The sequence below is a fragment of the Bubalus bubalis genome, chromosome 6, assembly GCF_019923935.1.
Source record: "Bubalus bubalis isolate 160015118507 breed Murrah chromosome 6, NDDB_SH_1, whole genome shotgun sequence".
Lineage (NCBI taxonomy): Eukaryota > Metazoa > Chordata > Mammalia > Artiodactyla > Bovidae > Bubalus > Bubalus bubalis.
The window spans coordinates 58,208,210-58,280,298 of record NC_059162.1 but is presented as its reverse complement, the minus strand read 5'-3'; the positions used below and the strand labels follow the sequence as shown (position 1 = coordinate 58,280,298).

At 44.1% G+C, this 72,089-nt stretch overlaps 1 protein-coding gene and 2 long non-coding RNA genes across 3 annotated transcripts; 2 read left to right on the top strand and 1 right to left on the bottom strand.

The window, feature by feature from the left end:
• Positions 1 to 22,152: 22,152 nt before the first annotated feature.
• CCN1 (cellular communication network factor 1) lies at positions 22,153 to 25,080 on the top strand. The gene is made up of 5 exons (XM_006080478.3): positions 22,153 to 22,442; positions 22,755 to 22,968; positions 23,320 to 23,676; positions 23,802 to 24,013; positions 24,128 to 25,080. The coding sequence occupies exons 1-5, from the start codon at positions 22,380 to 22,382 to the stop codon at positions 24,428 to 24,430; spliced, it is 1,149 nt and encodes a 382-aa protein (XP_006080540.2). The 5' UTR covers positions 22,153 to 22,379; the 3' UTR covers positions 24,431 to 25,080.
• An 18,885-nt stretch (positions 25,081 to 43,965) lies between these two features.
• Positions 43,966 to 46,944, bottom strand: LOC123334076. The gene is made up of 2 exons (XR_006551836.1): positions 44,921 to 46,944; positions 43,966 to 44,116 (listed from the first exon to the last, which is right to left on the bottom strand). It is a non-coding gene; the product is annotated as an uncharacterized LOC123334076 (long non-coding RNA).
• A 5,639-nt stretch (positions 46,945 to 52,583) lies between these two features.
• On the top strand, positions 52,584 to 64,757 carry LOC102399237. The gene is made up of 5 exons (XR_006551835.1): positions 52,584 to 53,350; positions 61,151 to 61,292; positions 61,900 to 62,086; positions 62,408 to 62,878; positions 64,446 to 64,757. It is a non-coding gene; the product is annotated as an uncharacterized LOC102399237 (long non-coding RNA).
• Positions 64,758 to 72,089: the final 7,332 nt, after the last annotated feature.

Here is a 72,089-nt window from a genome sequence, read left to right as displayed (position 1 = left end):
CACAAAATAAACATGAAATGCACATAACACTATAATAGGACAGATGTTATGGTAGAAGACAGAACATCACAGGAGACCAACAGGTAGCAGCCTACTGCATCATGTTTCACAGAGGTGACATTTCAATTTGGTATTAATTGATGGCAAGGAATTTTGCCTGGTGGAAGAGGAGGTGATAGAAAGAATTCTTTGGGTAGAGAAAAGATCATATGCAAAGACAAGGCAGTGAAATAGGGCATGGTATGCCAGGAATGGTGAGGAGTTCTCTGTGGTTGCCACAAAGAGTTTGAGGGAATGACGGAAGAAATAGCACAAAGTCTAGACTTTTTAACTAGGGCAAGGGTTTGGGGTGGACATGGGAAATTGAAGGCAGTGAAATTGAAGGGTTGCTGAGGTACAGATTCATTGGGATGAGGGAGGGTGGAAAGATGAAATCCCAAGGAGATGACTAGTCCTATCAAGTATCCAGTCCAAATACATTTGGACAAGTCTTTGCTAAAGGAAGTGTCCATGTCTGAATGTAGTGAATCAGACTTGTTCATGCCACCATGTCTGGAGAAAGAGTCACTGTTACTACTTCTTATAGACCAGAAAAGAGAGAAAACCCTCTCTCCTTTCCTTTCAAAGGGAGATAATATTAACCCTTACAGAGATTAGCCATCTTTTTCTCCTCAGATCTCACCTCTCCAAGGCATCTTCCACACTGTTGCCAGACTCATCTTCCTAAAGCACTGCTTTTAAAAGCTAGCTTCTCAGTGACTAGAGTCTGAAGTTAGAATTCTTTAGCAGTATTAGCTTTTCCTTATACAACACACCTTTCTACACTTGTGTGCTTCTGCTCATGTAGGAATGACGTATCTTTCTCCCCTACTCTTAATCTGTCAAAATTCTACTTGTCTGAAGTTCAGCATAATGGCCAACTCCCCAATGAGACCTCTCTTAATTCTTCTCATCATGATTATTCCTTCCTTGTTGACCCATGTTCTCTTGGGTTCTCGCCAGCTGGTTCCCACCAGCACCTATTTTATTCTGTCCTGTAGTTTAGGTGTTTCTGGGAAGTTCTTATTGGAGTGGACATCTTGACTAAGGACAAGGGAAAGAAAGGGAGGGAAGAAGTTTAGCTTCTGAGTAGACACAGTAACTGACTCCTAGATAAGAAGCAGGTACAGGCAGTCTGAGCAGTAAATAAGTGAGACACAGATGCCAAAGTGGAAGACTGTAAATACTTTGGCCACCTGATGCGAAGGGCTAACGCACTGGAAAAGATCCTGATGCTGGGAAAGACTGAGGGCAGGAGGAGAGGCGGGCAACAGTAAAGATGAGATGGTTAGAGGGCATCACCAACTCAATGGACATGAGTTTGAGCACACTCTGGGAGCTACTGAAGGACTGGGAAGCCTGGTGTGCTGCAGTTCATGGGGTCTCAAAGAGTCAGACATGAATGAGCAACTGAACAACAGTGAACAACAACTGCAACAATCTTTCCCAAGCTCTTCTACAAAGTGGCCTCCAACCTGGAAATAAATCCTGTTTCTCTCCTCTTGAGTCTGAGATGGCCTTAGGACTCACCTGTAACCAAAAGAATAGTGCACAAGTAATGTTGTATGGCCTCTGAGGTGACACCCTATGGCCTTCCCCTGGTTCCCTTGTGATGCTTGCTCAGCCTCCATGTATGAAGTCTGCCTCCTCAAAGACTACAGCGCTGCAATAGACAGTAGACAGTCTTAGTAGACAGTCTCAGAGTAAACTCAGAGACTATGCTGGTGCTCCAGTAAACAGTCCCCGCTAAGCTCACATTCCACACCCCCACCAAGGTGACAGACTTGTCAGTAAAATCATCTTAGACCCTTTTGACCAGCCATCTTATAGCTGAGTACCACTAAGTGACCTGGCCACCTCACGAGGAACAGAAGAATCTTTTTCTTTCAGAAGAAGCTGCTGCTGCTGCTAAGTCGCTTCAGTCGTGTCCGACTCTGTGCAACCCCATAGATGGCAGCCCACCAGGCTCCCCCGTCCCTGGGATTCTCCAGGCAAGAATACTGGAGTGGGTTGCCATTTCCTTCTCCAATGCATGAAAGTGAAAAGTGAAAGTGAAGTCGCTCAGTTGTTTCCGACTCTTAGCGACCCCATGGACTACAGCCTACCAGGCTCCTCCATCCATGGGATTTTCCAGGCAAGAGCACTGGAGTGGGGTGCCATTGCCTTCTCCCCATAGAAGCTGAGTCCTGGCCAAATTACTGGCTCACAGAATCCACAATATACAATTTAATGGCTTCTGTTTTAGGTTACTATCTTTTGGAATACTTTGTTTTAAAGCAGTAGATACCAGAAAAGTCAGGGAATGAATGAATCCTAACTCTTTTATTCCTAAAGTAAATTGGTCTGAAAGAGTTGTAATCACTGGCCAGTTGGAGACAAAAATTTCTGGGATCTCCTGATAACATTTAAGGTGCTTAGTGAGAACCAGTGAATCCTTAACTGTAAACACCTGCCTGAGGCCACTGGGGCCCAGAGGCCACCCTCTAAGGGCAGCGTTGCTGATCTGACCAGCAGAAGGTGCCCCATTTTAGGTCTGTAGAAGCTCACTGCACTTTGTAAGAGCACAAATTAGAAGTCAGAGGAATGAAAAGATTCTTTGTGCTCAGAAGATGGTAGAGACCAAGAAGAAAGAAAGGCATACATGCTCAGTCATTTCTGACTCTTTGAGACCCCACAGATTGTAGCCTGTGAGGCTCCTTTGTCCATGGAATTTTCCACGCAGAAATAATACTGGAGTGGGTTGCCATTTCCTCCTCCAGGGGGTCTTCCTGACCAGAGATTGATCCTGCATCTCCTGCCTTGGCAGGTGGATTCTTTACCACTGTGCCATCCAGAGGCTTGATAAATACCTGTTGTGTGAACTGACTGAATGCAGAAATTGAAGGCAATACTGGTAGTACAGTTTTCTGAGAGGAAGTGGGCAGCTGAGCAATACAGGACGCCATATGCGCTGTGACTGGACATGGGATGCAGATCCGGACTCTCCTTCTTCTGAGACATTTTAGTCAGAATGCTTGTAGGTCAGACACTGTGACCAGTCTGCTGGAGGACTCTTTGTGGAAGAACTTCCTGAGGATTCTGGCTCTGAGTTGAGTGTCTTGCCCTGAGGAGCTCTGCCTACCATCAGCATCTTCATCTGAAGGTTCTACTTGTTGCTCACACAGCATTTGCCTTTCTCTTCTCGCCATTCTGCGGAACTCATTAGTTAAGTGCTAGCTAGCACCCAGATACCCCTAATCGTTTTCCACCATTATTCTAAGCCCTACATGAAACATTCCTCTTTTCTGAGCTCACAATAGCTTCTTTTTTCTCAGGACCATATTTAAGATCTCCCATACGGATTTAAATCTATTAATGCCTGAAGGAGAGACTGACGCAAGACCAATGCACAGGCCCTCACAGTTATCCTGAAAAGGGAATGATGAGATTTCTGATCTCTAAAGCAGCTTTTTTTTTACAGGAAGATCAAAATCATGTCCTGTGTTTTCACAAGGCCTTTCATATTCTTATTCAATGCATATTTTTGAAGTCATAATCCTGACTGAGAATGTGCTTTAAGCTAGATTTTTAAAAGAGTTAAGATTTTGTTGTGATTTTCAAAGGGCTAAAAGTTTTATCAAATATCCTTTTTTCATTACACTGATGACAAATTGCATAATTTTCAGGATTATAACTGCACACTTCCCTTGCACAAATCTTAGGATTCCCAGTCTCCTAGAGAAATCTCAACTTTGTCTCTATTTTCAGAGATTTGTTAACTATACCGCAGTGAAAATGTTAAACAAAAGGACCAGTTTACTTATGGATTCAGGCTAGGAAAGCCTTGAATCAAAACAAATGGAGAAATTGGCTTTAGGGCCAGACAGAATCAAATTCCTGATCAGTTGTGGTTTGGGGAGCCTAATGAAGAGTGATCCCTCAACAAGGGCTGGGATTACTGCACTGTCAGTCATCATTAATCACTGCAGTTCCCCAGATCGCCTGTCTTCAGTCAGGATACCTTTGTTTCACAGGCATTTCTCCATATTCTTGACTAATAGCACACATATTCATTAGTCTATTAGCAGACTAATGAATGTTCATTAACACAGACACTATCATTTAAATATTTAAGAGGGACTGCTAAATCATTTTTTAAATGTGGTATTTTGTTCAAGGATGCAGTCAATTATGCTAAATTTTAAAAACAAAGCAATGCATTTTTCGGTGTTTTATTTGCCTCCTTCTACACTAAGTTCCTTGAGGGCAGGATCTGGGTATGATTCATCTTTGAGTGCTTTTTGGTGCTTGGCCCTGTGCCCGGCACACTGGAGTGAAGTAAACAGCTTTGGAATGAATGAAAAGAAGCGTATTTGAAGAGGTAAGGGTGGATTCCACGTGAACGCACAGACGAGTTCTCTGACAGCCGTGTGATTTAAAAGGAACACACGTACAGCCCTGCAGTTTGTAAGCACTTCCGCACATTTATCATCTCTAAGCCAAGTGTCAGTAAGCTTATTTTATTGTGGAGGAAACTGATTTCTAGGAGATTACGGGATTTATCTCAGACTTTCTGATTCTCTAGTTCATGGAATTAGGAAACAAAACCACACACACACATAAAATTATATCCCAAAATTCATTCAAGGGGCCCGTGTTTTTAATGTTTTAATCTGCCTACCACATTATCATCAAAATTCTATCTATGGAGGGAGAACATTGAACATCATATTTAAAATCAGTTTCTTCACCTGCAGCTATACATGCCCATACCCTGGTCCTCCGGAACACACAGAGTGGCTGATGGGATCTGACGTGGCTGAACCCACTGACCTAATTTGCAGTGCATGCGCATAAAATTCGGTGCTTAGCTTTGCAAACACTTAATCATCAGGTGCGTTGTCAGGGGACAATGAAAAACCAACTCTAGCTTGTAAAGTCTAAAGAACTGCTCCAAAAGAAAGGTGAAATTAAGTATCCCTGCTCAGAAATGTCTGATGTCCTTGCAATATTAGGAATGTGGCAATAAGGTAAAATTCTCCATGATGTTGCTTATTTTGATATGCTTTTAAGCATTATCTGAATACACTTATCATCAAAATGATATAAAGGCAGTTCACACCAGGGACAGAAAAACGTGCTCATCATCCTCCCAGCCCCAGCAGTTCTGCCAGCAGGGTGTGAGTGGCAGGTCGAGCAGAACGCAGGAGTGGGCTGGGGAACGTTGCCTCCTCCTTTGTGAGGCAAAGCCAAAAACGGTTCCTCATTACCGCTGGGTCTTTGATCTCTCGCTCCCTATTTTTAGAACTCTTCTGTCCAATATCTTCTGCCCCATTGCCATGACCTTCCATGACACATTTCTCCTGGTGGTTATTTTGGGATCCTATTCCTTTCCCAAAGTATTACTACAGCTAGAATTAATGTATGAGGTAGATCAGCACAAGTCTTTGCTTGAAAAAGGACCTAAAGGACATGTTCCCACACGAGAGGGAGAGAGCTGGTGCGCAAGGGACAGATTCATCTTCCATATTTTTAGTCATCAAAGCATTCTAAAAAGGCTGCAGATACCGCAACCTCACAAGACAGCATTATCTAGGTGCCCAATCTGGGCATGCGGATTTTGAAAATGTGTCCAGTACAGCTAAAGAGGTATAAATATGTGTGTTGTTTCTGGGGTAGAGAAAGGAGAAGCAACCATAACAAAAAGATGTAGGATTTATCACTTCAGGTTTCTTTTTCAGACCTTTTCTTTCCCTAAATCTACAAATCATATTAAAGAATCAGTGCCAATAATGAGGGAAGGGCAGAGAGATCAAGCATGCTCTGATTGCTCAGTATCCCTTAGAAAAGTATTTCCACACAGAATTTATAAAGGAAGAACAAAAGCTCCCTTGCCAAAAATAAGAAGGGCACAGAGATCCAGGAGCAAAAATCCTCCTTGGTGATGACAGAGACATCTTTTGTGTTTATTGCTATACCTTCTGCATCAAGTACAGTGTTAAATGGATAGGTACGTGAATGAGATAATTTGATGTAATGATAACAGCTAACCTTTATTGAATACCTAGTATATGGCTACATGACAAGCACTATTCTACAAGAGCTTCATAAATTAAATTACTGAATGCTTACAACAAACCCATGGGATATAAGCTTATATTGTTTCCATTTGAGAGAGAAGGATACTGAAATATATAGAGAGGCTAGGTATCTCATCCCAGGCCCAACAGTTCTTTTTTTTTTTTTAATTTCTTTTTCTAAAAATGTACTTTTAAAAATACTTTTAGTTGTTTTTGTTTTTGTTTTTTAAGGTCATGCCATGTGTGATCTTAGTTCCCTGACCAGGAATCTAACCCACACCCCCTGTATTGGAAGCAAGGAGTCCTAACTGCTGGACCATCAGGGAAGTCCCTCAGGTCAAAGAGTTCTTAAGTGAGAGGGCCAGAGTTCAACATCAAGCACTTGGGATCCAGAGTTTATGCTTGCAGAGTAAAGAAATGGGTTTTTCTCCCTCTGCTACATCCATGAGGAATTTGCAGAAAGAGCTACACTTAGTCTTATGGCCTGAATTGTATCCTCTCAAAAATTCATATGTTGAAGTCCTAACCGCAGTACCTCATAATGTGACTATATTTAGAAATAGAGTCTTTCAAGAGGTTATTAAGTTAAAATGAGGTCATTATGGTGTAGTCCAATTTGGAGTAATCCAATAGTCTAGTGTCTTTATAAGAAGAAGAAATGGACACAAACATTCATATGAGTACATATGAAGACAAGAATCACTATTGGCAAGTCAAGGAACGATGCCTTAGAAGAAACTGCAAATGCACTGATCTTGGACTTCTAGATCCTATAACTGTAAGAAAATAAATCTTAATTAAAATAAATTTTGTTTGACTTCTAATCTATGATCATTTGTTATGACAGTCCTAACAAACTAACTAATACATTCCATGTTAAAGTGTAAAATGGAAACCAAGGACAATGTATTGGGTCCAAACGACTCAAAATGAATTCAACAATTCAAGGCAGAAAGTTGCCTCCCTTCCATGGTCATTGGTTGACAAGTTATACAACTTTTGCCAGTTCCCAATTAGGTGGGAGGTGTCAGTTCAGTTCAGTTCAGTTGCTCAGTCATGTCCAACTCTTTGCGACCCCATGAATTGCAGCATGCCAGGCCTCCCTGTCCATCACCAACTCCCAGAGTTCACTCAGACTCACGTCCATTGAGTCAGTGATGCCATCCAGCCATCTCATCCTCTCTCGTCCCCTTCTCCTCCTGCCCCCAATCCCTCCCAGCATCAGAGTCTTTTCCAATGAGTCAACTCTTCACATGAGGTGGCCAAAGTACTGCAGTTTCAGCTTTAGCATCATTCCTTCCAAAGAAATCCCAGTGCTGATCTCCTTTAGAATGGACTGGTTAAATCTCCTTGCAGTCCAAGGGACTTTCAAGAGTCTTCTCCAACACCACAGTTCAAAAGCATCAATTCTTCAGTGCTTAGCTTTCTTCACAATCCAACTCTCACATCCATACATGACCACAGGAAAAACCATAGCCTTGACTAGACAGACCTTTGTTGGCAAAGTAATGTCTCTGCTTTTCAATATGCTATCTAGGTTGGTCATAACTTTTCTTCCAAGGAGTAAGCGTCTTTTAATTTCATGGCCACAGTCACCATCTGCAGTGATTTTGGAGCTCCCAAAAATAAAGTCTGACACTGTTTCCACTGTTTCCCCATCTATTTCCCATGAAGTGATGGGACCAGATGCCATGATCTTCATTGGTGTTAGTAGGACTTTATTTTCAGTGGCCCAGACAGCTCTCCTCTCAGCGGACCCCTAATGAATACACAGATTGCAAAACATGACTCCACTTAAAGTCTGTGAAGGGTATATGATTTCTATGTCTGTAGATTTTCTTGTCCTCGAGTATTTCCATGTTCTGAGTAAAGCCCTTTCTTTACTATACACTCATTTATCAGATACCTCATATTATAAAGCAGTTTTTAGTATAAAAGTTATACTAAAAATAAGAATATAAAAATCACCCATAATCTCATTATCCACAGATAAATGATATTAACAAAGAATGAATGTATATATATATATACATATGATCTTTATATAAAAGTGGTATCTTGATGTGTATAGAGTTCTTTGTACTGCTTTTGTTCAATTAACACTGTTTTGAGAGTTTCCCCAAGTTATTAGTTTTCAGAAAACATGATTCTAATGTCTTCATGATATTCCTTCCAAGGGATTGTATTATAATTTATTTAACATAAACTCAATACTGGCAAGGATATTGTAAAGCAGGCACTCTCCTAAACTGTTGGTAGAAGTAGAAAATGTTATGACCTTCGAGAAAGCAGTTTGACATTATAGATCAATATTATTAAAAGAATTCATACCCGCTGCTCCAGTAAAGAAAGGCAAAAGAAAAGATAAACATTCACATTCTCAAGGAAGCTGTGCTAGTCCATCTTTAAATTGCCTTCCTGACATTTGACATTGACTAGTAGAGAGACCTCATGACATCCTAGGTCATTCAATACAGACCCCAGTAGAGTCACATCTTAGTAGTAAACCCGAACTATCTCTTGAGTGAAGGGTTCTCTAGACCTGCCCTAGGAAAGTATAAGGCCTTGAATGGGCCAAGCTAATCTGCATATAACTTAACGACCTGCCAAAGCAAAATACCACACCATTTAAAGAAAGAAAACAAACAATATTTGTTTGGAAATACAATAACATAATATTTATAACACTCAGCTTCCAAGTAAAAAATTACTAGACATGTCAAATAGCAGGAAAATGTGATCCAGAATCAGGAGAAAAAGTAATCAATAGAAACAAACTTAGAAATTACAGGGTTAATGAGACTAGAAAATGATAATATTAAAAAAGCTATTATAACTGGACAGATCACCAGTCCAGGTTCAACGCATGAGACAGGGTGCTCAGGGCTGGTGCACTGGGATGACCCAGAGGAATGGGATGGGGAGGGAGCAGGGAGGGGGGTTCAGGATGGGAAACACATGTACACCCATGGCTGATTCATGTCAATGTATGGCAAAACCACCACAATATTATAAAGTAATTAGCCTCCAATTAAAATAAGTAAAATAAAAATAAGTAAAAATTAAAAGAGCTATTATAACTGTGTACAAGTATTTAAGGTAAAATATAAATGTAAAGTGTAAGATATTTTTAAAAAATCAAATAGTTTATTTTCAGACTGCAATGAAATCAAACTAGAAATGAATATTTATTATTATTTATTTAGAAATAAATAAGTAACTAGAATGATGTCTGGAAAATATCCAAATATTCAAATCCTAAATAACACACTAACCCAAGAGTCAAAATGAAATTAAAAAGGAAATCAGAAAAGCCTTTCAAATGAATGAAAATAAAAGCATATGTATCAAATTTTCTGGGATGCAGCTGGAGCATCTATAGGGAAATCTACAGCACTAAATGATTACAATAGAAAGAAAAAAGATCTTAAGTCAGTGACCTTAGGTTCCACATTAAGAAACTTGACAAATAAAAGGAAACTGAACCCAAAGTAAACAAAACAAATAAAGCCAGATGGCATACCACAAACAATGGGGGAATAAAATTAAACAATACTTTAAAATGCTACTAAATGCAATGGCATGCTGGGTCACAGCCCTCTTGCCGATTATGCTCTTCTTTCCTGTCTACTTCCAATGTGGTCCACTGCCTAGGAAAAAGACTTCAATAGCTAGGCTTACCTTTAAAACTATATAAAAGAAATCTTGGGATTCACTATGCACCATTTCTAGTGAGGCCAAGAATACAATTCACACATCCATTAGTTATTATCAGCTTCCCTGGTGGTTCAGAGGCTAAAGCGTCTGCCTGCAATGTGGGAGACCCGGGTTTGATCCCTGAGTCAGGAATATCCCCTGGAGAAGGAAATGGCAACCCACTCCAGCACCTTGCCTGGAAAATCCCATGGACAGAGAAGCATGGTAGGCTACAGTCCATGGGGTTGCAAAGTGTCGGACACGACTGAGCAACTTCACTTACACTTCCCTTTAGTTATTATCACAATGCCAGAACATGTAACTTCACCTAAAAGGCCATAAGTAGACATCAGGAAGCCTAGACTGCTTACCAAAGGGAAGCGGAAAGGCATTCAAAACAAAACTACCTAACCCCTTACTAACAAGATTGTCAGAGGACCCTCTGAGTTTACACTGATATTATGTCATTTAAGTACAGTTGTTTAAAACCAAGCAGAGACAGACTCAGCCTGTTCTTTCAAGCTTCACAAAAGAAGCACTGGAATTTCCAAGAGCAACACCATCAAGGGCAGTGAGAAGACCTCACCGCTAGCATAGTCCACGTACACACAAGGATCCAGAGGCAGTGTGTACACAATGCACCCTTATGAGGGGACACAGTATTTGCACACAGGCATTATTTACCTGGGCTTCCCTGGTAGCTCAGAGGGTAAAGAATCTGCCTGCAATGCAGGAGATGCAGGTTCAATCCCTAGATTGGGAAGATCCCCTGCAAAGAGAATGGCAGTCCACTCCAGTATTCTTGCCTGGAGAATTCCATGGACAGAGGAGCCTGGTAGGCTACATTCCATGGGATGCAAAGAGTCGGACACTACTGAGCAACTACATATTATTTACCTGTGCTCTCACCACTCTAGACCATGCCGTCCTCAAAGTCAGAGACCACATGTTAGTCACCTCTGTATCCCTAAACCCTAGCATGGTGCAATCATTTAATAAATGTCCTTTAAAGTCAAGTGGGAACCCCCCTAGCAACCTAAAGGGTTGTAGAAAACACCCAATGTGATAGCCTTGAGACTTAGAACACAAAACAAGGCTTTAGATCCAAGTTGAAACTAAAGAACACAGGCTTACTATCTCTTTTCTGAGTTCAATTCAATTTTTGAAACATTTAAAAAATGCATTTGTTTCCAGCCTTCAGTGAGTATTTGGGTGGGACTGGGTTTTATCTGAACTAGTCTGCCCATCCTTTTCCCACGGTGTTCTGGAAGAAAGCAGAGTGGTGACTCACAAGCTGGCGCTATTCTTAGTTCCTATGTCCTGACAGCAGACTGAATTCCAAAAGAGAGGCATTTTCTGAATACAAAGGATTAAAACCTGGATGTCCTGGCCCTAAAATGTGCTTCATGTCATAAACTTTCCAACGTGATGCTAAATTAGCTGCATTTGGTTCCAGATGGTTAATGCCTAGTGAGTGGAAAGGTGACTTCAAGTGGAAATTGCCTCAATTCTTACTTTATGTTACTTCAGAATTATTCCCTGAGTTTACCTCACACCCTCATCTCCTACCTCCTTTCTTGGCTCCAGCTTTCTGAATTTCAGGTTCTTGAAAACAGTGCTTGCAGGATGGCCCAACTATGAAAGTAGTCCTTTCTGGCCACCTCTCCTGGATGGAGACTCAAGGACTTTTCTATTGGAAACTGCAGAGCAAGGACCTAGGAAGTGCAGAAAACCCACAGAAAAGAAAGGTGATTGGAATCAGGATGAGCTATGTTAACAAGAAAATAATGAATAATAATAATTATAATAATGACAATAATGAATCCACAGGAATGTCATAATTCACTATGTTCTTCTCATTCCACCCCAACACACAAGCACCCATACACACACATGTACACACAACATACACTTCAGTACACTTCTCCAATACTCTTTTCACATAGTCCTCTGACTTCCTTCTGAGTTTCCACTCCCTTAATGAGTTGTTGTTCAGTTGCTCAGTTGTGTCCAACTCTTTGCAACCCCTTGGATGGCAGCACACCAGGCTTCCCTGTCCTTCATCATCTCCCAGAGTTTGCTCAAACTCATGTCTGTTGAGTCAGTGAAAGGCATCACCCTTTATGAGGGCTTGCTCTTTTTTTATGTTTTCTTACGGTTGTCACCTTGCCTTTATAGAGCCACTGTATTACTTCAGTGCAGTCTCAGACTGCCATGGCACTTCCTTCTGTCTTTGAAACACAAACTCCCTAAATCATACTTCCTTCATTATTTCCATTTAAACTCCACACCCTGAGGAACCTGTTATCTATCCCTGGAAGACAGAAATCATGGATATCTAAATTATTCTACATAGCGCCTAGCAAGGAAGCAAATCCAAGTGCAGGCTTAGTATCACCATGCTTGTTCTCTGATTATAGTGGTGAGGATAATGATCTCACTCACTTTAATTTGCACCTTCTTGAGAAGTCAGGCTCACCAGTGAGTGGCTCAAAAACTGCAGCATCAATGGATCTGAAAGTGCTAAGAAAAGGTGAAAGGGCTGGCTCTATAAAGGCAAGGTGGTAACAATTAAAGAAAATAGAGGAGAATGGCATTGAAACATGTATAATATCATGTATGAAATGAGTCGCCAGTCCAGGTTCGATGCACGATACTGGATGCTTGGGGCTGGTGCACTGGGACGACCCAGAGGGAGGGTATGGGGAGGGAGGAGGGAGGAGGGTTCAGGATGGGGAACACAGGTATACCTGTGGCGGATTCATTTCGATATTTGGCAAAACTAATACAATATTGTAAAGTTTAAAAATAAAATTAAAAAAACAAACAAAAAAAAGAAAATAGAACAAGAGCAAACACTCATAAAGGGAGTTGAAACTCAGGACGGTAGAACGATGTAGCAGAAATGTAGAAAGGGCAAAGACTTTGGGTTTGGGAGCAGTTAGGTCTGGGTTAGACGCCTTGTTTGGTCACATACTAACTGCCTAATCTTGAGCGAGTTGCTTAACTTCATTGAACTCCAACTTCCTAAGTTTAGAAAGATGTTCACATGCTCACCTCAGAGGATTTTCTTGAACGTAAGGTGAGATAACCTTTAAGGTTTTGGTTCATGTCAGTTCCCTTCCCTCTTACCTCAGAAAAAAGGATCCATAGTGATAATTTCCAGCAGCACCCACAAAATTGGTGCTGTCTGTAATCAATGCATTTTCAGAGGCTCATATTAAGTTTCTCATTTGTATGTGTTTTACTATTGTCTCATGAAGATGCCCATGTTTTCTGCAATCGCCAGCTTCAAGGGGAACATACATGTTAGTGCCTGCGTGTGACTGAGTCTGACCCATCCTATCCACCAAAATATACAAACTGAAAAAAACCTCACATTTTGAAAGGGTGGAACTCAAAGTTAAGATGTTCCTTGTCTCTATCCCCAGAGCAATGTGGCTGCCTTTTACCTAGAACATAGATTGCTGTATTATATTATCTGTTTATGCCTCTAGATGTTTTTTAGGCTATGAGAGCCAACATAGCAAAATCTAGATGTTGTTTCTCTTTGCCTTGTCACCTAGAATGAAGCTTGTCATTCATATCATATTAATAGGGCTGAACTGAGCCATTCATCTTCTGAATCGGCAGTGTCTTGGTATATATTCACATTTTATAATTCCCCCATCAGCATTTCCTAGGGCCTCAGAAGATTCAAGCATTGAAGACATGTTGTCTTCGCCCTTTAAGAACTGACTGTTCAGGTGATCAAAAAGTACGCACTTTTAGTTATAAAATAATATAAAATAAATAAATCCTGGGAATGTAATGTACAGTATGGTGACTATAGTTCATGCTGTGCTAAGCTGCTTCAATTGTGTCCAACTCTTTGCGACCCTATGGACTGTAGCCCACCAAGCTCCTCTGTCCATGGGATTCTCCAGGCAAGAATACCAGAGGGGGTTGATGTGCCCTCCTCCAGGGGATCTTCTTGACCTGGGAGTCGAACTCACATCTCTTATGTCTCCTGCATTGGCAGGCAGGTTCTTTTACCACTAGTACCACCTGGGAAGTCCCAACCATAGTTGATACTGCATTGTAAATAAGAGTAGATCTTAAAACTTTTACTCTCCCTCCCCCACAAAAAAAACTATATGAGGTGATAGATGTGAACTAGACTTACTCTGGTGATCATTTGCCTATATATATATATACATTGACTCATTATGTTGTATACCTAAAATTAATATAATATTATGTATCAATTTTTAAGTTAGAAACAAGTACAAAAAAATAGACCTGACTGTTTAAAAACAGCTTTTTTCTTTTTTTGAAAGCTAATATTTAATCAAAGGAGAGAGGATAAAAGATGTCAAAGAAATGCCTGGGACTAGCCTTAAATTGCTGTATGCTTTTTATTTTTTGCCATAACCTTGGGCACCTCACCCATGCCCACATCCAAGGTTCAGTGACACCTTGCACAAGGTGCACACTAGGAGTGTTTGATGGGTGCCTGGAGGGCTCTGGACTGAGCAGCTCGGATGTGAGGGTGCCCACAGGCTGTGGGTGGTAGCAGTGATTCCACCTCAGGTGGTAAAGTTGGCCTCAGGGGATAAAGTCAATGGTGATGACTCAGCTAGGGTAGAAGCATCTCTCAATCTCTGAGTTGCTCCTCTGCTCTGACACATCTCTTGCTCTTCAGAGGAAACAGAAACAAGCTCAGGCAAGGGTCCCTGAGGAGGGAACCTTTTTTTATTATTTAACTCATTCATTACCAGACTGTCTTGAAGAAAGTGAGGTCTACCATGACTGAAAACACAAATAAGCTCACATTTGGAAAAATATTTAAGTGAGGTCCACAATCAGTTGTTAGGAGGAAGTCAAGAGGTTGGGGGCAAGTACCTAGATTTTAAGGCAGATTCTGTCAAAAGAATGGCCTTTGGATGCAAACACTCTGCTGTCGCTTAACATCTCATATATATATATACAAACTGCCTAGTCTTTGGTAGACAAAACTCAGGCACCATAGATACAGTGATCCTCATGGCTCCCAAACACTGAGGCCAAGTGTTAGCTGTCACTAACTCTCAAGTATGGTGTTTTGTATCTGACTGATCTGTGGGGCACTTGAGTGCATGACCTCTGAGTTGGGGCAACGTCATTATCTTATAGATGAAGAAACCAAGGCAAGAACCTTACATGGCTCAACACTGTTTATAGGCAAAGTTGCAATTCCATGACAGGCAAGGCCATTAAAGTGCTTTGTTAGATGATCACTGGGGCTCCAGTGCAAGCCAGGATCCTGACTTGGGTGGGGTTTATAAATCACATCATCTATATATAACTTAGCAAATGATTTTTAAACTAGAGTTCATCTAGTTTTTTTCTCTAGTCTAAAGAATACAGAATATTCTCGAGAGAATACGTCTAATTCATCCTATGCTAATTGTAGTAAAAGTAAAAGTAATGGTGGTGATTGCAGTGGAAATAATTATAATTTATTAAGTACTTACCATATGCCAAGCATCCTGCTGAGTATTAAACATGTCTTATGTCTTTGTTCAGCCCAACTGCCAGAATCCTCCTTCACACTTAATCCTCGGCCCTGCAAAAGTTGGCACAAATAAATGGCTTCAGTCTCTCTGTGTGCTCACGTACTGTGCCCAGATCAAATCCTTTCTCAATGCAGTATGTGTGGTTTTAAGAGGGCATTTAAGAGACAAGTATCTCTGGAAATAAAACCCATAGAAGGTGAAGGTTAATTCTTAATCTCTGAATCTGGAACCAACCCATTTGATAGGGACTTATAATTATATATTTCAGATTGCTCCAGCATGTCTAGAAGATAGATTGCAGGGTGGAGTGGGAGGGGTACCTTCCAGTCCATTCCTTTGAAATGTTTCTATGTTATCACAAAACAAGAAGATCTGTAAGGTAAAGGGGTTAGAAATGCCTGGCTTCCTGTGGACAGTTGCCAGGTGAAGAAACTAAACAGATATAGTTCCCACTGGATACAAATGCCTTAAAAAAAAAGTGTTTCCTACCATGCTGCCAAGAGAATGCCTGCTGCTTACAACATAAATTCAAGGGGAGAAGTAAGAAGACAGAGTAGTGTTTGGGGTAGATGGAAAGTGGAAAATAAGAAAAGACACATTCCAATTTTGTTGATAAAGCATAAACTCTTACAACTGAGTCAAGTGACAGCCCTAACTCTTAAACAAATGAAAGCCTAACCAACGTGCCAGTTCAGTGGAGCCCATGGTGCTATTCCTTAATATGTCAAGAGAGGCTGAGAGTTACAGAATGCCAGAGCAGGACAAGTTTTCAGAGACATTTAGTCTGGAGATCACATTAGCAGCTCCCACGCATTGTCTTCTTGAGTTTTCCCAGGATTAACTTAGATGGCATTTTAACACTGTTTTAACTAATTGTCAATATTTTAAAAATTAAAAGCCTTCGTGTAAAAATTCAGATCACTAGTACCTCTAAAATTTGAGAAAACAAGCAAACACTGGATTTACATTTTCACCTACCAACCACTCAGCCCCCACTCCACCCCTCATAGAGTCTACACTACCCACATTGTTGCCCCAGGCTGAGGCCAGTGTCATCAGACAAAAATCCTTGGAATGGCATTTTGTTACCTGGCTGATCCCTTTGAGCCCTTCCGTGCATATTCCCTGAGCTGGGGCAAAGCCATTATCTTATAGATGAGAGGAAACCAAGGCAAAACCTCACAGGCTCACCACTACCTGTAGACAGAGTCCCAATCAGATGGGCAAGGCCACTGGCAGAAGATCCAGTTGACGTCTCTTGCCAGTTCCCCAAAGGAATTCTATGGCCAAACCTTACTAGTGGATCATCAAAGCTCTATTCCCTCAAATATCTTTCCATGTATCAGACTCTTGTTTATCCTTATAGACTCAGATTAGTTCTATATCCATTGCCCAGGCCCAAAAGCGTCAGACTGTAAAGTCGTTCAGGGGAAGGCCAATATTAAAGTCCTCTTTTTGGTGCCATGACATATCATGAGCTCAGAATAAATCTGGGGTTTGAAGAAGATAAGCCATTTGTCCTCATATACATAGCTGATTATGCTCATAACTGGAAAAAAAACAAGTTAAAAGTAGATTGAGTGTATAAGAAGCACCCAGACTGATAAACTATCAAGTAAGTAGCTGTGAAAACTATCTCAGTGTCAAATGTAGCTCTTACCAGGCTAACCCTTACTCCAGAAGTAGGACTGTCTGATCAATGTGGCTTATAAGATTAAAGAAGGGTTCCAAAGGCCTAGATGTCTTCTCTGCCATCTGCCAAGGTGTCAAAGAGTTTGTTTGCATTAAGGCTTTTTCCATTGAAATGCAATGACCATCTCCCTCCCCTCCCCAAGGGCCAGTGCTACTCCGTGCCTAGTGCCTAGTTGCTCAGTCGTGTCCAACTCTTTGCGACCCCATGGACTGTAGCCTGCCAGGCTCCTCTGTCCATGGGGCTTTTCCAGGCAAGAATACTGGAGTGGGTTGCCATGCCTTCCTCCAGGGGATATTCCCAACCCAGGGACTGAACCCAGGTCTCCCACATTTTCAGGCAGATTTTTATAGTCTGAGCCACCAGGGAAGCCCAAGAGCCAGTACATAAGGCAATCCTTATACAGCTTCAGTTAACTCATCAACTTCTTTTCTATCTGATGCATTTATCCTGGAGTATCTGGGTAAGTTGTGATCGAGTTAAATAAAGGTAAGTTTCAGAAGAAGGGGCAGGTCTGAACTTCTAAGTGATGGGGAGTAGGCACAGCGGTTAAGCGCAAGGTCAGCTAGGACCAAGAAGCCTGGGTTCAATTCAGCTACCTAACTGAGTGCTCTTTGACTAAACATTTACCCTCTGTGCCTCCAATTTTTTTCCATTTAGAGAATGGTGTTAACGATGCCTTCAATGGGGCATTAGAGAATCAAATAATAAATAGCAGGCATTCAAAACCATGCCTGACACAAAGTGAGCCCTATATAAGCATTGGCTTCTGTCATTATCAGCAGAGGATGATATGAAATTTGGCCCTGAAAGGGACTGATCCAGTTTTACCACTGCTCCTTTCCCAATTTACTGATGAAGGATACAGGGTCCATTAAGGATGTGCAGTTTACTGAAGACTGTAGGCTAGTGGACGACAGAGCTAGGGCTTCCTATCCAGGGGTTCCGCCTCCACGGAACTTATTGATGAGGAGGGAAGGAAAGGTTGTGGGAGACCCAAGAGCCTCTCTCCCTTCTAGGGATAACGGAACCAAGGCCCTCGGGGACTACTCCCCAAAATTGATTCCTGGTCCCCACTCTCTGGTGGGCTTGATGTCTCAAGAACGCCTGGTTCCGACACACACCCACACCCCCGCGCCTGGGCGTACCCTCCAAGTCTGGCACAACGCGGCAACTCTGCCCCGTTGGGAGGACGAGTCAACAGCGGGGTGGACGGGAAAAGTGACACAATCCGGCCGGCGCCCTCCGCGCCAGCCTCCCACGCAGCGCAGGGCGGGCCGAGCCCTCGCAAGGGGTGCAGGTACGGGTCCCGCGGCCGCGGTCTCCGGGGCACGAGCGCACCCGCACGCCCGGCACGCCTGCCGCCCCGCGGCGCGAGGGCCGGACGCGGTAACTCTTCAGCGACGCGGCGGCCGCGCGGTTGCCGGGCCCAGCTCCTAAGGCCGCCGCCGTCGCCTCCGCCCCCCAGAGCTGGATGACGGAGTCTTGAAAGACTTTCACCAAATATGGGCTGGGGCTGGAAACGTCCCGCGGCGCGCGCCGCCGGAAACCTCTAGTCCTGGCAACCGCGGTGACTCCGGGTGCGCGGTCCGGACAGCCGGCAGGGGGCAGCGGGCGGCAGGCGGCCGGGCGCTTCTCGGTGCTCGGCCCCGGATCTCTCCCCTCCCCATACCACTCTCGCCGCGCGGCCCCTACCCGCTGTCTCCGCAGAGGTGCGGGGAGCAGCCGAGGCCTTCCCAGCACCATTACCACTCAGTTCCTGCCCCCATCTTGCTCTCTGACTCTCCCTGAGATCTCTCGGGGTAGGCTAGGCGGTGGGGAGAGATCGAATAGCCTTAAAGCCGGCCTTTCGCTGTCCCCATCAGTTGTTCTGTTCCTTAAGGTGGCTAAAAAAGTGGAGTTGTGAGACCACCGAGTGCCTGACTGAGGACAAATGCAAGCACACACACAGCTCTTACAGGCACTTTTGTCATCCAAGGCGGTGGTCCTCAGGGTGTGATTCCCCGAACCAGCGGGATCACATCACCTCGAGACTTCTTTGAAACTAATTAGAACTAATTAGAAACTAAGAAACTTCTTAGAACTAATAACAAATTCTAGGGTGGGGCCAGTTGGGTCGGTCATCTACCCAGCCCTCCAGGTGAGTCTGATGCGGGCCAAAGTTGAAGAACCACTGGTCTAGGGCTAGGAAACCGGAGTCGCCAGATTTAGGGTGATTATTATTCTCAGTTGCCGCCAGACAGTGAACCCTTCTTTTGGTGACCTAAAATTCCCTGGCATCAGCGGACAAGAGACGTTCCCATCGCTCAGTCCAAAGCCAGGAGCTGAGAAGACAATCAGCCCCTTCTCCGTGCCCTGCAGCCCAAGGAAACAAGACGGCCCGTTATTCACTCTTGGGGCACCCGGAGAGGGAGGGTGGGGGAGGAAAGAGAGCAAAAGAGCCATGCAGAAGGAGGACCAGAGGACACTTACCCATAAACGTTTGCACATTTACCCTGCAGTCTGTCAACGTGAGCTGCTCTACAGCTCTCAGCAGAGGAGGCTAGAAGGCAACCGGACGTTTGGGGTTTCTGGACCTTCCTGGAACAGGACTTAAGGAGCTGCTATTCCTCTTGTTTGATGCTGTCGTTTACTAGCAGTGGAACCAGGACATAGTATAGGGAAAGGCTGTGCACACAGGTTACTCCTGTCTCTCCGGCTCCCGCGTCCTGGCCCTGTTTGCTCCCGCTTCCCACCCACTCCCACAACACACCCCCTGCTTTAAATGGGCAGCTGACGGTGAGGTTCTGTAAGCTTCTCCTCTGAGGCAAACTCATCCTCCAAGATTCCCCAGATGAAGTCCAGAAACAAACCCACACACTCTTGTTAGAAAACTTTAATCTGATTTTTAATGGAATCTCTGGAATGGTGTGTTTGTGAATGCTGTGCTGCACACTGAATCTCTCTGAGCTCCCCCTTGCCTCCACCCCCTATACAACTTCCATAAAGGAACAAGGTGTATACACGAGCCAGTTGGATCATCTGTCGTAATTTCATTTTTAAATTATGATAGACAGATTGTATGAAAAACAAGGAATTCCAAAGAATTTCCTGCCCTGGGAACAGAAGTTAAGTCTATATTTAACAACATTTGAAGCTGTCAAGAATGCTTTGTGGTTGGATAACAGAGGCAGAAAAATGTTAAAAACGCAGGCTACTGCTATACCCAAATATGGAAATATTGTTACGTCTGGTGTCTGATTCACCATCTGGAAATACTTACAACCATGAAGTCAAATAGAAAAGACCCGCAACAGAAGCCAGGAAAGCTCCTCTCCATTCTCTCTCCACCGCCTCCTCCCACCCTGTTCTGCATCTACTCCTAGTCACTTCATTATGGAGGAAACAATACTGAAACTCTACTACAGGAAAAAACAAAAACGCTTTCTAAATAATAACTGGTGAGTTGACTTGGATAAGGCCCAGAAAACCTGACAGTTTATTGTCTTGAAAAGTAAGACCCCCCGTCCCAACTAAACCTTAAAGATCCTATTCCCTCTAGTAAAAGTCTCTTAGACTTCTGGAAGAGCACTTTTGAATGAATGAAACTTAACTCTTTCCTGCCACAGTTCTCTGCATTGGAGAATGTTTTCATTGCAGTAGGTCTTTATTGTGTTTATCAATCATTCACAGAAAATTACACTGAAGGCCTTCTTAAGCCAGACGGCTCAGTCATTTAGACTGAACAGCCCTAAACATTACAAAGGACAAGAATTTCTCCTAGAGCACATATACATGACAAACTGGCATAATTACTGTGTATGTTTTTATGAAAATTACACAAGAAGTGTAGTTTTTTAAACTTTGAGGGAACATTTGTCAAGCACACTGATGGTTTTTGAAGTTCAAATAATTTGCTTTGTAAGGGCTCTTCTACTGAATGTGTTGCTCGTAGAAAAAGACCTTAAAATTGCCAACTTTTTTTTTTACTACAAAATATTACATCCTAAGACTAATTTCTCTGTATTTAGAGGGCAAAGCATTGCAATTCACTTGAAATGGGAGGCTTCTAAGTAGTCCCAGGAAAGGAGTTAACCCCCCCTGCAAAACTTTCCATGTCAAGGTGTTTGTTTTCTCCAGAGATTTACTGGGCACAATGGTGCTGGAATCTGGTTTGATTTTGCTGTATATGCCGGTAATGATCTCAATACAAATCACTTGACGGTAGTCCTCTACGCTTCTGGCTGTCTGCTTAGTTAGCGTCGCCTCCCGCCCGCGGAGGGAAACTGGAAGGGCTTACCCAGTCTCCTGCATCCGTGCGGAAGTGTAAGACAGCCTCCCGGAGAACTCCCTGCGTTCGTTTCCTCTCGGACTTCCAACCCAGGCAGTGGGCTGGAACTTAAGTGGGAACCTCCAAAAACAAACAAGTACGACGTACCAAAAAGCGGGGGGGGTGGGGGGGGAGGGGTGATGCGGAAGAGGGAAGACCTCTGCCTGGGAATCTGCCAGACAATGGGGGGAGTAGATTTTTCCCCCCTTCTCATTCATAAATGCCACTGCGGGTATTAATTTGCAATATATTTAACTTGGCTAATAAACACCATGCCAAAGCTTTGGGACTTGATCAGAGCATGCCTCTATGAAGTCCTCAGATAGAGTCCTGGCTCCCAGACACTCCCCCTCCTCGTTCGCCTTTCTCAATAGATAACTTGATTCTCACCTTCGCTGTAAACAGGCAAACAGCTCGCTGCCTTCCCGGGTGAGGGCTTCCAAGGCTGCGGGGTCAACTCGGTATCACCAAACAAAACGACTTTTATCCCTCCCTCCAGGTCCCCCCACCCTCCCAGTCCAGGCAAAGTTCTGAACTCGCCCCCCTCAGCCCTTCCACCACCATCACCATCATCACGCCAAGAAGAGCCCTCCCCAATAGAAGTCGTTATTTAAAGTGGAAAAAAAGGAAGATTGTTTTCTTGACGGGTCCAGGACAAAAAAAAAAAAAAAAAAAAGTGCAACGGAGCCAGGGGAGGCGCTTGGCAGGAGCCCGCGCCAACCAGCATTCCTGAGATGTTTGAGAATTCTGGAACGCACAGACAGAGCCGACGTCACTGAAACACGCGGCGCCGCGACCGGCCGGTATAAAAGGCGGGCTCTGGGCGCTGGGGCAGACCGCGAGCGAGAGCGCCCCCGAGCAGCACCCGCGTCCTCCGCTACTCCTCGGCCAGGACCTCGGAAGAAGGACGCCCGCAAACTGCTCGCTGCCCCGGCCCTCGCCTCCCCGCCGCCCGGCCCACTACCCCAGCCGCACCGGCTCGCCCGCTGCGCTCTGGTGTGTTGGCGTCTTTGCCTCTGCGCTAGCCGGGACCACTCCTGCGCGCCACGATGAGCTCCCGCACCGCCAGGACGCTCGCCCTCGCCGTCACCCTTCTCCACTTGGCCAGGCTGGTGAGTTCTTAGGCCACCGCTTCCCCGTCCGTTCTCACAGCCCCTTCTCCTTTCCCCGGACGACCCGCGGTCGGAAAAGCTAGACTCCAAAGTTCGGGGGTGGGGGGGCGTTTCGGGATAGCTCTTTCTTTAAGCCCGCCCTGAAGACCTGCAGGGGGCCTTCTGGCATGCGCCGCTGCCCAGGACAGCCGGGCTGGACGGGATCAGAAAACCCCCTCTCCTGCCGCCCGGGTCAGACACCCTCGTCCCTTCCTGGGGCGCCTCTCCTGCGTACCCCGCGGAGCCTCACGCGTTTCCTCACCCCCTTTCCAGGCTCTCTCCACCTGCCCCACCGCCTGCCACTGCCCCCTGGAGGCTCCCAAGTGCGCCCCGGGAGTCGGGCTGGTCCGGGACGCCTGCGGCTGCTGTAAGGTCTGCGCCAAGCAGCTCAACGAGGACTGCAGCAAAACGCAGCCCTGCGACCACACCAAGGGGCTGGAATGCAACTTCGGCGCCAACTCCACCGCTCTGAAGGGGATCTGCAGAGGTAAGAGGCTTGCGGTTTGGCCCCTTTTAAAAAAAAGAATAGTCCCCGAAGTCCAGAAGTTTAGTAATTTTGAGACCATGTATGGTGATGCTTTGTTGTTGGTAGCTTGGCAGAAAGGCACATGATTTCAGCAGTCTGGAATGCAATTCAGTGTGTCTGGGCCCAACGAAAAGCGCATACGGAAAAGTGATTCCTGACTAACTTATTGTTCTGGCCTGGAGTCTCCGGGGAATTGTAGGAAACTTTACCATAAATTGAATTAAGCAGCAGAAAATATGTATGAGTTTCAGGCCGTAGTTCGGAATCTTACCTTTATCCACCCCTTCCTTTCTTTTTCGGTGCTCTTTGCAGCTCAGTCGGAGGGCAGACCCTGTGAATATAACTCCAGAATCTACCAGAATGGGGAAAGTTTCCAGCCCAACTGTAAACATCAGTGCACATGTATCGACGGCGCCGTGGGCTGCATTCCTCTGTGCCCCCAAGAACTCTCTCTCCCCAACTTGGGCTGCCCCAACCTCCGGCTGGTCAAAGTTACCGGGCAGTGCTGTGAGGAGTGGGTCTGCGACGACGACAGTGCCAAGGACCCTATGGACGACGGGGAGGGCCTCCAGGGCAAGGAGCTGGCCTTCGATGACTCGGAGGTGGAGTTAACGAGAAACAATGAATTAATTGCAGTTGGAAAAAGCGGCTTCCTGAAGCGGCTCCCCGGTAAGTTAAGACTGCGACCTTGCACTGAACCCTATGCCTAGTCTGAAGCTTTAGAGAAATGAGAACTTGAATTTGTTTGTGTCCCTATGTCTCTGAGAACTCTTCCCTCTTGTTTGTCTGTCTAGTTTTTGGAATGGAACCTCGCATTCTTTACAACCCTTCTTCACGTGGCCAGAAATGTATCGTCCAAACAACTTCATGGTCCCAGTGCTCAAAGACCTGTGGAACTGGTATCTCCACACGCGTTACCAATGACAACCCTGAATGCCGCCTGGTGAAAGAAACCCGGATCTGTGAAGTGCGGCCTTGTGGACAGCCGGTGTACAGCAGCCTGAAAGTAAGTGCCTGCGGTGCTGTGCTGTAGACTGGTCCCCTGGGTGTTGACTGGGTGAGAAGGGACCTTCTCTTCCAAGAAAGAGAAAACACTAACTTCCCTTCTGTTTTCTTACAGAAGGGCAAGAAATGCAGCAAGACCAAGAAATCCCCCGAACCGGTTCACTTTACTTACGCTGGATGTTCGAGTGTGAAGAAATACCGGCCCAAGTACTGCGGTTCCTGCGTGGACGGCCGCTGCTGCACGCCTCAGCAGACCAGGACTGTGAAGATGCGGTTCCGCTGCGAAGACGGTGAAATGTTTTCCAAGAACGTCATGATGATACAGTCCTGCAGATGCAACTACAACTGCCCGCATGCCAACGAGGCTGCCTTCCCTTTCTACAGGCTGTTCAATGACATTCACAAGTTTAGGGACTAAATGCAACTCGAGTTTCCAGCACAAGGGTGGACAAAGTGGGGAGAGAGGAGTGTCAGAATCACGGAGGCATGGGTGGGGGCGGCGGGGTGAAGGGACTTATGGTAGAAGGGAGGCATTGCTCATTCTTGAGTAGTATTAAGGTATTTGGAAACTGCCAGGTGTGCTGGTGCACATGGACACTAATGCAGCGGCGATTGGAGAATACTTCGCTTCATAGTATTGGAGCGCACGTTACCGCTTCATTTTGGAGCTTGTGGTGTTGATGACGTTCTGTTTTCTGTTTGTAAATTATTTGGTAAGCATATTTTTCTCTAGGCTTTTTTCCTTTCGGTTTTACAGTTGTAAAAGGTAATTAAGATTAGTTGGACAGTTGAAACCTTCATCCTTTGACAGAAGTAAATGGGAAGGGGGTCCGTCCCTTTCTGAAGGTGACACTCTGTGAGTGTCCATGAGAGGCAGCTATCTGCACTCTAAATTACAAACAGAAATCAGGTGTTTTAAGACTGAATGTTTTTATTTATCAAAATGTAGCTTTTGGGGAGGGAGGGGAAATGTAATACTGGAATAATTTGTAAATGATTTTAATTTTATATTCAGTGAAAAGAATTTATTTATGGAATTAATCATTTAATAAAGAAATATTTACCTAATATCTGAGTGTATGGCATTCAGTATTTTTAGAGAATGTTCAAAGCCATTGGGGACCATCCAGCTTATGCATTCAATCACTGAAACAAGATTTACTGAGTGAGCCAGGAACTGTTCTAGTGCTTGGGATAGAGCAGGGAACTAACTTAAAAAAATCTAACAATGATTGCTTTTATAAATTCAGTAGAGAAAAACCTTGGCATTTAAAGTAATCTGTTTTAAAAACACATTGAACCCCAGCCCTTGTACAAAGCATAAGAAGGAATCCGAAGTTAAGTTTGTGATTTAAATAATAATGCTTTATTTTCATAAGAATTCAAAGCCTAAGGGTCTCCATCACCCAAGCTCTTTAATCACTAGGTAACTGTGCACATCCCTTTAGAGAGGAGAGAAACTTTAATGAAAACAGTCCATAACTCAGGCTGCCCACATCTAAATCCATGGGCAAGATTTAAATTGGTTGGATGATGTGCTATCAAGTCACCTGTTCATATTTTTCTAGTATCGTTCCTAAAACCTGGGAGAATGACTTAAAAATTCACCCATGGTTGGGATCAGAGAAAAAAATCTTACAATCTACAGAAGTCAGTTTGTTTTCATTAAATGAATTTGAACATTGACTTGTGTTAATCCTAATAAGCCGATGATTAGGTAAACATGCTGTTAAATGCAAAGGAATGCAAGGAATTTCAAGTACTTTTCCAATAGCGTGAGGACCATGCTACCCCACCCCCTTTCCTTTTTATAATATATAATATATTGAGGCAGGAGGGAGCAGTTAGACAGAACTGGCTATCCAGAGGGTCAGAGGCTAGATGCAGTGCATTCCTAAAAGGACCTGAATTGTAGGTCTAGGAGAGGTTGAGAAGGCTGCGTCAGTGTTTGGTAAAATGCTGGTAGCTAGTTTTAGAAGAATCACATCTTAAGAAAGCACTGACAATAAATGTTTTATAGAGAGAAGTTTCCCTTTCATCTAAGCTTCTTGGCTCCTGTTCAAATCCATAGTGAAATATTTCGGTCTTCACTTAGTTAAGAGAGTACTTGAATCTTTAGGCAACAAGAGAAGGTGCTTTAAAAGAGGAGCCGCTTCTGGGAACTTGTGAATTTTCAAAATAGTTTAATATTGATGCTCCTTTAAGATCTACAGAAAAACACTGCCTGAGCACCTGTTTTAAAGCCTTACTGAAATTCATAACTTTTCAAGTAAATGTGATAGCAAAATCTGTGGACAAAGGCCTTCACTCTTTTGACTCTGACGATGTCTTGCCTTAAATATTATAAATTTTGCCTACTGAGTGGTCAGGTTTTCTTGCCTGAGGCATTCAAATTTTAAGGTATTTGGAAATTTGAACACCACCTGGCTCAGTCTTGGATGCAGTTAAACTTGTCAGTGCAACAGAACATGTGAAACATAATAAAGTTGTGAGGATTTTTGGTGCAATATTGTTAAACAGACATCTGAACCTTTAGGCAAAATTTATGCATTCCCAGGCACCAATCCTGGTATTGTCTTCCAATATTAGAGCCCAGCAAATTGCTTCTTACATGAAGATCAAGGAGCAATATTTTATAGACTCTTTAAGTATGTAGAGAGGTAATATTTGTCCTGTGCTGTGCTTAGTTGCTCAGTCATGTCTGATTCTCTGCAACTCCATGGACTGTAGCCCTCCAGGCTCCGCTATCCATGGGGATTCCCTAGGCAAGAATACTAGAGTGGGCTGCCATGCTCTCCTCCAGGGGGTCTTCCCAACCCAGGGATGGAACCCAGGTCTCCCACAGCCAGATTCTTTACCATCTGAGCAGCCAGGGAAGCCCAGTATTTGTCCATTGAAGTTCAAATGTGAAACATATCTAGCATGGGAAAATACTAGATCTTTGATCATTAAACTTATAAGAAATACACTAAATGATACACAAATGCTGATTCAATGAGTACTTAATTAATTTTAAAAAATGCCAATAGACACAAAATATTTGATTTGGCAATAGAAAAAGAGTGAGAGTGAAGACATTAAAAGTAATTGAGAATGAAATTATGCAATTTAGAACATATCAGTTTTATCTAGGTCTAAAATGGAACACTGCCTACTTCAAATATTGAGAAAACAAAAAACCATGCATTGCAAATGTGAAATAGAACATATTTGTACCCTCTACGCATGGGCTTCCCTGGTAGCTCAGTTGGTAAAGAAACTGCCTGCAGTTCAGGAGACCCAGGTTCAATCCTTGGGTCAGGAAGATCCTCTGGAGAAGAAATGGCAACCCACTCTAGTATTCTGGCCTGGAGAATTCCATGGACAGAGGAGCCTGGCAAGCTATAGCCCATGGGGTCGACTAAACACCACCACATGTGGTAAAGATCTTATGTTGTAACCACTTTCCAATCTAAAAGATTCTGATGTTCTTGAGCTGTTTTCTTGTTTTGTTTTTGATAGAGATGTAAGCCTTGAGAGTTATAAAGTGATGCCAGAATCCTAGGAATTTAGTGAATCTTAAGAAATATTCTTTGAGACATTTTATATTTCTAAAAAAAAAGTCCCAAAGAATGGTGGCTCAGACAGTAAAGTGTCTGCCTGCAATGCGGGAGACCTGGGTTCAAGCCCTGGGTTGGGAAGACCCCCTGGAGAAGGAAATGGCAATCCACTCCAGTACTCTTGCCTAGAAAATTCCATGGATGGAGGAGCCTGATGGGCTACAGTCCACGGGGTCGCAAAGAGTCGGATACGACTGAGCGACTTCACTCAAGAAATATTCTTTGGGACATTTAGCAGGCAAAAGGAGGAGAAGGTGGCAGAGGATGAGATGGTTAGATAGCATCACCGACTCAATGGACATGAATTTGAGCAAACTCCAGGAGATGATGAAGGACAGGAAGCCTGGCATGCTGCAGTCAGTCCATGGGGTCACAGAGTCAGACATGACTTAGTGATTGAACAACAAAGTAGCACAGTAAGTAGTCTCATGGTGATGATTCTCACATAAGCACATGTGCTGTCCACTCCATAAAGAGATGCAACTGAATCAAAATTAGCAAAGTATATTTTAGTTCTTTTACTAGTACAGTGACCAAATTTGATATGTTCACAACCTCTTCTCCTGCCTTCTGACACTATTTGAAAGTCACTTGAGCAATAATAGCAAGGGTCCAGTGGGACCACAGTACAGAATAAAGCTGTGTTTTGGGCAGAATGGCCGATGATGTTGTAGAAAGAATCCCAGACTAGAAATTGGTAGACATGTCTTTTATACTAGCTCTGCCATTAATTTACTGGGTAAGCCTGGGTGAGTTTCTGGATTCTTCTCTCCTGTTTTCAAATGGAACTTCTCACATTTTTGTTACCAAAAAAATTTTTTTCCATATTTTCTCTTTAATATATGCCATACCTTTAAAGCTTTGCCTCCTCAAGCAACTGAATGTATGAAGCAAAAACTGTGCACGTTTGTCTGTGGGCAAAAGCACTCATCTCCATGAAGCCTTTGAAAATATAAGGCCCTCTTTAGTTTCTAAAGCCCTCCTGGTTATAGGATGTGGCTGTCCCTGGACCGTGCAAGTTATAGGTCCTTATTTTTCCTCTCTCTATATAGCCCCAATATCTGGACCTTTTAAAATTCCTGCCCTAAAAAGCTTATTCTTTGAGAAAAGCACATTGTGATGCATGACAGTGATGCATGTGTCCTAAGAATAGAACAGACTTACTTGTAAGTTTATTGCTGGTGGGAAACACTTACCACATAATCTAATAAGGTGCAATTCAATTAAACAAGTACTCAAGCACATTTGTTAGTACTTTACAGTTCTCATGTATTCTGCTTGTTTACTCTGAATCTACCTCTTTCTTAGTCTAGTGCAAACATCTAAATCTAAGACATCATCATCTCTTGCCTGAATTACTGGAATGGCCCCTTCACTTGTGGCACGCAGTATTTTTCAAAGGTGGCTGCAACCATGTCTTCCAACCCACATGCCCTTCAGCAGCGTGACCCCGTTGCTCTGCAAAATAGACGGGGTCTACTTCTCCACCCTCTTGGAGCTGGGTGGGCTCTTTGACTGCCTTGAGCAATGAATATCTAAGAAGTCATGTGATATGGTGCTAGTTCCAAATGGTGCACTGGCTAGGTGCTTCTATTTCCTTTCTCTTCAAAAACGAGCTACCATAAAAGAATTATAAGTACCCTGAGACTAGAAGATTGATAAGCCCATGCCACAGGGATAGGCTTGAGAGGATGAGATGCCATGTGGAGAGAGAGGAGGATCAGGGAGCCCTTGGGTACCACATGTGTATGAAGACACCATCTTGGAAATGGACCCTCCAGCCCCAACTGCCTCAAAAGCTGATGTCTCATAAATCAGAGATGAGCTGCCTGTTGAATCCTTCCCAGAATTCTTGACCAATAAAATAATGAACAAACCAATATGATTATTTAAGGCCCTAAGTTTTGAGTGTTGTTTGTTACATGGCAATAGTTAACTGCAACATCACTGGTTTCCAATCTTGACCATTGGTGATCCATTTTCCTTAGACGAGCTGGAGTAATTCTTTAAAAGTGTAAGCCAGAAACAGGTCCCATTGCTCTTGGAATAAGATTCAACTCCTTACTTGGCACACAGCTCCTGGTAACCTGCCTACTTCTTTCATTTACTCACTGTAAGTGGAGTTTATGGTGCTCCACTTGCCCCTTCCTTTCTGAAATAAGCCATGTAAGTTCCTCCTCAGGACCTTTGCACTAGCTGTGTTTCTCTGCCCCAAACGCCCTGCTCCCTGATCTGAACTTCTTCCTGTCATGCAGGTCTCAGCATCAAAGCTACATTTTCATTGACCTTCCCTCCCCACCTAGACCCAGTCTAAAGTAGTCTACAGCAAAGCTGACTGTTTTAAATGTTAATTGTATCTAAAAAAATACCATCAGGGTAACATCTAGACTTTTGTTGACCCAACAAACCAGCATCATAGTCTAGCCAAGTTAACATATAAAATTAACCATCACCGTACTTGTGTCGTAAAACCTTTTGGGAAGAAGAAACTAATGTCTTCTCTCTAAAATGGAATGCATTTTAGCAGTCAGAAAAAGCAAAATTGTTGCCAGATATGCCTACGATTCCTCTAGGCCGGACACTGTGCTTGGGTATGTATGGGGGAGGGGCGCCAGCATTGACTTTTCATTGACCAAAGGTATGGGGCACCTCAAGAAGATTTCTATCCAATTAAAATTTTAAAAAATAAAAAAAAAAAAAAAAAAAGAAGATTTCTAGAACACTAACCCCAAGTTCCATATCGAGCCAGCAGGATCCACCACAGCTGAAATGGATGTAGGATTCTCATAAAAGCTCTGGAGAAAATTCTTCTCCAAACCTTCATAAATGTGGTAAAACACAGTCCCTTACTTGGACACACTACCAGAAAGAAAACAAGTGCTCCCTCCATTGCCTCGTCAGGCAAATCCATGGTAGCAACACCACCACATCGTGAGTGGCTATATAACTATTCCCATCAGATTTTAAATTCTTTAAATAGTTTTGTCAAGGAATGAGTGCCAACTAAGAATAGATTGAAAGGAGTTTGAGAGCTTCCCAAACCTCCAGATCTTCATGAAGAAGAGAAAGCAAGTTTGTCCTGCCTTGCCTCATAGCAGAGGTCCTAAGCACACGTGTGCTAAGTCGCTTCAGTTGTGTCCGACTCTTTGTGACCCTATGTATTGTAGCCTGCCAGGCTCCTCTGTCCGTGGGATTCTTCAAGCAAGAGTATTGCAGTGGGTTGCCATGCTCTCCTCCAGGGGATCTTCTCAACCCAGGGATTGAACCCGTGTCTCCTGCAATTGGCAGGTGGGTTCTTTACCACTAGTGACACTTGGGAAGCCTAGAGGTCCTAGGCTGGTGACTTAAATAGGATTGGACAATAAATATGTTTTGTTCAGCCTGCAGAGCGTTTATAAAAACTGGGATTTGCTGCCAATATTTGAAAATTGAGAATTTTTTCATATTTCCATATTTCTGACTTCTTTTGAAAAATTCATAGATCTGGTAACAGTGGGCCACAGTTTCTACAAGTTAGTTTGCACAGGGTGGGAGCTGAGCTGCAGCCTCCCCTCTTAGAGTAGGTATGCTGCATTCACCAGAGATGGATGGAGAAGAGATACATGTGTATTCCTGCGGTTGGTGGAACTGAAGGGCAGGCAGAGATGATCTCTAAAAATCCAGGATCTTTCTAAAAAAGGCACAACCAGAGCACCACTTTTACTATGAAAGTGCTTCAAAAAAAGATTTTAGGCGTGGAAACTCTGCATTATAAGCCCAGGATAAAATAGAGACCACTTCATTCATTTCAAATCTGTGGGGCTATAAATAAGCCCCCATTTCCTATCTTCCTTCTACCATTTCAGATTGTGTATTTTTGTGGAGAAGTTGTACCTATTCCATTTACAATATCATGTCACATTTTTCAACTGACACCAGATAAGTTGATCAAAGATATACACTGCATCCTGAACCTCTGCTGAATTTAACCATCTATTTTTATAGTAACCAAAGAGCCTTCCCAGGAGAGTCATTCCAGGTAGCCAGGAGGTTTGTTCTAGAAATTGTTTTAATGACTCAAAAATGTTCCCTTCAAGTGCTGTCACATAAATATTACTCATTTTTCAGAGGTGTTCAATGAACTTCAGAGAGATTGAACTGAGTAGTTACAGTTAGTAGCAGAGCGGAAGGCAGACCCCAGGATTTATTCTCTGAGCTTATCCCTGACAGAGTCATTTGGGGTGCAGGAAAGCACTTGGGTTACAGGGACGTTTGCCTGGCTCTTGGTATCAACTTGGCTCCTGGGACGACTTCCGCTAATGGATTTCCTATAGGCGAGTCAGCATCCTCAGCATCCCAGAGCAAGGATGATGCCCTTCTCTAGCAAATAGAGAATGATTCAACACTGTAAAAATGTGTATCTTCTGTGAAGGAGATTGGCTAACTTGAAAAAAAAAGTTGCTCATTCATGGAAAGAGTTTAAATTCTGGGCTCATGAGCAAAACTTTCGGAGCAGTCCCGCCCACGTTCCAAATTAGTTTACTCTTGGAAAGGAGCCCATGTCTTTAATTGACTTCTTGCATTCAAAATGATACTTGGCCTTTTAAAGTGCTCTTTTTAATATTTAGCTTTTTTTCCCCCTTAACAAAAGAAGGCATACTCATACAAATTCAATATTATAAGAAATACAGAATGTCAAAAATGAAGGTCTCTAAGGAAACCCTCCCCTTCGAAACACAGGTCCCCACATCCAGCCTCTTTTATGTGCATACTACATGGACTTATAGGTTTGGGATGTGCCTAACCTGGTATTCATTATTATTATTATTATTATGAACAAAAAGATTAGACTATACACAGAGCTTTACAGTTCTTATATCTTGAAAATCATTTCATGTTGTTGCATGTAGTTCTCCTTCAGCCACTCTAGTGGGTTCATAGACTTTCACTCTTTTATTGATGTGCCACAGTTTGTTCAAGTACTTGGCGTGGGGACACTGTTAGATATGCACCTCACAGCCACCCTTCATATCCTTGACTCCTTGCTAGCACAGCCCCAGTTTTGTTCAGGTGTTCAGCCTTCCATACGTTCAGGGAAGGAGTCCCCTGTCTCTCCCTAACCCCAAGGATTGCATCAGGACTGGCTTCAGCCACCACAATGGTCTCATTTCCTTATCCATGATGGGCTATGATTTAATCCTGATCAATGATATTCCAGAAAATATATCCTGGGGGAGGGTGATGGGGGATCTTCTGAGAAAAGATTTCTCTGATAATAAAAAGAAACTAGAAGAGGAGAGCTTTTCTTCTTTGCTGGAAATCACCTCTCGAGCTCAGGGAGAAGTGTCACTGACACACGGAAGACAGCAGAACAGAACGTAGGAGGCCCCTGGGTCTCTAAAGAGATCACTGAGCTGTCGAGTCACCCGACCTTCAGCCCCTCTGACATCCATACCTCTTGTTTAGTGTGATAAGAAATCTCCTATTGTTCAAGCTATTTTTTATTAAGCCAACTGTTATAGCTAAGATCATCCTTGTTGTTGTTGTTTAGCCACTAAGTTGTAATTGACTCTTTTGCAACACCATGGACTGTAGCCCACCAGGCTCCTCTGTCCATGGGATTTTCCAGGCAAGAATACTGGAGTGGATGCCATGCCCTCCTCCTGGGGATCTTTCCAACCCAGGGATCAAAACCACATTTCCTGCACTGGAGGAAGATTCTTTACCACAGAGCCATCAGTGAAGCCCGAGATCATCCAACTGATGATTTTACACTTGGCCCTTTTTGAGGCCTATTGATTTTATAAATAACACAAAGGTAACCATATCCAAAGGAGAAGAAAGTACTCCTAAAAATGAGTGAATGAACCAACAAACAAATATTTGACAGAAATATAATAAGTCCATTCATTTACCGAACATTTACTGAGTATGTAGTACTTGACAGGCCACATATCAAGACATGGGTAACAGATGAAATAGTGAGACATTGTCCCTGGCCACAAGCATGTTGTATCTAGCAGAGGTAGCAAGGTATACAAATAATTCTGGTGCATAGGAACAGCATTGGAGAACCTAGGACTGTGAGAGTACAAAGGATAGTCAGAGGAAACCGCACAGAGGACAAAACATCTGAACTGGATCTTGAAGCATGAACAGGAGTTTGCTACTTGGAATTACTTCCAAAACTGGTGGGGGGCAGGGGGGAGAAGTATTTAAAGCCTGGGAATTCTATCAAAGCCAGCAAAGTATTTTGCATCTTGGTTTTTACAATGGATAAGAAGAAAAGCAGCCTTCAGCAAGGACCTACAGAAGACCTGACCTGGTGACGGGGACAGGCCGGACCCTTCTATGGGAATTACCTTTGGAAATTCCCCAGCACCACAGTAAGAAGAGCTGCCATCCTGCAGAGGGTGCAGTAGCGAAGTAGCATTGGCACCACCAGATACAGGCTGAAAATCAATCTGCTTCTCCCACATGACAGCCTCAATATGACAGGTCGATCCCAGACTGACAGGCTCCAGTCTAGGCCTGACCCACTGGTAGGTCACCCGATGAGGCCCTTGCGACTACTTGGACCCAGGTGCGAAGGCAAAAAGCCCAGAGAGAAGTGGCCTGGATGACTTGGTCACTGCCACCCTCTTGTTTTTGTGCCAGAGTCAGAATCTCACAGGAGGCCAGTCCATTAATGCCTTCCACTTCCTCCTCAAGTGATGCTTCCTGCTAGCTGCACACAGCTTTCTCATCCAGGATCTTAAAGCCTACAGTGTGTGACATATAAACAAAAGGCCACAGGGGCAACTCCATGCCGGCTTCTGAAACCTCATCTATTCTTCCAGAACTCTCATAATTGCACTCACAGTCAAAGTGAATGTCAAGAAAAGGTATAACGAAAGTCAAGTGTCTTCATGTTCTGTATGCGCAAGAACTAGAAAGTCCCTCATAGACTTTCTGGGCTACATCAATGATAACCAAGTTAGAGGGTTTAGACTGTGCTATTATGCCTCTTGAGAAATCTGTATGCAGGTCAGGAAGCAACAGTTAGAACTGGACATGGAACAACAGACTGGTTCCAAATAGGAAAAGGAGTATGTCAAGGCTGTATATTGTCACCCTGCTTATTTAACTTATATGCAGAGTACATCATGAGAAATGCTGGAGTGGAAGAAACACAAGCTGGAATCAAGATTGCTGGGAGAAATATCAATAACCTCAGATATTCAGATGACACCATCCTTATGGCAGAAAGTGAAGAGGAACTCAAAAGCCTCTTGATGAAAGTGAAAGTGGAGAGTGAAAAAGTTGGCTTAAAGCTCAACATTCAGAAAATGAAGATCATGGCATCTGGTCCCATCACTTCATGGGAAATAGATGGGGAAACAGTGGAAACAGTGTCAGACTTTCTTTTTTTGGGCTCCAAAATCAGTGCAGATGGTGATTGCAGCCATGAAATTAAAAGACGCTTACTCCTTGGAAGGAAAGTTATGACCAACCTAGATAGCATATACAAAAGCAGAGACATCACTTTGCCAACAAAGGTCCGTCTTGTCAAGGCTATGGTTTTTCCTGTGGTCACGTATGGATGTGAGAGTTGGACTGTGAAGAAGGCTGAGCGCCAAAGAATTGATGCTTTTGAACTGTGGTGTTGGAGAAGACTCTTGAGAGTCCCTTGGACTGCAAGGAGATCCAACTAGTCCATTCTGAAGGAGATCAGCCCTGGGATTTCTTTGGAAGGAATGATGCTAAAGCTGAAACTCCAGTACTTTGGCCACCTCATGCAAAGAGTTGACTCATTGGAAAAGACTCTGATGCTGGGAGGGATTGGGGGCAGGAGGAGAAGGGGACGACAGAGGATGAGATGGCTGGATGGCACAACCGACTCGATGCACATGAGTTTGGGTGAACTCCGGGAGTTGATGATGGACAGGGAGGCCTGGCATGCTGTGATTCATGGGGTTGCAAAGAGTCGGACACGACTGAGCGACTGAACTGAACTGATTATGTTGATATGCTTGGTCTAGACCTATTCCAGCTATCTGCATATGCTCTCCCAGAGGGATGGTATGGGGAGGGAAGAGGGATGAGGGTTCAGGATGGGGAACACATGTATAGCTGTGGCGGATTCATTTCGATATTTGGCAAAACCAATACAATATTGTAAAGTTTAAAAATAAAATAAAATTAAAAAAAAAAGAATGTATTTAACCTACACCATCACTCTCACTGTCATCTGCCTAGAAGCTGTACATTCTCTTGACCCTTTCAGAAGTTACAGACCAGATCTCTTGGCATGAGATGGGAACACAGCCATTTAAATAAATAGAACAGGGCAATGGTTCAGTACCCACAACAGGAGTTACTGTTTTTTTGGGTGAGGAATGGTGAAGCCAAAAAAAGATAGGGAAGAAATCCCCTGTAACATTAGACAGACTGTAAGAAATTCTGAATTTGAGCCAAGAAGTCAAGACTAGCAGTCACATTGAACTTTTTTTTGTAATAAAAATTTGGCCTCCATAACAGAAATTCATTCATTTGACATATATCTGTACATATATTTCTGTCTATCTGCACACATATGTTTATATGTGCACACATACCACACACACACAGTTGTTGTTTATATTCTTGTTTGTTATTGGCCAGGCACAATCCAGCTGGCAGAGGACTTGCCATCTAGAAGTCAGAGATCAAACACCAATTTCCTCATTCCTAAAGGACTGCCTCCCAGACCTGCTCCTGCTGCTCGGCTCCTTTGGTTTTTTCAGGACCCCCACAGAAGGCAATCAATCAAGGCATGGCCACTACCATTTCTCACTCCCAGAATGGAGGAAGGGCAAGGCCACTCCAGCCTAGTGTTCCTGGATAACTGTGGACAAGGGATATTATTTTGAACTTGTGACACACATTCTCTGCAACAGGAAATCCATAAGGTATATTCACACAGGGGCCCAATTTTATCCTTCCAACATCAACTCTCACTGGGAGTTCTGTGGCATTAAACTGTCACCTAGCACTTACATCTGCCCTATTTCACCTAAGACACTGACGACTGAAGGTAACATCAGCCTTTTACATACCGCTGAGAAAAACTCAGCCAATTAAACTGTCCACACCACCTGCAGTAAGATGCACTGTGATTTCAGCTCTCTTAAAGAGTGAAAACATACTTTTAAGAATCAGTGAAATCCAGGGCTTCTTTCCCACTAGACTGTGAGTTCCTAGAGAATAGGGATGCGCCTTACAATCTCCTCTGCTTTGCTGTGCCTAGCACAGTGTCACCCACAGAAAGTCAGTAGCAAACACTTCTGAATGAATGAATAGCTGATACAAATCCCATGTTCACCTGAGCAATCAAGCAGCCTACTCAGGCAGAGCCAGACGGTCTAGATTGAGCCTGGTTTTTCCTGTCACACCTGCCTTTGGAAAGTGCCAGCTCAGAGAGCTTGGAGAGGTCTCCTGAAACACACCTACTCCAGCACTTAGGGCAGCTTCAGGCCTGCTCACCTTAAGGCCCGGTCAACAAGCTTCTGGCCAGACACACTGCAACACCAGGCTCTCCAGGGACCTATTTATGTTTCGCCTGGAAACCGGTGTGTAATATCAAACTCTTGAAAATAAAATCGGAGGTAAAGTAGACTGTGGGAGTTGGCTATTTAGAGGAATTGCTGGCGAGTCCTCTTGTAAAGTCAATAGCCACCCCAGATTTATCTATTTTATGACTTTGGATTTTTGTGTATCGAGTTCCCGACAAGCAAGGCACACCCTTATATTGAGTTTCCCCACAGCAGAGTCTTTGTGCTGGGTCAGTGGCCTAAAGTGTTTTTGCCATGACTGGCCTCTCTCCCTTGAGGGTTCCTAGTCTGCTCAGGCCCCCATTAGACCAATCCCCTCCCCCAGATGCCAGGGCTTCCCTGTTGTGGAGGGAACAGATGGAAATCACAGTTTCCTTTGTTCATTTACTTTAGAATTAAGTTCTCTCTGACCAGAGCTGCATTCCAACTTGAGCCAGATGGGCCACAGCGATAATGCAGGTATGTGCCCTGCGTCGAAAGAGCATCAGTGAGCATGCGCCACGCCAGCCGGTGGAGAAGGGAGCACTCCGCACGTTTCACCCGCTTGAACTGAGCATCTGAGATGCTCCAGGTTCTGTGCCCGCCTCCTCTGAGGAAGAAAGAGGCGAACAAGACCGTCTCTGGTAGAACTAGTTACAGTGAGCTTTGCTGGATGATTCCAGGCTGCCTCGGCCTGAAAGAGTTGTGGAAGGTTTCTTACACGGGGTAGAACCTGGAAGTTGGGTCTTGATAGAGAAGAAGAAACGAGAAAGGGAAACCAGGGCTATGAGAACAGCTTGTGAAAAGGCACAGGTGTGCAGGAGCCCGAGAAGCCCCGGGGAAAGATAGGTTCAGAGGGTTCCCTGCAGCCCCTTCCTTTATTCTCACCCAGAGCCGGTGAGGGAGGAGAAAATGGCCCTGGACCCGGCCCGTAATTGCAAGGTCCCCAGGGAACCCGAAACGACCTCCCAGATGTGCTGTTTCCCACGAACCTGCGACTCTGTAGTCCTCTCTCTCGTCCTGGTACCATGGGTGCGGCCAGACCCACGGACCGGAAATGGTGCCCCCACCCCTGGAAAGGTCTTCTCCCCTATAGTTTCACAGGCTGGAGGGGGAGGGGAGCAGGAGAGAGCCAGTTAGGTGCCCTGACAGTGGTGCTGGAACAGAGCTGAATTCCTAATCAGGAATGCCAGATGACTTCCTCTCGCTTGTGTAGTCCTCTTCCCTCGTCCTTCCTGAACTGTCCACACTTGCGAAATCTGCACACTCATATTTGCCTGACCTGCTCCTCTGAGTCTGCCTCCAGGGCATAATAAATAATTCCCGGAAAACGCAAGTTCTCACGACCACTTAAGAGTGGTGAGAGACATTCAGGCAGCGGCTATGGGTCTTTGAGCCTTGACTTCTCATTCCCTTAATCTCTGGGCTCTGCACCATCTGTGGACAGTCCTCTCACTCACTACTGGCAGGCCGATGTCGGCTGGTCTACTTCAGAATGCTAGCCAGTCGGGATGAGAATGACAGAACTTCGGGGGTGAATCCTAGGGCGGAACACTTAGGAGAGACTTAGAAGCTCCTGGCTCCACCTACTATCAGAAGCCCCTCCCCACCTGCTCGGCAGGAGGCGACCCAGGCCGTTCTCCCTAATCTCTATGGTGCCCACTCCAAATCCTGCAGTTCATCCTCCAGACGTGTTAGACATTCTTCTGAATATTAATTTGAAACTCATTTCCCTGTAACTTTTAGTTCCTCTTTATGTTTCTCCTCCTGGCACTTTTCAGAATGAATTTAATCCTCTTCCATATGTAAGTGTTAAATAAGTCTGTGCTCCATCCTTCATCCCTACTTACACTGCCAGCCTGTCTTTTCCTTCCTGTTTCTCTTATCCATGGAGAAGAATTTAAGGTGGCTACAATGATTCCTCACGTGATCTGATCTTCAGGCCTTCATTTCCTGATTACTTGCTTTCAGGTATACTTGAGTTTGTCAAGGTCACTGTAAAAAATGGGATACTGGTGGGTTAGATCTTGGGAGCCTGAGATTGGTGGTCCACTAGATCTTCCCTGAGTGCTAACTCCAGCAAGTCTATCTGCTTCCTTAAGGGACCTAAAGTTTTCTTCTATTTACATACCTACCTTCCCTACTAAACTATGAGCACTTATTCTCTTGTCTTCGCAGCCCCCAGTGCTAGTACAGGCATAAATGTCAGAATCCAAGAGAAAATATGGTACAGGAGAATTGGGTCTTAAATTGCTTGTATCTCCAGACCCTGACACAAAGCCTGGTAACCAGCAGGCACTTAATAACTGTATGGTCTATTGTTTCATGAAAACAGGCTGAGCTTGCATTTAGTTTTTTAGCAGTATGTCAATGCTTATGGTTAACTGGAATCCTGTGGTCTAATTCTTGTGACATTCTGTAAGGATCATCTGCCAATTCTCCTTGTACTGTTGACCTTTCTTAATGTAAATTTAGGACTTGACATTTGTGTAAAAAAAACCCTTCCAAAATTTGGCCACTTAAAACAACAATGACTTACCATTTGTCACAATTTTGTTGGTTGACTGGGTTTAGCTGGGTGGTTACTCCTGTAATTCCTCATTCAATTAGGAGCCTGGCTGTGAACTGGGTGTCTGAGGTGACCCCTCAGCCCCCAGGGTTTCCCTTCTTGTGGCTTCTCATCATCTATAGTCTAGCCTGAGCTGCTTTACAGCCATGGAGCTGGCTTCTGAGAGGGAGTGTTCCAGGTAGACAAGCCCCACTGTGCAAGTACCTATTAAACCTCTGAGTATGGCACACTCACTGATGCCTCATTGGTCAGAACAAGTCACATGATCACAGAGCCAAGATGGGAGGGAACTGCACAAGGGCATGGATAGCAAGAGGTGTGGTTCATTAGGGGCCATCAATGTTACAGTTTACCATGTTTATCCTTATTAAACATCACTGTCACACATTTGAGAGGGAGTATTTTTTTTCTCATTTTTTTTTCAAAATCCAAATTTTGTGGATGATGAGGGAGGTGATGAGGAAAATGCATCATTTATTGTCTACTGTGTGCCAGGTTGTTCTTCACATATTTACAATTCATGAAAAAAATCTGAAGGACAGAATTACTCCCATTTTAGAGATGAGTGAGATTCAGAGAATCTCAATAAATTCCTCAAAGTTTCCCAGTTAGTTGAAAGGCAGGATTTCAACCTAGATCTCTAATCCAAAGAATGTTTTTTTGTTTGTTTGTTTTTTGTTTTTAATTACTGAACCACACTGCTCTCTCTTGGAATCAGTGCTTTTGACTCAAAGAAATATACAGTTGTTTTTCAATTCTAATAAGGAACTCAAGAAGTCAGATGATGCAAAGTAACTTTTCTTTCTCTGGAGTCCTTTAAATGTTTCAATCTCATTTTGTCCTGGGATATTTTGGTTTCTTTTGTTTTACATAGCTAATTCCTCTAAGCAGTGAAGGAGCCCTAAAGTGCTGATCATACAGTAGAGCTGGGATGTTTAAATATCTGGATGAAGGTTCTAAGACTTTATAAACATAGCTATAAGGCAGGATTCCTATACAAAAAAGCTCAGTCTGAACTTGAAGTCAATCTTAACTCCATCCCTACTGTCTGAATTCCCAGCCTAATTGGCCTCCAAGTAGAGAACTATGCTTTTTTCTTTATCTACTCTGGTAAATTATTAAAGAGCTCTTCTGCCCATGGGGGGAAGATCATTAACTACCTGGGAGAATGCAGAAGGCATCTGGCAGGTGCAGCAAGGTGAACTTGGGCTGCTCTGACTAGGATGGCAGAACTAAGTGTCCTTAGGCAGCTTCCACAGGTGGCTAGAATGCCAGAGAGGCCCCCAGTGGGCAGGGGTGGGTGGTGGGGATGGGCAAATGGGCAAGAATGGAGGCGAGAATGGATAGGGGAAGGGGGCCTCCCCTGTGCAACCTACAACCTCATTTTTAAATTTTAAACTCATTTAACTAATAAAAATCCAATTTGCCTGGCTGAACATGTGCCAAAATGTATCTGTACTTACCCACACTCCCTCCTTTCTGTCGTGGAGGGTGGGGCTACTGGGTGACAGCCCTGTTACCTGTAAAAGTAGAGGCTGGGGCAAATGCCAGATTGCTCACTGGAGAAATGCTTGTGTATGTGACATGGGAGAGCAGGAGACATGGGCAGGAGCCATAGACCGTCAGCCAACCTCTTCACCAGCCCAATCTCTTCACATCACAGGTGAGGTGACATGGGGGGTTACGTGACATGGCCAAGTCCCTGACTTCATCAGTGCCAGAGATGGGGATACAAGCTACATCTCCTACTTCTGTGAATGTTAAGTCACTTCAGTCATGTCCGACTCTTAGTGACCTTGTGGACCATAGCCTGTCAAGCTCCTCTGTCCATGGGATTCTCCAGGCAAGAATACTGGAGTGGGTTGTCATGCCCTCCTCCAGGCAGTCTTCCTGACCCAGGGATTGAATCTGGGTCTTCTGTATTGCAGGCAGATTCTTTACAATGTGAGCCACCAGGGAAGTCCCTCCTACTTCCAGGGCAGGGTTGTTTCCTTGGCACTGGGTGCTGTTGCTGATTTCAATAGCTTTAACCAGTATATTGGGTGGACCATGGAAAGCACTTTTCCCAGAGAGTCTAGGGACTGGAGCACTAAATTTTGGCCTTCAGACCAATAACTCACAGCCTAGTTAGTCTTATGTCCTCGTTCCATCCTTCACTTACTACTCATTTTGGAAAGTGATTGCAGTTGTTGGAGAATTCTCTTGTCTGTGATTCTGCTCTCAGCTTTTCCGTCTACAAGGTGGGCCCTGAGTACATCCTTTCATTCCTTCCTTGCTCAAGGATCTGGGAAGGATTTCTGCAGTAATGTGATGTTCATCTGGAATGAGAGTCATTCTTCACCATTCACCCTTGTGGTGCCAGAACTCAGCCGTATGCAGCCTCTGATTCACTCTGGCCCTGCAATACATGCACGAAAAATCATCTTTTTTTGATTTGGTGGATGATCCTCTCCTTTTGTGTATGGAGGCACCAGTCGGCCTCTGGGACTAAAGTGGGCAAGGAAAGGGGTAATGGAGGTACGAGACTAGGAGAAAGATTCATCCATGATTATTTCGACTTATTTTAATGCAAGTGTGCTACTCCTTGGTGTCTGGGAGTCTATGTCCCTGACCTTTGGGAGGTCACATCTGTGGGAGAGGAAGATCAAAACAAATTTTTTTTTTTTGCAGTATTTATTAAATAGCTTTATTAGGTATGATTGAAATATAGGAAGCTATACATATTAGAAATGTACATACACCCATGAAACCATCACCACAATCAAGATAATAAAAATATCCACCACCCTTTAAAATTTCCTCATGAACCTTTTCTTTTTTCCTTTTTCTTTTTAAATTTATTTTTAATTGGAGGATAATTGTTTTCCAATGTTGTGTTGATTTCTATCATACAATAATGTGAATCAGCCCTAAGAGTATACATATGTCCCCTCCCTCTTGAACCTTCCTCCTACACCTCTAGGCTGTCACAGAGCACCAGGCTGAGCTCCCTGTGTTGTATAGCAACTTCCCATTAGCTATCCATTTTACATATGGTAATGCATATAAAACAAATCATTTTAATTCCCCAGGAATGGGAGGTTACGCAGCATAGCCAAGGCCAGAAATGGGACCAGAACCCACATCTCCCACCTCCCAGGACAGGACTTTCCCTCCACCCAGGAGCTCTTGTCAACTTCAATAGGTATAAAGAGTGTATTGTGTAAGGTGTAAGCCAGCACGTTTCTCTAGGAGCATGGAGTTTGGGGATGAGAGAAGCAGGCACAAAGCCCTGTGGAGGCAGGGCACAGAGCCTCTGCTTCTGACTGGAGCAGCCCAAGGAGGAGACACAGCCTCTGAGCCCCGTAAGACAAGCGGACAAGGAATTAGGGGAAGGCATTCTAGGCTGAGGATATAGCCTGGGCAGAAGCACAGCAGCCCTTGGGAGTCAGGGGCTACTCTGCCTGGCCGTGGCCTTCAACCCCACACAGCACGGTGTACGGGAACAAGGTGCCCAGGGGCCGCCCTCGCATTCTTCCTCGTGGGAGGCCTCCCAAGGAGGTCCGGAGAGCTCGGCCTCAGGTTCTTATTGTCTGAAGTCACTGAGCCTCCTGAAAGTATTTCAAGAATGTGGAGGCCTGACTCACTCTCTTCCTTGAGTTCACAGTCTGAAGTTCATAAAACCGCTTTCCCCTTTAGTCATTCTTATTCAAACATCGGCTCACATGCCTCACAGATGGAGCTGGCAGGAGGAATCCAGGGACACATTTTTTTGCTCAGGATGTGAAAGTAGATGAGGAGTGAAGGAGATCAAGGAGAGGATTATTCACCAAGAGCCAGGCCCCTTTGGCAGGGGCTGTCAATGTGTACAGAGAACTGCTGGCTGGCTCGCAGCAGAGACCCCAGTAGAAAGGAAAGCTGTGGAAGCCAGCCTCTCCAGCCTCAGTTTCCTCAACAGCCTCTTTACACCTACTGCAGAGAGTCAGGCTTCCCTGGTGGCTCAGTTAGTAAAGAGACCACCTGCAATGCAAGAGATGTGGGTTCAATCGCTGGGTTGAAAAGATCCCCTGGAGGAGGGCATGGCAACCCACTCCAGTATTCTTGCCTGGAGAATTCTGTAGACACAGGAGCCTGGAAGGCTACGGTCCATAGGGTCTCAAAGAGTTGGACACGACTGGAGCGACTTAGCATGCACACCTGTACTGTAGAGAGGCATGATAAAGATGAAATGAGTTAATTCATGTAAAACACTCAGAATACTGCCTGATACATAATAAACACTCAATAAATACTAGTTTATTACTAATATCATTACTCATAGTTGGCATGAAGAAGGAATTCATAGGGCCTGGACTCCATATTAGGCCTGTTCATGCTGATCAAGCTCGGCCACCTTTCCAATGGACTCTGAATTCTGTGTTTAGTACCTATGAAAACAACAACAGAAGGATAAGACCTCCTCCAGACAGGGGAACCTTGAAGATCGTATCTAGGTTACTCACCGCCTAAGAGAAAACATATACTAATCACCCCTTCCTCCAGACAGGCCATAAATTTTTCTGTATCTATTGGAGTGTAACCTCGGGTTTATTGATTATTGGCTAATTGTTTGACTGTTTGGGCACATGAGCACCTAACACGTGAATGATGGGGTTATTGGGATTGTATTTTCATTGGTTTATGTAAGTCTCAAGGAATTTGGGGTGGTGGGTTCAGACACGTACACATGGGGTATAAAAGATTTCACAAATGCTGGTCAGGGTCCTTGGCTAAGAGGAGACTCTGCCTTGGGCCCGCCCGTGTAATAAACTGCACTCCACTAACTGCATTGTCCTTCTGAGTGAGTTTGTTTCCTGAAGTGTGTGGCTACAACAGGCAAAGAGTGAGTTTTCTAAACACAGAGTGATGGGGAGAGAGGGAGTCTTCCTGGAATAGGACTGCATGGGTTACACCTGAAAGGAGAACCTCCCCCTGCGGTGTCTGGAGCTGTCTGGCCGAGGAGGACTTGGGAAGTAGCACACGGGGGGATGGGCAGTGCCAAGAGAAGAAACTCAAGTGTCCGCCTCTGACCAGATGCCAAAGACAAAGTTGTAACTAAAGTACTTCTTCTGGATGGGAAATAGGTATCAAAACATCCAGAGAAGAAACAAAAGGGACACAGAAGAGACATTTAGGACTTGGGATGAGCAGACAAAGAGGCCAGTGCAGGTTTCCAAATTGGTATTAGTCACCTTATTTCTCCTGTTGCCATGTAGCCAACGACATTATCAGCAAGACAGGCCGGCCGAGAATGGATCAGATGCTCTGTTTTCCTCCTTTCTGGCTCCGGCTCACTTTAGAGGATGGAGGATGCCAGGAGACTTCCAGATCAAAACTCCTGTCCACACCACCGCCTCGGGCTGTTTTGAGATCCATCGTAGAACACATCGTCAGTTATCTTGACTCACAGGTTTGAGTCTAAGCGGTCTTAGCACTGCTGGAATTCTGTTTGGCTAAGGCAAAGCTTTCTGCCTTTCTGAATGCTCAGTCTACAGAGAAACTCTCAGTCCTGCCCAACTTAGACAAGGTGCTGAGCACCCTGGCAGAGGTACAGAAAGGGACGCATGCAGCCCCAGAGAGCCTCTGGAATTCATTTGGCAGGCCCACTGCTTTATTTCTTCCTGCTCCCTCAGCCCCTCTGTCCTCATCCCCCCTCCCCTCCTGCTTCAAGTGGCCAAAACATTGAGCACCTGCCTCTGGGTGCATCTGCCATTGCAGTGACAACAAAGTAAGAATCCTACATGAATTTGAAAGGTCCTTAAAAAAAAAAGTAAACATAGTCCCAGAAGCAGAGATGATTAAAGGGTTTCACTGAAGGAATTGAAAAAAGTTATTAGCGGCTCAAAAAGAGATGGCTGAATACTATAGGAGGAGAAGGCCACTTTAGGCCAATGACATTACTCTCTTGATGCATGGAAAGTAACTGAGAGGAGAGTTGAGATGAGGTGATTCTTGAAAGAAGGAAAGGTTATTAGATGCCTTACTATTAATCATGAAAATTCCTCAATTTTTTACTAACCAGCTTTCCCCCCTATTGATTAGATACATGCTATGTCAAGTAATTCAAACTATGTGGAAGGGAATGAGGTAAAAAGTGGAATTACTTTTCTCTGCTACATACCCTCCTCCCCACACCTCCCTGAGTCCCACTCCCTAGCAGAAACCACTCAGAACAGTTCCTTCCCTATCTTTCTAGAATTTTCTATGTACATTCCAGCCACCTCTCACACTACTCTTCCTCTTAACCCATGTACAAAGAGCCTTCAAACTTGGGATCTTGCAGCATTATGCTTCTTTTGTCAGGAAAGCTCTTCTAGTTTTTGTGGCTAGCCCCTTCAGGACTCACGATCTACTTAGGACTGTCACCGGCTCAGAGAGGCAGCCTGAAACATCTCTGTTTAAACAGGAGCCTCATTGTTACCACCATTCTCTACCCCAACAATCCAGGCTCACCACTCTCTGCCCAACCTGTAGCACAATGTCTGATGAAAAGAAGGTATTTGATAAATATATGATGGATGCATGAGTAAGTATATTAGTTGCATGCACACGTGTGCACTAACACACACACACATACACTCTCATACAAGTGTATAGATTCTTTTCACAAAATATAAATGTGGTGGTATTATAGCTAGGGGTCTGCAAAAATGATAATAAGTAACATTTCTTGAGCATATTTGTTCCAAGGCCTATTCTAAACTTTCAGGTACTCTGTCATTTAATTCTTACAACAATCCCATAAGATAGGTACTAATACTATCCCACGTTACAGATGAGGAAACAAAGAAATGGAGACACAGGGAGGTTAACTGACTTCCTCTGGTGACACAGCTTGCAAATGACAGAACTAGCACATATACATTTCCCTTAATCTTATAACGACTTTAGCCTTAGCAAATATATATTTTTATTGTGGCAAAATATACATAACAAAATTGGCCATTTGAATCATTTTTAAGTGTACAGTTCGGTGGCATTAGGTGCATTCACATTGTTGTGCAACCACCACCATCCATCTCAGGAACGTTTGTCATCTTCCTAAGCTGAAACTCCGCACCCACTTATTAAACAAAAACTCTCCATCCCCTCTTCCTTCCAGCCCCTGGCAAATACCATTATATTTTCTGTCTCCATGAATTTGAATACTCCAGGTACCTCTAGGGCTTCCCAGGTGGCTCAGTGGTAAAGAATCCACCTGCCTAGCAGGAGATGCCAGTTTGATTCCTGGATCAGGAAGAGCCCCTCGAGAAGGAAATGGTAACCCACCCCAGTATTCTTGCCTGGGAAATTTCATGGACAGAGGAGCCCAGGAGGCTACAGTCCCTGGAGTCAGTCACACCTTAGCAACTAAGCAACAACAAGGTACCTCATCTAAGTGGACTCACACAGTATTTGTCCTTCTGTGGCTTATTTCACTTTGCATAAGGTCTTCTTTAGCTAATATTTTAATGAATAATTTTATTGAATAAAATATTTGAGCACATGATATGAAATTCAAAAGGTACAGAAGGACACAGAATAAAAAGCAAGTTCTTCTCTCACCTCTGTCTCCAGGCACCCCTGGGGCAATCATTCTTCTCAGGACCCAGAGATGCATATACAATTATATGCCCACATCTATTTTTTATACCAGTCATTGCATATTCTACATACTGTTCTGTCTCTTGCATTTCCCATTTAACTTGGAGATCATTCCATGTCTCTGTACATAGAATGGCCTCTCAGTAACTTTTTTAAACTGAAATATAATATACATAAAGGAAAGTGCATAGACTATAAGAGTCCAGCTGAATAAGTGTTCACAAACTGAACACATCCATATAACTAGCACTCTGATCGAGAAACATAACATTATCAGTCCCTCCAAGTCTCTCTGGTTCCAGAGAGGTCCACGCATGGCCCATCCCCTCCTCAAGGGTAGTCACTCTCCTGACATCTAAACAGAATAGATCAGGTTTGCCAGTTTATGTAATTTTTACAAAAAGAATTCTACTGCATATCCTCTTATGAAGAGCTCATTTGAGATCCATCAGTGTCAGTGACTTTCAGCTGATATTTAACAAATCTTTGAATAAATTAAGGCCCTTGCTGCTGCTAATGAGACCATCCCTGCTAGTCTCAGTCTCAGCCTCACAACACTGGCCTTTCTCTAAATGGCATGGTAAATGCCTGAAAGAGTCCCCAGATAGCCGAAATTCACCACCAGATGCAGCTCGTGATGAAAACCAGCAGCCTGGTGTTGAGAGGGCTTACGTGGGCATGAGCAGAGGGGAAGGAGGAGCAGCAGCCTTCCTTTCTGATCAGCATCTTTACAGCCACAGCTCAGTAAGACAAGCTTTTGGAGCCCTCATTCACTCAGCCAGGAACTCAAATCTCAAATTCCCTGTACATGAGAAATCATGACAAAGCACTGGTCTGCATTCCCTTTGCAAATGTTACTTTGAAAGTGGAGTCAAAACTACTTCCAAGTAAAGAGCAGAGCAGCTTTAACTAGTATCGGCAAAGGGCCTAAGAAAAGAGATGGAGTTAATGTATTCCATCTGTTTGTTTGCTCTCTTGTGCCCTAAGACTCAGGACAAAATACCAGTTTGGCAAAGGAATTGTATATACAGGGCAGGAACAAAGTACCAACAGGGCAAGGCTGGACACACTGTCCAACCTGTGTTGGCCACGTATGAACTTGAAATCCCAAACTGGCAAATCTGTCCCCAACCTCACCCCCACCCCTAGCCTGCCAATGACAGCAGTATCTATTCCCAGATATGAGTTGTTATTCGTCAGGACCAATCAGCACTTTCATGTAGGGCCAGTCATCGCTGCCCTGATTGGTTCAGGAGGCAACATGCAGGACTGCATTCTTGTGGTTTGCCCTTCCAGAAAGGCCTTTCCCAAGCACCACATGCTGCCTGCACTGGGTCCAGCAGAAGAAGGGGAGGCAAAGCTGTGCCCTGTGGCAGACCCTGTTTTACCAGAATACTTCTGTGCTTCTTGCCTGGGTTGAATGCATTCCTTCTCGCCACATAGGCCTTCTCTTGCAAGGCTTTGTTGCACAGTCTCCAAAAGACCTCTTCTCTATTTACCTGCCAGCTTGTAACGAATAATTATAGTGGCTTCTGGGTATCCTTCCAAACTGGTGATGACCTCATTCAGTTATTTTAGCAGCAAAAAAAATTCACAGAAAACCCAAGACAATCCAAAAATCATCTTCTAGCTTTCAATTAGGATGTGAAAAGAGAAAAGGAAGGAAGGATAAGCATAAGAAGAGAAAAAAGCTTGTGGGAGAAGTTGAAAACAAATCTTTTCCAAGTTCAGAAAGAATATCCCATTTAAGTGCTTTATAAAGGTTTTCTATGATGAGTAGTAGAGTATTGCACAAGATGTATAACTTTCTAGTGGCTTTTCAACCAGGCTTCTTTTGATAGGTGTCTCATACCCACTGCAGACAAGGGGAAAGGATACAGGAGGAGACCATGTACTCCTACCGCTAATCAGGGATGAGGAAGGTCTGCCAAAGCCATTGCCATCTCTCAGTTTGTATCACCAGGAGCCTGTGGAGGCCACTCCTGGATAAATACAATCCTGTCTAGCTCTATTCCATGAAATTATATCACAGTCCTTCCTGGAAACTTCTTCAAAAAGAGGATGGAGATGAGAAATGCCCACAGGGAAGGTTTTCATAGCGGTCCACAAGCTCAATTGGCTGGAATCTGAAAAAGGCAAAAAAAGAAAGAAAGAAAATGGAATCTTCACCCAAAAGAAGATAAGCAAACATCGGATGACAGAACAAACAGGCAGGGAATATGACCTACCAGTCCTGGGAAGGGATATAGTTCTTGTATTACTCTCAAAACGTGAGGAGGTTCTAATTAACTCTGAGGCTTTGAACCCAAGTCTGAGCAAAAGCTTCAGTCTTGATTCCTGGAAGAGCTGTATGAAGTGCAAGGGCCAAGGACTTTTCAAGCTGATAGGATCTGAGAGTCAGTCTCATGTGAACAAAAGTTCCCAGAACCAACAGTAGCTGGCAGCAGATAACCTCTCCAAGCTGGAAGATAGCTGAATCCTTGACTGTTAGTGCCAGAAGGTACCTTAGAGATGGCCCAAGCCCCAGTCCCTCTACTTTAGAGACGAGGAAACCTAGATCCAGAAAGGGTAAAAGCTTGTCCCAGGTCACAGAGCTGCGTAATGGCACAGCTTGTGACCAGCATCAAGGTGATCTGGCTTTCATTGCCACACCTCAGCCAATGTGTAACCCAAGATCAAAATAGTCAGGGGCAGAAGGAAGGTGAAAAGTATGGGTTTTGATTCATTAGTAATCCTAGCATTAGATACATAGTTGACATCATTAGCCAGCTAACTCTGCTGATGTCCCATATCCTCAATGTAAGAGGCAGTATCTATTGTATTAATGAGGGGACTGGTACCATTAGCCATTTGGCAGACATTTTTTTTTCAAGTTTAGGGTTCTAGCAATATATATATATATACACACACACACACATATATGTATTAATAGAAGCTATCCCTGATGGCTCAGCAGGTAAAGAATCCTCCTGCATTGCAGGAGCTGCAGGAGACTTGGATTTGATCCTTGGGTTGGGAATATCCCCTGGAGGAGGAAATGGCAACCCACTCCTGTATTCTTGCCAGGAAAATCACATGCACAGAGGAGCCTGGTGGGCTACAGTCCAAAGGGTCAGAAAGAGTTGGACATGATGAGCACACACACACACACACGTGGAGATTTATATAATCACTAAATATACACCTTGACCATTTTATTATGTAGATTGAATGAATGAACATTTGTCCTTTAATTTTGCCAGGAAAAAAAATTCCTTTGAATTATACACAAAGTTATATGGCTTGTAGTTTAAAAACAAAATTGATTAGGTTCCCCTCCGCTTTTTTACTGTTTATTAGTTTTTAAAAAGTGACTAGTTTTTAAAAAGTCATGAAGGTGTTGAAAGAGCAGACATAAAGTCCATTCAATCATCCCTGGCAGGATGAGGAACATTTGTCCAATGGTGGAGTTCCTGAATCAGGACAAGGAAGAAGGGCTTGGCTGTAAAAGGTATGGGTAAGCTGGTATATTTTAGATGCTTTTTCTGGGGGGCCCTTCAAGGGACTGAGTAATTAGAATGCCAAGTTAAGAGACGATATAGAGTTTTTTCTCATTGTTTTCTAATGTAGGTTAGCTAAAACATTTACAATATTGGGAGACCTCTTGTATTTTATTCAAGGTAAATGAATGGCAGTGATAGTCATTTAAGTCTAGCAGGACCTCAGAAATCACTTCGTTTTCCAGATCAGAAAACAGAGCCCCAGATAGATCCAGTAACTTGATCAAGGTTAGCACAAGCTCTCCGAGTGTTCTGCCAACCTCTACTGTGTGTACTGGGGTGGGGGGAGGGGGAGGGGTGAGGGTGGGGAGACAGCATTCCAGCAAGTCTGTGAATCTTTCAAATTGCAAGCCATACAAAATGTGTATGTAGAATACTCCCCTGGCAGATTTCAATCTACATGAATTAACTTGAAGATTTAAATGAAGATTTTAAAATGTTTTGATTATAATCATTACCCAGCCCTCCAAAGTGTTTAGGTGTGAATGCTCTGGAGACAGATTTTCTGTTCTCTTAGACATGCTGGAGTCTGTGCAGTTCTAGACCACCGCTGATAAAACAGAATGGGTGGACTGATAGGAGCCAGATGCTGGGAGGCCGCTCCTGCTAAGTGTCACCAACTTGCCCCAACTAGGCATCCCAGTTGTTTGTAGCAGATCACCTTTGGCAGCTGAAGTCTATACTTTTCAGTGATGGTCTCATCTGATGTCACAACTGTCCACAAAACCAAGGCTGGCCAGCACTGAACTTCCTTGCTGCTACTGCTAAGTCGCTTCAGTCATGTCTGACTCTGTGCGACCCCAGAGACGGCAGCCCACCAGGCTCCCCCGTCCCTGGAATTCTCCAGGCAAGAACACTGGAGTGGGTTGCCATTTCCTTCTCCGACTGAACCTCCTTGGTGCTCCCTAAATGCTCCAAACCTCAGAACCCCAAAGACAGTTTGATAAATGAGTCTACACCCTTTAAGCTTAATGGGACTGCTCTCACCACTCCACAAGGATGGCTTTGAAAAGTAGTCGCTCAGTTGTGTCTGACTCTGTGACTGCATAGACAGCGGCCCACAAGGCTTCTCTGCCCATGGAATTCTCCAGGCAAGAAAACTGGAGTGGGTTGCCATGCCCTCCTCCAGGGGATCTTCCTGACCCAGGGATTGAACCTGAGTCTCCTGCATTGCAGGCAGATTCTTTACTATTTGAGCCACCAAGGAGGACTACTATTTATTTATTGAACAGTTATTGTGTACAGAGCTCAAGACCTGTTATCTTATTTCCTCTCAATATCAGCAATGCAAGGTAGGGATAATGGCTCCCTGATACAGAGATGAGGAAAGCAGAGGTCAGCCAAGGCTTAGTAACTCACCCATTTAACTTACACAGCTTGTAAGCGGCAGAGCTGGTCAAATCGTTGACTCTTGGACTCTAAAACCTTTGCTTCCTGGGTCAGAGTCCCTGCTGGTAAAGCAGCACCCATACACTGCAGTTCCAGATTTCAAGTTATTGTCAGAAACCCTCTTAATTCTAGTGTGTTTGGAATCCTGTCTTCTGAAACTTCATGTTTGTCAAGCATACATACACCTTCCTTCGATTTCTCTGCAAATTTTTACCAAATAAAATCATATGCACTTCCATAGCAACATTACAACACAAACATGGTGTAATCTTTGTCCACTGCAGTACACAGCTTGAAAAGTTTTTTTTTTTATTATTAAAAAAAAAATTACATCTGTGTACAGTTGAACTGAACCCCATGGCAACAAATACAAACATAAACGAGGGCTCTTCTCTTTAAGCATTTTCTTCTCTTCTTTGCAGGCAAGAGTTTGAGAACATCAGAAACTGGGTTGTACCACTTGTGACTAAGCAGAGGCCCAGTTCGGTGACCGAGGAGCCGCCAGGGCGACGCGGGCCTCCTGCAGGACAATGGCCCCTGCCCGCTACGCGCGCGCCACTCCCGGCCCGGGAGCCCTGGCCACCGGCGCTTGACGCACGCGGAGCCGCGGGGGCCGCGACCCCGGCCTCTCGGAACCGGAGAGCGGCTCGCAAGACGAGCCGGGTCAGGTCCCCGGGGGAGGCCGAGCGCCACCCGACCCGCAGGAACGCGGGTGGCCGTAAGGGAGGGACTGGGGATGCGGGCACATCCTTCCGTTGCCGCTCTGCCTCTGCACCCCCGGGCATGGCGCCGGCCGGTCCCATTTCATCCTCCCCATTAACCTCCAAAGCGGTGTTGCCATGAGCCACGTTCACAAACGAAATCCTCCAGCCTCACGGACGATGTGAACTTGCCCCAGCTGCCTCGGCTGGGAAGGTGGAGTGAAGGGATTTGAATACAGGACTTTTTTTCTTCTTTTACTCTATTTCGCTTGGCTCCCGATTTCTAGGGCGCCAAGGAAGGTAATTCGCGCCCCTTCGCGCCGGCTGTCGTGATGCTTCCCGGAGCAGTCCTGGGTGCGCCTTCTGGGGAGCGCTGGGGCGGAGGCATCGGCTGCGCTGAGTGATGCAGGTAAAGGCGGGTTTGTCTGTCTGAGGTCCCTGCTCCTCTCCCCTGATTCTCCCTCCTCCCAGAGCCCCAGCTGTTTAAGACTTTCTACGTCTTGACAAATGGAGAAACTACCGAAATGAAGACAATCACAAACTAGGGAACTGGGGTTTATGCGGTGATTTGTCCTCGTTTCCATGGGGGATGGGGGTGGCTGTCACTGAGTAAATGCTACTGTGTTTCATTTTCATGAACCAGAGAGACTTATTATGAGCAGGTGCTAAAACCTGAATGTCCTTGGCTGCTTCCTCACTGAGCTTGTGCTGAGGTATCTAGTTGACTGCTGGGGGGGGTGGGGGGGTGGGGGGTGGGGTGGGGGTGGCTGAGGTTGAAGAACATCCAAGTGATGATAACAAGAAAACCTCCCATTTCTGAAATACTTGCTAGGTGCCAGGCACTCTGAGAAGCCCTTTATAGCATTTCATCCTGACAAAACAGGGGAGGCAGATAATACTGTTTATTTTCATTTAATTCATGAGAGATCCAGAGCTCTCAGAGGTAATCTGTTTTGCCCCAGATCCTGCAGTGGCAGAGCAGGTTCTGCCCAGGGCTTCAGACTCCAGAGCCTGTCCAGCAGTGATTTCCCTATAGAGGAACGTGTTGGTTGGTTGGTTAGTGGCACAGTGGTGTCTGACTCCTTTGCGAGTCAGACATATATAGCCCACCAGTCTCCTCTGTCCATGGGATTTCCCAGGCAGAATACTGGAATGGGTTGCCATTTCTTTCTCCAGGGGATCTTCACAGCCCAGGGATGGAACCAATGTTTCCTGCTTTGGCAGGCAGGAGAGAGTGACCTAGGGAAGCCACTAGGGAAGCCCCAGAAGGGGGTGAGTGTGTGCTCAGTCGTGTCTCCTATGCCACCTGAGAAGGGGGTAGGGGGCCACTCCAAAAAGACACCCATAAGACTGTGCCAGGAGAGACACAGACTCTCAGGTGGTCTTAAACCAGCTTTAGGACACGGTGGGGGAGGAGGAGGAGAGGAGTGGGAACACCCCCGCTTCTTGTCCGGATCCAAAGAGGGGATCCAAAGTTCAGTCAGGAAGGTTCTTTATTTAATCAATTGTTTTTTGTTTTCAGAACTAAAGTGGAAATGACCCAGTGAGGAAGGAAAGTGAGCACCGCCTGCCCTGGCCACACAATTAAAACATATACGCCGGCCAAAGGTGCATCACTCCTCCGCCCATCTCTTCAGAGTGAGAAAGGCTCTTTTTGACCTGGAAGCCTATTAAAGCATTCCACTGGGGGAATTCTCTGCCCCTGCTGGAGGGACACTGTGAGAAAATCTTGTTCTTTAGAATGCAGCCACACAAAGGGTTTTGTGCAAATACCGAGTCATGATTCTATAAATGCAAAGAAGAATTAGGGATGGAATGTGAACAAAAGCTGGACAGAGGGTGCACGCCCAGATGCTGTCTTGGCCAGGTTGCAGTTTGAATGATCTAATGTTTTCTGGCTCCTTCTGGCTTTGCTTTTCCAATTTGGTTTGAATATTTGCATTGCTGTATTATTTTCCCTGTACAATTGCTGTTGTCTGTACACAATTAGGTCATTTTCACAGTTGGGTGAGGAGACACTTCAGACCTGAGATGAGCTGCAGCTGCTAGCTGATTCCCTCCTGGGATGTGTAATTAGATTCCCATCTTGTTGGTCCCAAAGACACTACCTGCACCCAACATCTGAAAGTTTTAATGTAAGCCATCTAACCAAGTGGAAAGAAACCATGACATCCCTTTGTAATGGTGGCTAAGCACATCTTATCTCTGTAAGCTTTGGGTTAATTTGCTGATCTAGTCATTCTGTTCTTTGTTCCATATCTAACCTTGTATTTCTATGCTCCAGACAAGAGAAAAGGACTGTTTCTTGGCAGCCTGTGGGTTCTTGGTTTGTGGCAGGTCTGCTGAAGACCTGGGCAAGGGAGAAGAAAAGGAAATTAACAGGATGAGGAGGAAGGACCAGCTGCTTCCAGAAGTGCACACAGAAATTCATGCAGATGTTCAGATCAGTACAGAGGCTGGACTTCGATCTAGGACTCTGAAGAGTGAGAGAAAGGGGATCCCAAAGGAAAGGAGGGTTATTTGGCAGGTGAAAGCTGATCAGGGCCATGTCCACAAAGTGCTCTACAATGCCTCACTGGTGTAAACTCTCACTGATACACATTGACTGACAGAGTTTTTTCAACTAAGTGGAGTGTGTGGCCCTTCGGTCAAGGCCAGGGCTAAAGTTTACGTCCATGCTACTTTGAACTAAGGTTGGGCCAAACAAATGGAAAGGACATCTATGATTATAGTCACTAGGGAAGCCCCTGACTCTTAACATGCTTCATAATCAGACATGACTGTGCCCAGCTTATTGACTGGGCAGGATGGTCTCTCTGGCTCAGCCTTCTCATTGTTTTCTGCTTGCTTCCTCTTTGGTACCTTAGGTCTAAATCTGACAGTGGCCTTGTTGCTCCTCTTTTCTTTTTTCCTTTTCATCCAGATCACTCGTTCACCATTCATTTGCTAGCTAATGTGTCTAGAGCTGACACAAAAAGTGGTATGAGATGTGATCTGAGAGATGGGCAGGAGCAACAGCATTTTCCCCCCCTTGAGAGCAGCACGAAGTCACTGGAGGGATTTAAGCACAGGAACAATGTATTCTGCCACCCTGCATACTGTGTGGTAATAGATTGTAGTGGTAGCAAGAATAGATTAGGGATCCCAGTTAGTGATTTCAGTCATTCAGGCAAGAGATGACAGCAGCTTGGACCAGGATGATGGCCATGAGTATGGGGAAAAGTGGAGGGACTCAGATATATTTTGGAAATAGAAACAGGGTATTTGGCTGGTGGCTCAGACAGTAAAGTGTCTGCCTACAATGCGGGAGACCCGAGTTCAATCCTTGGGTCGAGAAGATCTCCTGGAGAAGGAAATGGCAACCCACTCCAGTTCTCTTGCCTGGAAAATCCCATGGATGGAGGAATCTGGTAGGCTACAGTCCATGGGGTCGCAAAGAATCAGACACGACTGAGCGACTTCACCTTCTTTCTTTCACTTTCTTTTAAAAGGTGAAGGAAAGGGGAGGTGGGATTAAGCATGATTCTTAAGTTTTTGGATCGAGTGTCTGGGTGAATAGCCGTGCGATTTTCCAGATGGAGAAGAGTAGAAGAGTAGTACGTGGGTGGGAGTGGGGTGGGAACGTGAAACAGTTCTTTTTTGTGCATGTTAAGCTTGAGATTCCTGTCAGACATCTGAGCAGATAGCTGTATATGAGAATATGGAGGAGCTCAGGAAAATGAGCCCCAAGCCAAGGAGTGTTCCTATTTTGCAGCTTATGTTTCCTTCAAGATCCTCCTATAGTGTAGGTATGGATGGGGGTATGCATGGGGGACTGACCACTTTTAGCCACAGACTCTATGGGACCAGGGTCAATGGAACTCTGGAGTTTAGGAGACTCTTTTGGGCCCATTGCTTAACTCAGCATGGGCGCTTACAGTCTTCCAGGCCCATGTAACCCTGATGATTTTGGTAGCTGCCGTAGTTTTAAGGCGATGTGATTTTTGAGGGATGTCAAAAGTCTGAGTTCAGAAACGACTCAGTGACAAACTCAGGCGGTTCTTGTGTGGGGAAGGGTGGAGAAGTCATCATGTCATCTGGCTCCCACCCACTCCTGCCCACTAACTCAGAGCATTGTATCTCAGAGATTCAAGGGAGTCAAGTGTCAAGAATATGACGCATCAGAGATACAAAGGAAAAGGAGATCCCAGCATGAGTTAATGACGGAAGAATGCCTTAGCCCATTACATAAGCGAAAGTGAAACCTCTGAGGAACAAATAAACAAAGGGTATCATATTGATATAAAAATACAACCTTACTCTGTGGTTGCTGACATACATCACTGTGGAAACAAACTCATGTCCGAAGTGACTATGGTTAAACTTGGAACCACATGACAGGAGCTTTAGGAAGTAATCAAGAATAACTTGAACAAAAGAGCTTTCTTCCCCAAGCTTATGGCTTTGAGAGAAAGCACAAGGATTCCTCTCTGGAGAGGAGGGACCACAATGCAAGGGGACCAAGTAACTCAAGGTATGTTATTTCATATAAAAGAAGGAAACTACTGTTGCCTTGGAAAATGACTGTAAGTTGACTGCCATCAATCAGGATTCAGCTCTAAAATCCATGAGACTGTGGTAGGATTCTTTTCTTCTCAGCTATGCATACATTCAAGCTTGCCGAGAAATCTTTCTCCTTTCATTTCTTAGGAAAACCAAGACTGTTACTTTGATCCTATACCTTACCATGTCGCTCTGCCAACTAGGAAACTCAGAGTCAAATGAAGGCCCACCCTTAACTTATAAGTACAGAAAACTTTAGGTAAATGTAGCTTTAAGTCCACCTCATTATTGGATTAACTTTGTTTTTAACCCTTATTTTTCTTTCATTCCCCGTTTTATGATTTTTTTTTTTTAACAGTGTGTTTCACATACCATGTGTTTTGGAATGAAGTAGAATACAAGAAAAAAATAAATAAACTCTCTGCCCAAACAAGGCAGCATGAAAAACAGGTACCTGGTGGTGTTACGATATCTCAATGAACAGAACAGGTTCTAATTGCTGTCTGTTAGACACCTACATCAGTATCATTAAGTTCATTAGATAGACAGGAATCTTGTTGCAGCTATAACATGATGGCACATTAAACGTTCATGAACAAAAGAGGAGGTATTCAAGGTAAGATGGGCAGAGCCAATGAAAACAATCAGCTGTGCAGTTCCAACTCTTTTAGGGGTTGATTTTCACCCAGCCTGGGAAAGGCTTCCAGGAGGAGCTCCTTTGGCCTGCCTAGGTGGTTCTCTTACAGAGAACCTAGGTACGCTTAGTCCCTCAGCTTCCACCTACTGGGACAGACCAGACTGTTGACCAGACCCGTGGGTTAGAACCCACCCTTGACCTCTGGAAAGGTTACTTTGCTTGTTATCTGATTATTTTATTTATATGTTAGCAGTTTTACTCCTTTTTTCTGTTTTTAGAAAATTAAAAAGTAATTTTTTAAATCCCAAGAGTAAGAGAAGGGCAATAAAAATTCAGATATACCAAAATATATAAAATATAAAATCAAACTTCCTTTCTTTTCCTCTCTTCTCCCCTTCCAATGCTCCTACCCATTTGTCAAATGTAGCCACCACTCACTGCAGTGCCAACCCAGCTGGATCTTTTCTGTATACATTCAGACGTCTTTACATACACATACATAAAGTCTGTGTATAGTTTTTTTTTCTTTAAAGAATTTTTCTCTTCACATTCTATAACTTGCTTTTTGCAGTCAGTAAAATATTATGAACTACTGTTGCATACATAGCAACCACATTCTTTATAATGGCTACTGAATGAATCATGAAACTATACCAAAATGTACTCAACCTATTAAGGAACATAGGTTGTTTCTAATATTTTGATAGGACAGATTAATGCTGCATTGAGCAGTCTTATACCTGTATTACTCTTTTTATTTCTAAGAGTAGAACTGCTGGGTCAAAGGGTATACATGTATTGAATTTTGATAAATACTGCCAAACTGCCTTCCAGAAAGACTGACCAATTTGTACTTCTACTATGAAAGAATGCCCTTTGTTCACATTCTCATCAACAATGGATATTGCCTGCTTTTTTTCCTTTTTCTTTTTTTTAAATTTTGGCAGAACTGATTGGCAAGAGCATGGTACTTATTTTAATTTGTATTTACCAGGCCAGTAGTGGAGAAGGCAATGGCACCCCACTCCAGTACTCTTGCCTGGAAAATCCCATGGACAGAGGAGCATGGTGGGCTGCAGTCCATGAGGTCGCGAAGAGTCGGGCATGACTGAGCGACTTCACTTTCACTTTTCAGTTTCCTGCTTTGGAGAAGGAAATGGCAACCCACTCCAGTGTTCTTGGCTGGAGAATCCCAGGGATGTGGGAGCCTGGTGGGCTGCCATCTAAGGGGTCGCACAGAGTCGGACACGACTGACGTGACTTAGCAGCAGCAGCAGACCAGTAGTAAGTTTGATCACTTTTAGTCTTTTACTATGGGTACAATGAAAGACAAAGTTGAAGGAGTGGTTTTAATGTATTTCTTTTAGATACAGATGACCAGTCCAAAGTGTGATATTTTCAGCTACTGATCTCTAAGAGAGCTTCCTTGGTGGCTCAGATGGTAAAGAATCAGCTTGCAATGCAGGAGACCTGAGTTTGATCCCTGGGTTGGAAGATGCCCTGGAGAAGGGAATGGCAACCCACTCCAGTATTCTTGCTTGGAGAATCTCCATGGACAGAGGAGCCTGGCAGGCTACAGTCCATAGGGTCACAAAGAGTCGGACATGACTGAGCTACTAAGCACAGCTTAAGAAGATCCATATTTGAATGTTATACATTTCCGTGTTAGGAAAGTCAGTCATAATTGTACTCCCAAGGTCAAATTGCATATGGTGTTTATTCTTGGCTTTACATAATGGCTTTGGCCCAGAACATTAAAAGATGTCAGAACTGTATTTTGATAATTTTCCCTTGTGCCAACATTATCACGCTAGCAGTTACAAACAACAGAAACAACTCTGATGAAATTATGGATAATAAGTTTATTCTGTAATGGTTGAGAGCCCACAACTGGGCTAATTAATGGGATAACTAGCCCCCAGTCAGACCTTGGTGATCTCATAGCAGGCATGGTATGGCTGGAAGGTCTCCTCCACACAGCAAATGTTTTAAATTTCTTGATCTCTGTGCTCAAGAGTCTGCTTCTAGGGAGAAAGCATCTATTGGTTTAACTTGGGCCTCAATGGAAGGCAGGCTCTTAATTACAATCCCAACAGACTGAATCCAACAGGAAGAGATCCTTCTTCAAAAGAAAACTGGGGTATTGTTAGGGAGTGAAGTGGATGCTAGTCAGCCAAAACCAAAACAGAACAAAACCATCCTCTACACTGATCTTTCCAACTGCCACTTCTTCTCTTCCCATTGTAAACCTTTCAGTTCCCACAGTCTTCATAGATAATCTTTCAGATAGCATAGCAAGCTGCTTATATCCAGAATGGGGACCCCATGGGGCAGAATAACAGAGACCAACTTATTCAACTTGCATTTTGTGCTATGCTTTCTCAAGTATTTTCTACTATTCCAGCCCTGGGATCAAAACACTGAAGTCAAGACTTCCCTTGTGGTCCAGTGGTTAAGAATCAGATGGGGAACATGTGGATACCTGTGGTGGATTCATGTTGATATATGGCAAAACCAAAACAATATTGTAAAGCTAAAAAATAAAATTAAAAATATATATATAAAAAATAAAAGGATATCAAAAAATAAATAAAATAAAATAAAAGATTACTAAAAAAAAAGAAAGGAATCTGCCTTCTAATGCAGGGAATGAGGGTTCGATCCCTGGCTGGGGAACCAAGATTCTACATGCCACAGAGCTACTAAGCCTGCTCAATACAACTAGAGCGCCCATGTGCAGTAACTACTGAAGTGCTCCAGAGCCTGTGCTCCACAACAGAGAAGCCCAAGCATCGCAACTAGAGAAAACCTGCACACCGAATGATGACCTAGTGCAGCCAAAAGCAAAAAATACACTGAAGTCTTAGAATACAGATTTTTCCTGAGGGGTTATAATATTGGCTTTCTCTCACTCTGCATTTTACTTGGTTATCCTTGAATACATAGAAATTCTGTGTATTCATTTATTTATTCATTCATTCATCCAACTACTACTTATACAAAGCAATGTTGTGCTATACATCGTTCTAGGTGCTGAAGGAACAGCAATGAAATGGAAAGATAAGGTCTCTATCCTAGTAACAGATGAGGCTGGAAGGAGGAAGCAAGGCTGGAATTTGGACTTGGGATTTTATCTGAAAAGCAATATAAAATACTTAAAGGTTTTGGACAGGTAAGAAATACAATCAGATTGTATTTTAGATACATTATTTTAATTTGTACTTTAAGTCCATAGAGCATGGACTATGAGGAGATAAGAGGAGAAGCCAAGAGACCAGTCTGAGGACCAAAGTAGTAGCTGGATGAGAAAAGATGTTAACTTGGACTAGTTTGGTGGCCAAAGAGAGAATGAGATGTGGACAGAATAAAGAGAGAAAGCTGAATGAATAGGATCATGTAGCTGGTTGGAGTATTAGGGAAAAGAAAAGAGAAAAAGATCATTCTGATATTTCTGGTGTGAGCAACTGAATGAAGAGTGATGACCCAGGGGAGCTGGTTAGGGGGAAGTAGAGAAAAGAATGAACTAGCCATGTGTTACACTGAGTACATGTGTGATTGTCATGTCAAGCAAGCAGTTAGGTCAGGTCTGAAGGTCAGAAGAGAGATTCAGTGGTCACTAAACCAAGGAGTTAGAAGATGATGTCCAAGGAGAGGGTGAAGATTGAATAGATGGGTCACCAACATCGAACTCATATCTTAAATAAAGGAACTCTGGAATAGTTTGCCTCAAGAACTGTCTATTTCCCATGGGGCCCCACATCAGTTCTTTTCTGCTGCAGTTTTTTCAGTCTCCAGCACCAGCTGGCCCCTGCATGTAAGGAGGTTACTAGCTCAAGCAACACTGTTGGTGGACCCATCGTCTGGCCCAGATCATAGAAGGATCCTCAACTAAACCTGTTCAGTTCCATCTTGTTTGGAGGGAGGCGTGTTCCTCATTGTGCCCACATCCTCACACAGACTGTCCAGGTAAGTCTCCCACCTTTAGCTCACGGGCTCACAGGTTTCTGGGGCCACTGGACACAGGGATACACAGGCTATGGGCTGTTGTTGGTGGGATGGTGGGTCTACCCCTTGATGATATCCCAGCCCTGAGCCCTTTCTACTCTGTTCCTCGGTCTTCATGGCAAATCTGAGGATCCTCCTCCCTCCACACTGTCCTCTCTGGTGCCACCTGCCCCTCTCCTGCCTCCTTTCCTCACACCAGCACTAGGATGTCCAATCATTAACTATGGAAAGATCGTATATTCAGTGGATCCTTTGGGTCTTTGTTTCTGTTTCCATCTGCAGTGCGGAGAGAGAAGTAAGGAAGGGAAACACACAGGAAGCATGTCAATAGGCTGAGAACTCTGCTACACTTTCAGATGACAGCTCCCCTACAGACAGATGGTTCAGGAATCAGCTAAATGCTGGATTTCTTAACACTACCAGGAGTAACTCAGAAGGCTGGGGATATGGCTGGAAAGATCAGACACCCAAGCTGTTGAAAACCACAGTTTTGGTATATATACGCACAATTTTAAAAATGTATTTGCAAAAATCTAGTTGCCTCCAGTCCAGTCTTCCCTATTAATCAAAAGATTTTTTTCTTGAGCTCTGTGGCCCAGTCTATGATCCCAGCTCTGACCGCTGCTGCCCATGCAGGTCTCAATGAATTTCTCTCAGTCTCCAGACTGCCTTGGCTGACGACTTGTTCCTCTTGGGACACTTTTCGCCGGAGCTGAGCAGCCTGGCCCCCAGCTGTGCGGGGCCCTCTCTCCGGTAAGAGGAAATGCTTTCAGCTTAGTCCATTAACACAAACATTCAAAAGCCACAGATCGTGTTCACATAAATAAAACAGGATTGAGAAAAGCTTCACCCCAAGAAACTAAAGGGGTGTTTTAAAAAACTGCCCCTGCCTTCCAAGTAGGCAGGCAGCAAAAGCCACAGCGATTCCAAAGCCTTGTGTGCTCCTTAGAGCTGGGTGGCTGCAGCCACAGGCCTTTGAAGAGGAAATGCCATCCCTGGGACAGGCAGAGAGCCAGCCCCCAAGTCCTGAAAGTACCAGAGAGAAGCTGAACGCAGTGAAGGGAAGGGGGAGCACAGCTGGGAAGTGAAAAATGGGAGGAAGGTGCAGGGAAAATAAAGGGGGAGGCTCTTCCCATCTGGGCTCCCCACACCCAGGCCAAAGAGTCAGTAGACAGAGCAATTCACTGTGCCCCTGAGACAGAGCTGGGCATGGAGAGGCCTGGGCGGCGGGCACAGCCCAGAGTGACTAAGGCTCCGCGGAGGGGTGTGTGTCCCTGCTGAGGGGTGGAGAGGGGTGGTGGTGTCTGGGCTGAGAGATGCCTTTACTTTGAAAGCTTCTGAGGAAATTAACTTTACAAGGTGCCTCCCTGTCTCCCAGAGTTATTAAAAGACAGGAGGGAGCAAAGAAGAAATGGAAAAATGGTAACACCTCAGGAAGGGCTGAATGATCCCAACTGAAGGAAATGGGAGGCAGATTGATGAATGTGAAACCTCTTCTCAGGGAGGAAGAACTCTGAGTGTGACCTTGTGTAAATGGGAAAAAACACAACAAAACAGAAAACCCCCCACACAAAGCACAACACTCAGTGTGGCCAAGGGCAAAACACACAGACACACATACACATGCCCTTTGAATATATAGGATGAATGACTAATTAAATAGCCTAGGAACTTCCAAGTAAAAGGTCTGTTGGTACTTCTGTCTCAATGGGGCAGCACTGAATGCTAAAGGAATGGAGCAAGGAAGATAGGTGCTGTAAGTCATGGGGTCCCGAGAAGGTGCAAGTCTTGGGAGCCTTTGGAGTCCTAACAATGGGGCCCATAGATGGATATCTATCTGGACATCCATTGCTCATTTGTTGATGAAGAGAAAAAAAAAAGCACTAAATCTAATCACTCTTTAAAAAAAAAAAAAAAGGAAGCCAACTGAAGCCATTCATTTCACAGGAAGCCAGGTGTTTTCCTATGTGTTAAAAATCTGGGATTTAAAAATTTAAACCCCTCCTGCCTGAAAATAACCCTCAGATCAGATGAGGCCACCCTCGGCCAACTCTGGCAAGCCCAGTCAGTGTTTGAAAACATGATCCTTAGAAGCTTGTGCCTGCCCAGACACGTGTACCCACAACTGCCTTACATTCAGAATTGCATTCAGGTGGGCTGGCAAGTCCAGGGTTGGAAAAAATATACTGGGAGAGAAACAGCCTACCTTCTGCTCCTCTTCTTGCTCTTCACTCCTAAGCCTTCAGTCCCCTAAGACTCTGCAGGTGACACTTGGAGTGAGTGACCTTCTAGTGGCCGGGTATCTTCTGTTTCCTTCCAGACAGTGCTGCATTTGCCCGGTGGTGGAGTAAACATTTCCAGCTGGTTTCTGCTGGCTCCTTCATCAAAGCTGCTTCTGAACCTCTTATACTGCTCCTCCCAACATGCAAAGCCTTTGGGTGGTTAGGAGTTTTCTCCACCAAATTGTCAGTCCTGATGACAGTACAAGACAGAAGCTGACTCACCCAGGTACACAAGGTCATGATGGACAGCTCCAGTCTCCAATGGGCTAACTTTTATTTTCAACTCCTCTAATTATTTTGTGTGTGTTTTAAGAGAATTAGAAACAATCATAGCCACTTATATTAAGTGTTTACCACGTGCCAGATGCTTTATATATATTACTCTATGTAATTCTTGGCCTGAGATAGGCACCGTGCTGTTTCCTGGGTTAGCTGAAGCTCGGAGAGGCTGTGCAGCTTATGAGAGGATATAGGACTAGAAAGTCAAAGAGTCAGCATTTGAACTCAGTTCTATTTAATTCACTAATGGGTTCCTTCAATCAGTATCCTGGACTGGCTCCAGGGGCCAAAGATAGATTTATTTCTGCAACAGGGAAAAATTGGTAAGAAATCCCATGCTGAGCTAAACCTTTAACTAATATAACTCAACGGTCTGCCTCTGGTGTTGACCAGCAGAAACATTAGACAGGCAAGGTTAGGACATCATATTAAAAAAGTTGAGCACCTGCCAAAGTATCTCCTAATCTCTCATTGATACATGCTAAATCCATTAATATTTTCAGTCTACATCAATCTCTTGGATACTAGTTTGGATATGTTTATTATTTTCTACATTTACTATATTTTTGGGTACTCTGAATTACTTTTAAGTTTCAAGGGACACCCTCATACTCTGTTATTCCTAGATTTATTGGCTGATAGAAATCAAGACCAAAAGGAAAAAAATCTCAACAGGCTGAAATGATAGAATGAAAATGAGTGAGAACAAATGACAAGTCATGAACTGAGGTTCAGTTAGTCAGCTAACTGCAGAACGATGGCAAACAAAGATGGACGTTGTTACTTCATGGTCAGCTGTGGATAAGGTGATCTTAGGCTGCCTGAATAGAAACATAGAGTCTAGGACAAAGCGGGGGACAGCTCTAGTTTAGTCTACACTGTATATATATTAAGTCATGTTCTAGCCACACAGCTTTAATAGTAACAAAGACATCTGGGTGTTAAGAAAAAAAAAAGTGAGAAAACCACATTTCATGAAGAGATCAGATGTGTGTATTGAGGGAAAAGTAGAAGAGGGCAGGATTAAGTGTCTTGAAACATTTGAAGCCAGGGAGCAGCTTCAGAGGGAAAAACTGGAATCAAATGGAAAGAAATTTCAAGGGGCCGATTTTGGTTCAGTATATGGGAGAATTTTTCTATCAAAACTTCCAAAACAGAATGTGCTGCCTCAAATGGTGATAAACTTTCCATCCTCGGGATATGCAAAAAGAGGCTAGATGACCACTTGTGAGATGCTTCAGAGGAAATTCTGAAATTGGAGGTAGGCAAGGGTAATTTCATGACCTCTAGGCTCCCTTCCAGTTATAAGATTCTCCATTTAATATCTCTCACCCTTCATTCACCATCTGGGCAATCCTTAAAACATCCAGTAATCTCTCAAAGCTTAAATTTTCCCTTCAGTAAAAGGATTACGAAACCTGTTAAATCACAAGTTTAATGTGAAAATGCTAGTTATATTTTACTAGGATTCATAATTATATTTTTTAAAATAAAAAAAATTTTCATGAATCACATCAAAATCACCTTGCTTAAACCCCTGAAGCGTCTTTCAAGGTCCTGGACTAGTTGATTTCTATGGTCCTTTTGGTTCTAAGATCCTACAATTCTGTGGTTTTGCAGAGACCTTAAAGGTCATGACACACAGGGGAAAGAAAGCTCCTTGGAAAAGACAATAAGACCACTAAAAAGAGGTGCTTGTTTGAGTTTCCTCACATTCTCTATGTCACTTAGGAAATTTTGTTGTTGCAAATGAGGGGAAAGCCCTCCAGAATGACTCCAAAATGAAAGCAAAATGTTATAACCAGGATCCATCTCTTAACTCTGCTTCTAGCTTCTCACGCTGGGTCCCCCTGTGGCAGCAAAAATGGTGACATCCCCATGAGTTAGGCTAGTGAGGAAGAGAGATGGAGTTCTAGCAGTCCTAGCAAAAATTGGAGGCTCACTCTGGTATGGATTTCCATGCCCATTCCTGAACCAATGACTGTGGCTGAGACAGAATGGGAAGGCGGGCATCAATCCCAACCAGCCCTACAGCTGAGGATATGGGGAAGTGGCTCTCAGAGAAAATGTGGAGAACCAGACAGGACTCAGAAACGTTGCCTGGTCCAGCCTTTGGCTGCCTGACAGCAACCCACGGCTTCCACACACACAGGGCACGATACTTCTCTACAGGGACATCATGTGAAACTTCATTACTAAAGCTAGATCCAAGTTCAATATTTCATGTCAGTGTGCAAATCTTGTCAAGTGATTCTTCTTTGTTCAGTGATCTGTGGGTAAATAAGAGCCACACCCTATGTATATTAGGACAGGGAAAACAGAAAAATTCCAAATTGCAAAGGACATCCAGTGGCTACCAGGCCTCACACATATTACAATCTTTTTGGACAAAAGTGGCAAAGACTTGCTATTTTGCAGGGAAGTGGTGGACTGGGGCTGCCTCAGTTTGCGCTTTCTAAGAGGATCCCCTTGTCCCCTGTTTCTGTGAGAGAGCCTTTTCATAGGACAGCACAGCTTTAAATACCATTGCTCTCTGGTATAAATGGGAGTGCATCTGTGGTGGGGGAAGGGGTTCCAAGGACAGTTTTCAGACTGGTTCCCATCTATGTGTTTCTGGTTGTGATGGTTAATTTTATGTATCAACTTGACTGGGTCATGGGGTACCCAGATATTTGGTAAAACATTATTCTGGATGTCTCTGTAAGGATATTTTGGAATGAGATTAACATTTAAATCAGAAGAGGCAATAAAGCAGACTAGTCTCCCTAATATGGGTGGGCCTCAGCCAATCAGTTGAAGGCCTGATTAGAGCCAAGTGGTTGACCACCCCTTGAGTAAGACAGAATCCCTCTGGCCTGACTACCTTTGAACAGGGACATTCCTTCAGACTCAAACTGAAACATCTGCTCTCCTGGGTCTTAGCTTGAGCACTTACCTTGTAGATCTTGGGACTTGCCAGACTCTATAATCACATGAGCCAGTTCCTGATAAATCTGTTTCTCTCTTTACATATATACCTATTGGTTCTGCTTCTCTGGATAACCCTGATAATACACAGGTCAATTCCATGAGTTAGAAATTAAAGTAGAGATCTAGCTGATTTATAGCTTCATTTAGAACACAGATTTGGGGTGGCTGTAAATTAATGGCTTCTGCCTCTATATTGGTCTCTTTTGGGGGCAATGCATTGCAATGACCTGGAGCTACTCTTGCTTTGCTGGAGGGCTGCACACCCACTGCATCTGTTCAAGAGGCACGGCTGTCCCTTTTGACAGGTCAGGAGGGTGCAGCAAGAGGATTCTAGAAGAGGTATGGGAGATCACACTTATTCTAGGTCCTAATCTTTCTTTGGGCTTCCCAGGTGGCTAATGAATCCTCCTGTCAATGCAGGAGACCAGGGTTCAATCCCTGGATTGGGAAGATCCCCTGGAGAAGGAAATGGCAACCCACTCCAATATTCTTCCCCGGGAAATCCCATGGACAGAGGAGCCTGGCAGGCTACAGTCCATGGGGTTGCAAAAGAGTCAGACATGACCGAGCGAATAAACAACAATAACAATCTGTCTTTATTGTACTTTTCCCTTCTTTTTTCTTTTGCTCAAACTAATTTAACTTTACAGGGAATCTGGCTTTTCTATCCAGCAAAGGATCCAGATGAATACACTCAGTTGACTTGGGTCACAGGCAGAAACTGTTTTTTGTAGCAAAGCCTTATTTCATTCCTTCTTGGTTTTAAGAGGCATTAGCTCTTGTAAAATTTACAAAGGCTTCAACCTGTAACCATTACATTCCTACAACCTGAACTTTCCGTCCAAGTCCCTGAATGCTGCCGCCCAGAGAGTCACATGGGCTGAAAATCCCAGTGTACATTAAACAATTTACCACAAAACAAGAACTGCCAATAACCAACTGTGTTAAAGACTGTTATTGTCCCAATACCCATCTAATTATCCTCCTTAGTAAGAAGAGTCCACAATTTTTAGTTAGGCACATTGCCAATCAGAAGGACTTCTTCCCATTCCCTTGAAAGCAGGTATGACTATACAGCCAAGTTCTGGATATGGGATATCAACAGAAGTGCTGTGTGCAACTTCCACAAACTGTCCATAAAGGGCCTGTTAAGATTATTTTTCCTTTTACAGACCAACTTAATCCTCACTAACACCCAGAAGTTCTACGATCTTCATTCATCCAATTCTATAATCCAGGGGCTGCAACGTGCCATGCTTCATTTCCTGGTATTAAATTCTGACAGTTGACAGAAAATCTAACTTACACAAACTTGATTAAGGGAGGAAAAAAGAGGAATGTAATGGGTAATGTAACTGAGCACTACACAGGGATATATGGGCTTGGCTTAATCTAGATTCAATCAGCTTCCTCTGAGTTGTCACCAGTCTCAGGCAGGCTCCCCTTAAGGTAGCAAAACAAGCTAACCCGCTTTTAACGTGCATCTTTATAGTAGGGGAGATTCTATCTGCCCGTTCTGCAGGTCTCTTGGATTGCACCAGCTTAGGTCACCTGCACAGTTCTGAACCAAACACGGGATCACGGGAGTGGGATCTGTTGAGGCTGCTGAAAACCCACCCTAGAGCTAGGGTTGGTCTTAATTCCATCTGAACCAGATCACTGTGAACAGAAGGAGCTGCTAGCTTCCCAAAGAAACTCAAGGTAGTGTTCCGAGAAGGGGGATGCATATTGAGTAGCAAACAACACATTTACCGTACTCTTTAATTTATACTTGGACCATCACTTGGCCTAAGCTTTACAGATTCACTACCACCCTTTGGAGAAATCTTAAACAGGACCAAAGGAGATTACAAAATATTTTAAAGTCTTTTGAATAGACTAAGTTATAGGATTTCAAAATAAGTACTGTTTGACGGGTTAAGAAAGAACTTGCTGTCCTTCATGCTCCTAAGGGGCATGGAAGTTTGGTAGGGCAAAGGAAGATTTGATTGCTTAGGAAAAAAATAATCAAACCAAACCTCCCAACAGGTCTTGGCACTTAAGAAAGTGAGAAAAGAACACCTGGATCATGCTTTCCCTTTGACTGTCCACACACAGGTCAGCCACAAACAGTAGCTTCCTTCTTGCAGAGTCGCATTAATTCATTACCTGGAAGACTGGATGCCTGCTCTCACTTGGCTTTCCTGGCCACCTCAAGTTTTCCATTTCCAATGCTTAGAAGTTTTGTTTGTGAGGGTCCAAATGTGGCAGGAACTATTTACAGGCTTCTAAGCTGCACTCGTTGCGCAGGCCAAGGGTGTTGGCTGAACAACCGACCAACCTTTCCAGGGAGAGATCTGAAGCAGGGGATTTGAAAAAACACCTTCCAATCTGTCAGGAACATGGAAAAAGTTGCTGTCTCTTCTACATTGGTGGGGGCGCCAAAGCACAACATCACAGCATCTGGTTAACCAACTGCTAAAACTTCAAAACACAGAGATCAGACTCTACTGTTTTTCTTTAGGAACACAGAGCAGCAGTCAAGGATAGGACCACAGGGTTCTAGGAAAAATAAGAAGTTATTGGGCTTCAGGGACTGTCTTTGCACCACAGAATCATACTGTATAGAGTTAAACTAGAATCAACTGTTCAAAAGAGCCAAAAGAAATCATACCAAGAGGTGATATGTGACAATCTCTTCTCATGGTAAAAATAACTGAGAATACTTAGCAGAAAACTGGGAGAAGGAAAGCTTTTCTGAGATACAAAGTGAAACAGTTATTTGATGAACGCTGCATTACCTACCCAAGGGGGATAGAAATTTCCCTTTTAAAAATCAAGAGGCTTAGTTTACTCTCCTTGGTTATATAGTTTAGAGCATGAACACTTGCTTTCATGAAATTAAGAATTAAGACTCAGATTTCACTATTTACAAGGCCTTGTCTTTTCATGGATTTTCTCCAGCTATCCCATTTCCACTTTTGAAGCCATTCTCAAGATTTCCAACAGGTCCTGAGATTACACCTCCTCCCCTATGGTTGTCCTAGCTCCCCAAGCCTGTCCTGTCCAGAAGCAATGCCCAGCAGCTCTCAGGTGGATTCACCAGTATGTCAAGCACATGTTCCTGCCGTGGCTCAACATAAGGTCAACCCGACAATCATTAACAGCTGTCTTTGTGTCCTTATGTCCTTTCCATGCGGGCTCCCTTTACCATATAGTCCTGGACAGCCATGTTCCCTGAGGTCAGTTGTAACAGCTCTGAGCAGTGCTCAGTTCAGCAGTGCACAATCCATCATGGACAATGAAACAGACTTGAGACTAACATCTTGGATTCCACTGAAAGAAGCTGGCACTAGCATTAACAGCTGGTTTCAAACTAACTGAAGTGATTGAAGTTTTTATGCCCAAACCAGCAAAATATGAGTAACATGGATGAAAGACTCAAGACAGGAACTGAAAACAGGAGAAACAGCCCACTGTCCATCAACGGCGAGAAAAACCTCCAAGAAAAGCGGTTTCACAAACTCTGAAGAAACTGACCTACTTTTTCAAAAAATTCGTTAGGTAAAGTAGCCTATTAAAATAATTATCCATTTTTAAGTAGCAGTAAGCTGTAATATCATCTCAAAATCATTATGAAACATAGTATGACTTCAGGATGACTTGATGACCTGGGCAGAGCCCAATTAACCTACTGGTTAAGGACATGACCTCTGAAGCCCGACTTGCCTTGGTTTAAATTTTGGCCCACCTAGTTAATTTCCATGTAACCCATCTGGTTTGGACCTTAATTTCCTTTCCTATATAAAATGGGGATGATGGTACTGTCAATAGACTCTAGAACCCACATTTTAACATTCTTGAAATCTTTAGGGCCTTAACAAAAGCCGGTGGCCAGGCCACAGTCATGATGTACCTGTCATTACTTGTGCACGTGTGGTTGTTTCTGGTGGCACAGATGGACATCAGCAATCTTTCAATATTTCATTCCACAGGCCATCGTCTTAATAACAGCTGACCAAAATCGTTCTGTTAAATACCTTTAGATCAAGGAAACATCAGCATCAGAACGTGCAGAATGGGTGTCAGTGTCTGACTCTTTGTGACCCCATGGACTGGAGCCTGCCAGGCTCCTCGGTCAGAATTTTCCAGGCAAGAATACTGGAGTGGGCTGCCATTTCCTCCTCTAGAGGATCTTCCCAAGCCAGGGATCAAACTCATGTCGTTAGTGTCTTCTGTATTGCAGGCAGATTCTTTACCACTATGCCACCCGGGAAGCCCTCATTCCACAGACCATTGTCTTAATAACAGTTGACCAAAACCTTTCTGTTAAATACCTTCTGATTAAAAAAACACCAGCATCAGAACTTGCAGAATGGGTGGCAGTGACTTTGAAGGAAATTGCACAGACAGTGGTGGAGCAGTTCATTAAGAATTGCTGCATCATGTGGTCT

Excerpts from the sequence above, each read along its gene's own strand:
- CCN1 (XM_006080478.3), top strand. The coding sequence starts at position 22,380 with ATGAGCTCCCGCACCGCCAGGACGCTCGCCCTCGCCGTCACCCTTCTC. Across the intron at positions 22,443-22,754 it reads TTCTCCACTTGGCCAGGCTG|GCTCTCTCCACCTGCCCCAC; the intron begins GTGAGTTCTTAG and ends CCCCCTTTCCAG. Across the intron at positions 23,677-23,801 it reads CTTCCTGAAGCGGCTCCCCG|TTTTTGGAATGGAACCTCGC; the intron begins GTAAGTTAAGAC and ends TTGTCTGTCTAG.